Source organism: Canis lupus, chromosome X (genome assembly GCF_011100685.1).
Source record: "Canis lupus familiaris isolate Mischka breed German Shepherd chromosome X, alternate assembly UU_Cfam_GSD_1.0, whole genome shotgun sequence".
NCBI classification, from domain to species: Eukaryota; Metazoa; Chordata; class Mammalia; order Carnivora; family Canidae; genus Canis; species Canis lupus.
The window spans coordinates 108,985,920-109,058,008 of record NC_049260.1 but is presented as its reverse complement, the minus strand read 5'-3'; the positions used below and the strand labels follow the sequence as shown (position 1 = coordinate 109,058,008).

Genomic DNA, 72,089 nt, shown 5'->3' with positions numbered 1-72,089 from the left:
GGCTTTTCCTACTAATGACCCAGGAAAATGACTCTACAAACATTTATTAGGCAACAATTTTTGTGCTTTCTTAACCCTCAACTAGTCATTGTGGGAAACCAGCCATCTTCCTTAAGAAGTTTACAACCTAGCTGTCTTAGTTTGAGCTGCTATTAAAAAGTGTCATAGACTGGGTGGGTGTTGGGGGGGTACTTATAAACAACAGATATTTATTTCTTACCGTTCTGGAGGCTGAAAGTCCACGATTGGGGTACTAACATGACAGGTTCTGGGGAGAGCTCTCTTCTGGGTTGCAGATGGCAGACTTCTCACTGTATCCTCACACAGCAGAATTAGAGGAAGCTCTCTGGGACCTCTTTTATAAGATACTAATCCCATTCATGATGGCTCCATGTTCATGATCTAATCATCTCCCAAAGGTCCCCATCTCCAAATACCATCACATTGGGGATTAAGTTTCAACATATGAACTTTAAAGAGACACCAACACTGCACTAGTTGATACTGCACCAAAGACTTTAGAAGTGCCTAGTTACATGGTATAGACAACGCCAATTCTATGGACATGCAGAAGAGGGAGAGATTGATGAGACTGATATTTCTAGAAGAACTCACAGAGAATGAAACTTAGGCTAGGCTTCAAAAGACTCTCAAGAATTGGCTAAGCAGAAAGAACACATATATAGGCACATAAGGAAAATTCAAGCAAAAAGGGGTGATGCCTGGATTGCCAAAGTAATTAAAGTGGATACCTGCTTCTCCTACACTTCTTTTCCTAATTCATCCAGTAATAATAACAGGTGAATAATAATTTACTATGTGCCAAGAACTATACTAAGTACTTCTTGGCCATTATGGAATATCACATTTACTAGAATCCTATGAGGGAAGTACAAGTGTCTCCATTCTACAGATGAGAAAATAGAGGCTGGAAGAGTTTTAATTGCCAAAGATCTCACTGTTAAGTAGAAGAGGCAGAATTCAGATTTGGTTCTGTGCTCTTCAATGTCAACCTACACTATCAACAACTCATTTGGGAAGATAGTTATATAACATCTCCAGGGATGTTATATAAAAAATCAAGAAAGACCCAGAAAGACCCAGAAAATCAAGACAAGACCCAAATGTAGAAAGAAGCTTCTCTTCTTCTCCTGAATGGGCACATATGGCAAAAATACTAGATGAGTCAGGAGATTTGCATTCAAATCCTGGATCTACCACCAATTAGTTATGACCTCAGGCAATTTATATTAATTCTCTGAACTTCAATTTCCTCAACTGGGAAAAACTGGGAGAAAATAAGTCCTACCTCATAAGGCTGCTGTGAAGTTTAAATAAGATGCTACATTTCTGGAGAACCACAAACTACCGCAACTGGAACTGGAAGAAATAGAAAACCTGAACAGGCCAATAACCAGGGAGGAAATTGAAACAGTCATCAAAAACCTCCCAAGACACAAAAGTCCAGGGCCAGATGGCTTCCCTGGGGAATTCTATCAAACGTTTGAAGAAGAAACCATACCTATTCTACTAAAGCTGTTCGGAAAGACAGAAAGAGATGGAATACATAAAAACTCGTTCTATGAGGCCAGCATCACCTTAATTCCAAAACCAGACAAAGACCCCACCAAAAAGGAGAATTATAGACCAATATCCCTGATGAACATGGATGCAAAAATTCTCAACAAGATACTAGCCAATAGGATACAACAATACATTAAGAAGATTATTCACCATGACCAAGTAGGATTTATCCCCGGGATGCAAGGCTGGTTCAACACTCATAAAACAATCAATGTGATTCATCATATCAGCAAGAGAAAAAACAAGAACTATATGATCCTCTCAATAGATGCAGAGAAAGCATTTGACAAAATACAGCATCCATTCCTGATCAAAACTCTTCAGAGTGTAGGGATAGAGGGAACATTCCTCAATATCTTAAAAGCCATCTACGAAAAGCCCACAGTAAATATCATTCTCAATGGGGAAGCACTTGGAGCCTTTCCTCTAAGATCAGGAACACGACAGGGATGTCCCCTCTCACCACTGCTATTCAACATAGTACTGGAAGTCCTAACCTCAGCAATCAGACAACAAAAAGAAATAAAAGGCATTCAAATTGGCACAGAAGAAGTCAAACTCTCCCTCTTCGCCAATGACATGATACTCTACATAGAAAACCCAAAAGTCTCCACCCCAAGATTGTTAGAACTCATACAGCAATTTGGCAGTGTGGCAGGATATAAAATCAATGCCCAGAAATCAGTGGCATTTCTATACACTAACAATGAGACTGAAGAAAGAGAAATTAAGGAGTCAATCCCATTTACAATTGCACCCAAAAGCATAAGATACCTAGGAATAAACCTCACCAAAGATGTAAAGGATCTATACCCTCAAAACTATAGAACACTTCTGAAAGAAATTGAGGAAGACACAAAGAGATGGAAAAATATTGCATGCTCATGGATTGGCAGAATTAATATTGTGAAAATGTCAATGTTACCCAGGGCAATTTACATGTTTAATGCAATCCCTATCAAAATACCATGGACTTTCTTCTGAGAGTTGGAACAAATTATTTTAAGATTTGTGTGGAATCAGAAAAGACCCTGAATAGCCAGGGGAATATTAAAAAAGAAAACCATAGCTGGGGGCATCACAATGCCAGATTTCAGGTTGTACTACAAAGCTGTGGTCATCAAGACAGTGTGGTACTGGCACAAAAACAGACACATAGATCAATGGAACAGAATAGAGAATCCAGAAGTGGATCCTCAACTCTATGTCCAACTAATATTTGGCAAAGGAGGAAAGACTATCCACTGGAAAAAAGTCTCTTCAATAAATGGTGCTGGGAAAATTGGACAACCACATGCAGAGAAACTAGACCACTCTCTTGCACCATACACAAAGATAAACTCAAAATGGATGAAAGATCTACAGTGAGACATGATTCCATCAAAATCCTAGAGAAGAACACAGGCAACACCCTTTTTGAACTTGGCCACAGTAACTTCTTGCAAGATACGTTCATGAAGGCAAGAGAAACAAAAGCAAAAATGAACTATTGGGACTTCATCAAGATAAGAAGCTTTTGCATAGCAAAAGAAGCAGTCAACAAAACTAAAAGACAACCTACACAATGGTAGAAGATATTTGCAAATGACGTATCAGATAAAGGGCTAGTATTCAAGATCTATAAAGAACTTATTAAACTCAACAGCAAAGAAATAAACAATCCAATAATGAAATGGGCAAAAGACATGAACAGAAATCTCACAGAGGAAGACATAGACATGGCCAACAAGCACACGAGAAAATGCTCCGCATCACTTGCCATCAAGGAAATACAAATCAAAACCACAATGAGATACCACCTCACACCAGTGAGAATGGGGAAAATTAACAAGGCAGGAGACCACAAATGTTGGAAAGGATGTGGAGAAAGGGGAACCCTCTTGCACTGTTGGTGGGAATGTGAACTGGTGCAGCCACTCTGGAAAACTGTATGGAGGTTCTTCAAAAGAGTTAAAAATAGATCTGCCCAATGACCCAGCAATTGAATTGCTGGAGATTTATCCCAAAGATACAGATGCAATGAAACGCCGGGACACCTGCACCCCGATGTTTCTAGCAGCAATGTCCACCATAGCCAAACTGTGGAAGGAGCCTCGGTGTCCATCAAAAGATGAATGGATAAAGAAGATGTGGTCTATGTATACAATGGAATATTACTCAGCCATTAGAAACAACAAATACCCACCATTTGCTTCGATGTGGATGGAACTGGAGGGTATTATGCTGAGTGAAATAAGTCAATCAGAGAAGGACAAACATTATATGGTCTCATTCATTTGGGGAATATAAAAAATAGTGAAAGGGAATAAAGGGGAAAGGATAAAAAATGAGTGGGAATTATCAGAAAGGGAGACAGAACATGAGAGACTCCTAACTCTGGGAAACGAACTAGGGATGGTGGAAGGGGAGGTGGGCGGGGTGGGGGTGACTGGGTGATGGGCACTGAGGGGGGTACTTGATGGGATGAGCACTGGGTGTTATTCTATATGTTGGCAAATTGAACACCAATAAAAAAATTTCTTAAAAAATAAATAAGAAGCTACAATTTTAAATAAGTTAGAGCTATGTAAATATAAAATCATAGTTTTTCTTATTACAACTAGTTTTATCCTGGTGGGAACAGAGTAAAATATAAAGACGTTTTAAGGACATTAGAAGTAATCACAAGAAAACTTTAGACAAAAAGGCACAAATCAGAGCTGAAAGGACAGTCCTATACTATAGCCCACTATGAAATAGCATATAAGTAATAATAACGGGTAAGGCTTATGGGGTTCTTACTACATGCTTTGTGTTTTCATCTTTACAATGACTCTGTGAGGTGAATCATAGACTTTTGTCCAGTAGTTTTTGTTCATTTTGCTTTGTTTTGGTTTGCTTTTTGACTATCCAATACCTGAACATTCCTCTTTTGTGGAAACCCCACCACTGAGTAAGTCTTGATGGAAGGCAGAGTAACACCTACCACTACTAATGCCAGATCCAGACACTACCTGCTCCCTGGGCTAGGGAATGAGCAGGTGCTCTAAATTTGGCTAATGAGCTAATTCCATCAAGGACTTGGCATGGGAAATGAGTAATGCCTTTTAGCCGCACAAACATCAAGTGGTCAGTGGTGATGGTGCCAAAAGTGGCTTCAAGAGTCTAGAAGCTATAGAAGCAGTATTTAACCTGGTCTTGCAGTTTCCTTTGGTTTCTGCCATTTTCTGAGCTTGATTTGCCAACCATCTTAAGATCTTTCCCTAAAATTTGTTTTGCTTATGTTAATTGGAGTTGGCTGCTGTTATTTGCAACCAAGAATCTTGGCTTACAAAACCGAGAGCTATTAATGTCCACATTCTATAAATAAGAAAACTGAGGTGTAGCTAAGTTGATGGAGCTGGGATTTAAATCCTAACAATATGACACCAGGTGCTCCCCTAAGGAAAAAGGAGTATATAAAGACCATTCACATAGGATATTACTGCAACTAGACAGACAAATAGAGCATATACACAAACACACACACACAAACACACACAATGTATAAATACATAGACTATATGTGTGCAGGTGTGCACATGTGCATGCGCATGTAAACAGATTCTGAATGCAATGCAGCCTTCCTGGGCTCAAATTCTGGCTGGTCTACCTACTAGGTATGTGGCCTTGGGCAAGTTACTTAACTTCTCTGTGCCTCAATTTCTTCATCTATAAAGCAAGAATGATAATAACACTGTCTTCTTCATAGGTTTTCTGGTAGGATTAGATGAGTTAATATTTGTAAGGCACTGAGAACAGTGTCTGGGACAATGTCACTATTTGTTACTATTATATGATTCTAGTTTTAGGACTGAAAATAAAAACTTTAAATTCCTATCCAAAACAAATGCTCTTTTTTTTTCCAAAACAAATGCTCTTTATTTTTGGAAGAAACTACCAAAATCCACTGAAATAAGGGTCATTTAATATTTCAATATTACATATTAAATATTAATAATATATTATATACATATATTTATATATAAAATATCCATCAATCAAAGAAAACCTTAGAATCCTGGGAGCTTCACAATGGCACATGGTTTAGTACTAGACTGTGGTTAGAAAGGTATTACTTTTACCTAGATTGCTTTGGGGCTTTATTTATTTATTTATTTATTTTGCATGAAAAATGTGCAGATACCTACAGTTGCTGTCAAATGACACAAATCCCACACCCCATATCTAGAAAAGAATACAGTGAGAATGCTAGCAGTAGAGACCTGATTCCCTTACCCAACTATACCACTTCACAGAGCCCAGAGCAAGAACAGCCTCAAAATTCAGCCCAGATGTACTAGCGGACAATGAAGTACACAAGAAGAGGAACTAGCCTAATAAGGCAGGTACTTAATATATATCACCTCACGTAATCCTCCAACAACACTTGGAAATGGATATGATTTTTCCAACTTTACAAATGAGAAAACTGAATGTCAGAGAAGGTAAGTGACAAGGCTACTAAGTGACAGAGGTGTGATTTAAATCTAGGTCTGAAAAAAAAAAATCTAGGTCTGTTTCACGCCAAAGCACATTCTAAAATTCTAACATGAAAACTTCACAGGACGGGGATCCCTGGGTGGCGCAGCGGTTTGGTCTCTGACTCCCTCTCTCTCTTTCTCTCTGTCTCTGTGACTATCATAAATAAATAAAAATTTTAAAAAAAAGAAAACTTCACAGGAGCAAGTGAAGTGGTTGGAGAAACTTGAAGTGCTCCACTGTAGAGAGGAAGAAGAGATTAGTATGTGCTATGACCTAACACAAGTGTAAGCACCAAGGACTATTTCAAGGCATTTTTACATGCATTATTTTGTATTAGTAATCTGGCAGGCTGAAGTTCAGTGGTAAAATGCTCCAGGTATTTCATGTTTCCTGGTATTTAATTAATTCTAAAAAAATCTTTTAATAGTTGAAAAGTAAAATCTTGGGATGCCTGGATGCTCAGTGGTTGAATATCTGCCTTTGGCTCAGGGCGTGATCCCAGAGTCCCGGGATCGAGTTTCACATTGGGCTCCCTGCATGGAGCCTGCTTCTCCCTCTGCCTGTGTCTCTGCCTCTCTCTCTGTGTCTCTCATGAATAAATAAAATCTTAAAAAAGAAAGAAAAGTAACATCTCAAAACCACTATGTCATACTTTTTCAACAGGTACACACAACCAGTGTAAGCCATGGAATAAACATGACATCTTTCTGGAACATCTATTTTCCTTAAACGTCTGGAAGGAAAAGTTACATAATTTACCTGACAATGTAAAGTATTTTGAAAAGTCAAAATAAACATGAACATATTTTGAAGTAGTATGCAAAAACCTACGATATTTTAAGATAAAAACCAGAATCTTCAAAGAAATTTCAAGCGTGTGACAGACTGCTCCAGAGCCCCTGGAGAGTTCATACTTCTCTGTTGCAAAGGATACTTGGGGAGGGGGAACTTAAGAACTCTGCAGTATTATGTCCTAAATAGGGTTATTCCATCCTGTATGAAAGTTTCACCAATTCTTTTTTTTATTTATTTATTTATGATAGTCAGAGAGAGAGAGAGAGAGAGAGAGAGAGAGAGAGGCAGAGACACAGGCAGAGGGAGAAGCAGGCTCCATGCACCCGGAGCCCGACGTGGGACTCGATCCCTGGTCTCCAGGATCGCGCCCTGGGCCAAAGGCAGGCGCTAAACCGCTGCGCCACCCAGGGATCCCAGTTTCACCAATTCTTATGTACATTTCAGTCTGTCATGATTTTAGCAAAACAACAGTCTTGCGAGTTAGCTCGTAAGTCTGGAGTAGAGAAACTTAGACTTTCAATCAAAATTGAAAAAACCATATAGCATATGAGACATATTTCTTTGTTAAACAAAGACTGCCAAATCTGATATTCTAGACACTGGTAAAAATCATAGCACAACAGCTGCTATCCACATTCTGGCTAACATTATAGTTAGCTGAAGGGACACAGCATTATCCAGAAGGGGTTGTTTGCTGCTAAATCTTACAAAGGATAAGCAGAGAAAACTAGTTCAAGGACACGGACTCAGCGAACCCACAAAATTGGATTTTAATTATTTCTCTAACATTGCCGACTTTGTGAAAATAATAGTAAAATATCATTTAGCTATGTTCTTGTAAAAAAGTGCTCAACCCATTAATGGATGTATGAATCTTTACACGGGAATTCTGTCACTCTAATAACTGTCTGGTCATGACTTCTACCTGCAAAATTAATTGTTGTGTTTGTTGCTATTCACTACCCTTAAATGAGCCTTAGTCTCACAGGTTTAGACTCCATGTAAAAAGTTTAAGGTCCTCTGGCAACAGAAAGGATAGCTTCCCAAGAAGTCATACATTTCAGAAATGCTCATTCTGCAATCTACCTAACTGTAGGTCAGCAGAAATCAGCCTTGTTTCCTTTTATTTGGATGATATTAAGTCCCAAATGGAATTGTCCCCTGGCCCACAGTGGGCTCCTGTCTCTGGGCAGCCTGGTGCTCTGAATAATGGGACACTCACAAGCAGCCCTCTTTGGGCTCTCCTGCTTACAATGAGGATTCAAAAGCAAACAATGAGACAACCTAGTCTAGTCAGGGACCTTTCTATACTTTGAAATCTCAGTGCATGAGTTTCAGTTTTTCACTCTGGGTTCTGCTCTGTTTGTCCACAAGAATGTGCTATATAGCTTTCCTTAGAATCCAATTGCTATAATTTAAACAGAAAAAAAGCAGATTACAAAATTGCTTCTACACTGGAAGTGTAATTATGTAAAGATTATGTACACATATGGACAGGGACTGGAAGGGAATGAGGGAAAAAAATGAAAACAATTTGATTTGCCGGGGGGTGGGTGGCAGGACAATGAGGATTTTTTTTTATCCCTTCCTATATATTTCATTAACATTCTCAGAGGCTGTGCATGAAAAAAAAGTACAGACAATTAAATCTGTGACTTTTTGTAGATAAAATGTTGATCTTCCTTCTGTTCATTTAGTGTTTGTCTTACACGGACAACATTCCCTTTTCTACATCATCTGAAAGAACAGATTTCACCATAATTTTTGGGAGTCTTTGCCAAGAAAATCAATAAAGATATATTTGTACAGAACCTAGAGTGGGCTGGTTTTCTCCAGGAATGTGTTGAGTTAATTGAAAAGGTTTTGGTTAAGATTAGCCAGTCGGAGATCACGGTGTTGTAGACAACACATACTGTGAGTATGAACTTCGTACAACCTTTCAAATACCTTTGGGAAGGCAGGAAATTGAAATATTGTGCTATATTGGCAACTAAATGGTCATTTATCATCCATGCTAAGTTTGGAGCTGAGAAGAACGGTTTGGGAACTCTCGAAGGGCCTTTATTAACAATTTCAAAGTTAGACCCGTGTATGTAGATTTTCACAGCGTATTTGGGGAAGACTAAGAGATAACATCTGTGTATACTATTAACATGGCCTCTCTAATAACAACTTCGGACTGTATTCACCCTTACAAAAGCTGCATTAAAATACATTAAGCTTGAGACACCAACTGACAAAAGCAAGGAAATTCACAGTTAAAGGGGAAACGTGCCATATGTTCTTCAATACCTAAGAGCAACGGGGTGCATTTGGAAAGTCATTAAAGCGGCACCCAGTTGTGCCTAGGTATTGGAGAACATATGGAATCTTTTCCTCCGTGAGTGTAATTTTCCCTGCTTCCATTGAATGCATGTATCAATCTTCACTTTTTGGTCAGATAGGTTTTAGTTTAATTACCATAGTATGTAAAATAAATACCTTCTCATTTTCAAAAATCAACATGATCACACAATGGAAACTGGTTCTCAGCCTTTGCTGCCTGATGGTTTCTCATTATTTGTCCTTTTCCAAGGTTCCTGCACCATTCCAACTGTTCTAGCTGTCTCCTCTTCCTTAGGATGCTATTTCTTGTCCCCATCCTGAGGAAGCAGTGTCCCATGGTAGTCAACACTCGCATCTTCCACTGACACCTCAGTGGGTCAACTGGCTGAAGTCAGAGTTCTCAGAGAGGAAGAATCCATTCTTCTGGACATTTGCTATTAGGGAAAAGTCTCTTTCTTCTTTACTCTTTCATTTTGGCAAAAGTAGCAGCCAATGTGATACAAAGAGGTGTATATTAATGTAACCACATCCTATTTTTGTGCCATTCTTTCATTTATTCATTTATTCAATAATTTAGTTGTTGGGTACCTGCCATGTGCTAGGATTGGGATAAAGTAATAACCAAGACCTGGGCCCTGCCCCAGACAGTTACTCACTGTCTGTATGAGTAGACAAAACAGAAAGCTGGCAATGATCAATGCAGTGTGATGAGCACTGCCACAGGAGTCAGCAAGGGGGCTGATGAAGTGCAGAGGATAGACACCTAATCCATACTAGGGTTTCTGGATGAAGAGCCTAAGAGTGAGTGATTGCCATGACAGATATCCATTGTAGGGCCAAGTTTATAATCAAATTCATCCAATACAGTCCACATACTTTTACTGAGCACCTACTACATGCCAGGCCCTGGACTAGACACTAGGAATACTGACACAATTCCTATAGTTTTGAAGCATGGGAGTGACACAAACAGCTGGTGTAATCATTGAAAATGTAGAGGAAAGAGGAGAAAGAAGTGGGGGAGCTGGATCATGCAAATCTTACTTTATGCTACAGCAAAGAAGTCACCATAGAAGGGTTATAACCAATAGAGTGGTGTGATCAAATTAGTGTTTTAGAAAGATTACCTGACACCATTAAAGAAGAGATAATGGAAGAAGTCAAGGAAACTGGTTAAGAGGCTGATGAAAGATACTGAGGCTCTCAACAAGGGGAATGACAGCTGGGATGGAAGGGCATGGATAAAGTCAAGTAATATTTAGGAGAGAGTCAGCACAACGTGGTGATTGATTGGATCTGAGAATTGGAGAGACATGACAGGTCTGTGGGCTGTGGAATTCACATAGACTCACAGTGTATTAAAGGAAAACGCAGAGATTATCCAGTTACATGCTCTCATTTTTATCTGTAAGGAAACTGGAAGTCTAGAATAAAGTTGGCTGACTTATTCGAGTAAGTCAAACTATTTTGTGGTGGTACACGGCCAAAAACCAAAATCTTGTAGCTCATGATGAAGTAGTTTTTAAAGAAATTTAATGTACCATCTAGGTTGAGATAAAAGTATTAACTTTAGAATCCCCAATGCTGAAAACTAATCTCAAAATTAATGTTCTCCTATACTTTCCTTGCTTTTCTACTTCTACCACATTTGATCAAAAATTTCTGCTCTCACCCTCTTGCACTGTTGGTGGGAATGTGAACTGGTGCAGCCACTCTGGAAAACTGTGTGGAGGTTCCTCAAAGAGTTAAAAATAGACCTGCCCTATGACCCAGCAATTGCACTGCTGGGGATTTACCCCAAAGATACAGATGCAGTGAAACGCCACACCTGCACCCCGATGTTTATAGCAGCAATGTCCACAATAGCCAAACTGTGGAAGGAGCCTCCGTGTCTACTGAAAGATGAATGGATAAAGAAGATGTGGTCTATGTATACAATGGAATATTCCTCAGCCATTAGAAATGACAAATACCCACCATTTGCTTCCACGTGGATGGAACTGGAGGGTATTATGCTGAGTGAAATAAGTCAATCGGAGAAGAACAAACATTATATGGTCTCATTCATTTGAGGAATATAAAAAATAGTGAAAGGGAATAAAGGGGAAAGGAGAAAAAATGAGTGGGAAATATCAGAAAGGGAGACAGCACATGAGAGACTCCTAACTCTGGGAAACGAACTAGGGGCGGTAGAAAGGGAGGTGGGCGGGGTGTGTGTGACTGGGTGACGGGCACTGAGGGGGGCACTTGATGGGATGAGCACTGGGTGTTATTCTGTATGTTGGCAAATTGAACACCAATAAAAAATAAATTAAAAAAAAAATCTGCTCTCACCAGCCTCTTTCAGGCTCTGAAAAGATAGGATTTTCCCAATGTGGCAGTACAATGACCTCATGATACTATTACAAAACACAAATGCTTTATGTAGATACTTATTTTATAATTGAAATTTGAGGATTATAGCACAGAAGTACCATAAAATACAGCATCATGAGTTGAGATACATCCTTAGAAAATCATTTTTTCCCTCTCGGGGGTCTCAATTTCTAACTGTAAAATAAAGAGAGTAAGATTTATTAACTGCAGAGATAAATAATGTTGGAAGGCCATGAACCCTGAAAGGCAGCAAATTAAAAAATGTCTATGGATCTACCATCTCTTTGATAAGTATAAAATTGTTACATGACTTACTTCTCAAACACTACTGGTTGGGTTCTAGACTGTCCATGATAGCACCAACTCAGAAGAAGCTCAAGTGAGAAGTTAACAACAAACAGGAATCTACATATCTCTGCCCAGCGGCAGTGTCAATCCTGCCTGCTCACACAGACACTTTAATGCGCTGCTTCACATGCACTTCCAACGTCTTCTCGAACACAATTGTATCATCTACTGCACCAGTGCTTTGAGATAGCACATACTCTCAATCACTTTCACAAGAGGGCTGCAAATTCCAAGAGACTCTGAATCTTCCTCTTCGATTTGAAAAATCTTATTTGGCACATGAAACTTGTTTCTCCCTAACTCTGTACAGGGTGTCTGGTGCCTACCGCTGAGACTGCTGGCTCCCCAACAGAAGCCTAGGGCATCAAATTTATGCTATAAAATGTGGTCAATAGTTGAAAAAAAGATATATTTATATAATGTAGGTAATATTTATTAAAATATTGAAATAATATGTATTTTATTCTTCATGAATATTTTCCTGTGGCTCCTCCACCCACTGGATCAGTGTCACAGAAGGCGGTGGGGGTGAGGATGGAATCTTCTAGTACAACCTAGAACAAAGTCTTTGCTCAGCTTGGATTTCTTTTTTTTTTTTAATTTTTATTTATTTATGATAGTCATCACACAGAGAGAGAGAGAGGCAGAGACACAGGCGGAAGGAGAAGCAGGCTCCATGCACCGGGAGCCCGATGTGGGATTCGATCCTGGGTCTCCAGGATCGCGCCCTAGGCCAAAGGCAGGCGCCAAACCACTGCACCACCCAGGGATCCCTCAGCTTGGATTTCAAACTAAATTCTTCTAAGTCCTTAGCAAGACAATAAACTTGAAAGCAGTATTCATCGGAGGGTTTCTGTATCTCCTTTTAAATTCCATTATATAAAAAATTAAAAATAAAAAAATAAATTCCATTATATAGCAAGAGTTAAACTGAGGGCTCTGAGAATAGAGATTATTATTAACCACAATGTAAAAGAACATAAGGGATACGCCATATAACGGATTTGCCACCCAGGAAGGGGAAAATCCTTCTTGTATTGAAAGGAAGAGTTGGTGGCCAGGGGCATACATTTTGAGCAGATGAAAGAAGAGGGAGAAGATGCCTCATCCCTGAGTAGGTCAAACAAAAGGAACCCTGAATGTATTGAGAGAATCTTGAACATACCAGCAGTGGTCTACTTCCTTGGCCACGGGTTAATACAGAAAGAGTGATTATGATATACTAGAAGCACTAAGTGTGGCATCACCAGCAGGAGAGACATCCATGTAGATGGTTCTGAGAACACTTGCAATTGTTCACAGCCTGTGAGTGGCAGGGGATGGGAGACACTGAGAGAACTAATGAACTGGGACAAGTCTGGTACAAGACCAAGAGTTTCAGAGAACCCAAGATCAAAGGGGCCATGGACTATCCCAGTGGACAATCCCAGGAGACAGCCACACTACAGCAGGCATTAGCACTGGATGCTACATAACTCAGAAGGATGCAGAATATTCCTGAAAAAAACAAGTTCCTTCTGTGCCACTGCTGCTGCCATCATACACAGGCCCTCCTCTGCACGCAGATGTCACTGTGGAGAAAAGGGAATGGGTAAATCCCTTAATGCAGTCCTGAGAGAGGGCATTTGAACTCTGCTGGAATGACTACCTAAAAGAAAGCCTTAAATTAGAAACTCGGTTGCCTTTGGTGGTGAGTTTAAGTTTTCCATCATCAACAAGATTGGAGACTCCAGAGCCAGATGAGGTAAGTTTTAGGTAATACCAAATGTTACATATGGAGCCCATTTGTCTGTTCAATTTCAATCTTGTTATATTGGCTTGTAGAAGAAATGATTAATCTTCCTTATAAGACAAAACTACTGCCATGTCCCAAAGCGAAGCCAGGATCCTCAAGATTCTTGCAAAGCATCTCAAGAATGGAACTGGACTCATGGGGAGAACAGAACCTGTATTTCCTTATTTCCAGTTTAGTGATCTTTCCTCCTTTCCCCACTAACATAATTATTCAAAACAGGTTTGAATACAGATAATGTAAGGCATGATTTGGTTGACAACCAGATGTTTTAATGACATTAAAACAGCCAAGTTTAATTTCAGCCTTGACCAAATCTACTGATTCTACTCTCCTCTCACAATAAAAATAGATTAGATAACCAGCTAGGTTGAAAGAGCCAAACCGGTCTGCCTATTGGCTGGTGGTAGCAAGCAGTAGAGCTCCTCAGTAACTGCTGTGCTGATTGACAGGGGCCTCTGAAACAATAGAAGAATATGCCAAACAACTCCCTTTTTGAATCGAACTCAAAACTCCAGAAAGGCTTTCATGCAGCCATGGCTGGCTGGTGTCTTCTTTGATGTGATAAAATTTCAGTCATTTTCAGCTGCAGTTGTAATTGCTATGTATGGGGAGGGGTTAGGGGCTGACTATCCAGTATTATTTTATTATTCTTTCAATTCAGTAATAATATAATAACTTAGAGACTTAACAGCTCAGATAAAGAATAGTGGCCTATTGAGAAACTTTAGTATTTTGCTTTTGACAGGACGTTCTTTCAGACATTTCTTCTGGGGGTTAAAAAAAAAACCCTATTTAGATTATTTGCATAAGAATATATTTTATTGTAATGTGTCTAGCATTTCCATAGCGGAAAATCCAGGAAAATGAACAGCATATTATCATTACAAACAATGATATTTAGAATTAGAACAGAAAGTCCTTGGTCATTTTTCAACCTGCCAAGCAAATCAATGCTAAGAGAAAACAGTGTGTGTGTGTGTGTGTGTGTGTGTGTGTGCGCGTGCGCGTGCACACATGCACGTGTATTTATGCACAAGCCTGTGGACTGATGAGAGCGTCTTACAGAGATATGGATTTATAATTTGCTACCAGCAAGGGAAGCACTTTAAATGGCACTAAGTTAGCTAGGGAGCAGTGGCAGGAGGCAAGGGTCATAAACTCTAGTGCAAGTGTATGGAATGTTTCACTTTTGTGTACATTTTTCAATCTTAAAACAGATTTACTTGGGATTTAAGACTTTATTAAGGTCAAAAGGATTACATTAAGTTCATAGACACGTTTGTTTTATTAATTGAGTCATAAGTTCTGGCCGTCTGCAAACACGTTTGAAAACAGGCATCAGATGGTTTCCATTGCCATAATAGATCAGAAAATCTGCCAGTAAGTCTGTTTGCAGCTCTTAAAAGCTGTTGAACAAAAATGTGTTTTGAACTATCGACAATTACCTGAGAAAACAACTGGATTCTGTAAGTCGATTTGTTTATATTCCCAATACACTCGCTCTCACCCCACTTTCTACATTCTTGGCCCAAAGCGTCCACTCCAGGGCATCAGAGGTGATTTTGCTTGAAAACATATCCCTCTTCACCCTCATTAAGATGGAATATCAAGAGAGGTGTTAACAAGTTTTATTTTGACTTAATATTGATAGAGAGGGGAAAACAGTGAATCTAGAAAAGGAAAAACAAGTTGGGCTTTTGTTTAAATTACATATAAGAGGGTATGTAAAAAACATAAGGTATCCTAGATTTTAAAAATATTACCATTGCATTGGAAATGCCCTATTAGCACCTTCGCAAATCTATGTCTTTGTCTCTGCACCCAGAGGTGAAAAGACTATCCTGAATCTTGTGTTTATATCCCACTTGCTTTATAGTATTTATGTGTTTGTATCCCTTAACAACATATTGTTCCCAGCATCTGTCCACAATGTGACATGTAATTGGAGTTAGCACTTGCTTTTTTCCTCAGCTTTATTGAGAAATAATTGACATATAATACTATGTGAATTTAAGGTATATGGTGTGATGATTTGATACAATACATATTGCAAAATGTTTATCAAAATAAGATTAGTTAACACATCCTTCACCTCACATAATTACCATTTTGTTGTTGTTATAGTGAGAACATTAGGCACAGCCTCAGAGTGACTTCCAAGACTACAATACAGTATTGTTAAGTATAGTCACCATGCTGTATATTGCATCTCCAGAATTTATAACTTCTTAAAATTGAGTTTGTACCTCTTGAGCAACCTTTCCCCATTTCCCTAGTCCTCAGCCCCTGGCAACCACCATTCTCCTCTCTTTCTGTGAATTCGATGCTTTTAGATTCCACATGTAAGTGAGATCATGTACTACTTCTCTTTCTCTGTCTCACTTCTCTCACCTGACATAATACCTTCCAGGTCCATCTATGTTGTCACAAATGGCAGGATCTCCTTCTTTTTTATGGTTGAACAATACTCCATTACACATACACACACACACACACACACACACACATTTTTTAATCCATTCATCTATCTACATATACTTATGCTGTTTCTGTATTTTGGCTATTGTGAAAAATGCTGCAATGGTTATGAGAATACAGATATCTTTGAGATCCTGATTCCATTTTCTTTGTATAAATACCCAGAAGTGGGATTGCTGGATCATATGGTAGTTCTATTTTCAATTTTTGGAGAAACCTCCATATTGTTTTCCACAGACGTTGCACCATTTTACAATATATAAAAGATTTTAAATGAGGAAAAAATGCTTAGAAGGTCAAATGTGGGGTTTTAGTAAACTGGATATTTTGGGATCTTAAAGTAGTCCATTAAAGATGACTAAAGCTTACTTTTTGCTGTCATTAAAACAACTAGTTTAACAGTTGAAAAGAAGCCAGCCAGTCCCCTTTACAATTCACCACCATGCCATTATGAAGTCATGGCCTCTGTCAGCAAATATGTTTTATGGTTTCATTTCCATAATGTCACTAAGATTTGGCTATGACATTCCTAGCTATCCTTTAATCTCCTGGCCTATGCTTGGTTTTTACAGCGATACTCACTACGGCAGTTGTTTTTTTCCTAATACCCCTGAGTACTTACTATGTGCCCAACATTGTGCTAAAGGACTTAACTGTATCTTCATGTTATCCCTTAGAGCAAATACTGTTACTAGTCTCATTTTTTCAAATAAGGAAAGAATGCTTAGGGACTGTATTTAATTTATCTTAAGAACACACTTCATATTTCTGAAATTAGGATCCATCTTGTTTTGTTTTTTTACTTTTGAAAAAGTTTTTATTTATTTACTTTATTTTTATTTATTTATATATTTGTGTATATATATTTATTTATAAATTTATTTTTAATTGGTGTTCAATTTGACAACATATAGAATAACACCCAGTGCTCATCCCATCAAGTGCCCCCCTCAGTGCTCTTCACCCAGTCACTCCCACCCCCCGCCCACCTCCCCTTCCACCACTTTCATTTCTATTACCTCTGTGTGTGTGTGTGTGTGTGTACTTGGTCATACTTGTTGATACTTTTGTCAATTCACTTGAATTTATGCACAATGTTAGTACTTAACATGGTGAGTTTTATTGTCATTTTAAAGATAGCTCTGAATTGACATTGCAAAAAAAGGTATCGTGTAGGCTGAAAGGCACTGGAAACAGGACAGCAGGTTGGCAACTGGATATTAGTAAAAAATATATATATATATGTATCACCAGAAGAATGCACACAATTCCTGATTTTCTTGCAAAATGACAATTAAGTGATTTACAGGACCTGTGGAAGAAAGATGCCCACAAAAAGAAAATTTAGGTATACTTTGTTACCAATATATCCAGAAGGATTGCCAAACTAAGCAATTGAATGCAAGAGAAACTGTCAGATCCTTCCATCCAAAAATGCAAGAACTCTCAAGGCACACAATGACAGCCAATTCATACACTGCACAACACTATTGCTATGGAATTATGTCACTGTTTGATTGGAAAGTTCTTTTTTATTGATATATAAAATAATTATGTGTCATATAACTGATGACTTCTCAGATTTGATGGCATCAGATACCTTGCTCAGGATCACACAACTGGGAAGTATAAGGATAGAGGCTTACATAACAGGTCTGTGCTCTTAACCAGGATGTTTTAGTGGGCTTTGTTTGATTTTTTTTAACTTCTCTTTCTACCTTTTAACAAGCCCATAAGCATTTCTTTGAAACTAAATATTACTTGTGTTTTATATTTTTTGATAAGTTCATGACCATCTTGGGGATAATTGTAGAGTCCTTGGGAACAGTATCCAAAACAGAGTCAAGAATCATTTAAATTGGGATGCCTTGGTGGCTCAGCGGTTGAGCATCTGCCTTTGGCTCAGGGTGTGATCCTGGAGTCCTGGGTGGATTCCTGCATCGGGCTTCCTGAGAGGAGTCTGCTCCTCTCTCTGTGTCTCTGCTCTCTGTCTGTGTCTTTCGTGAATAAATAAATAAAATCTTTTTTTAAAAAAAAGAATCATTCAAATTAAGGAAAACAGCAAATAATCAGAAGGGTGGCTCGCTGTGGTCCTCAAATGAAGGGGAAAACAGATCCATTCTGCATCAGGACCCCCTCAAAAAAGCAATGAATGGGCAATGTCTTCTATCATTTGAGAACATCAAATGGAAGCATAATCTTAGAATCAGTAGAATCGGGATCTTTGGCTCTGTACAGTCACATTTTACAGCCCTTCCATAGCTCCTTCTATGCTTTTGCAATCTGTAGCTTTAAGGAGCTTAAGAAAAATAAAGCTAAAAACTAAACTAAAATCAAAACTTCTCATGATTACCTCAGGGTGAGTATAGCTCTAAAAGTAATAAATAATTAAATAGTGTGTTACTATTTGTTATTGCCTCTCAATTTGATCTCATTCGGTCCTTACAGAAACGCTCTAGAGTGGTTAAGAACAAAGTACATTGGGAATCTTCATGCCACCATCTGGGTTCAAGTCCCAACTCTACTACTTAGCAGCTGGTTGACTGTAGGCATACAATTCCATTTTCATAAGCCTCATTTTTCTCATTTGCAAAATCAAGGTCTAATAATACATGCCTCAAGGGTTGTTATGAGAACCAAATGAGATAATGCCTACACAGTGCTTGCTATTTAAAGGCTGACTAAAGGTAAGCTGCCTCTATTATTAGCAACACAACTTTGTGTAACTAAACGATTTTACAAATGAAGAAAACTAAGGTTCAGAGAGGTTAAGTCCATACAGCAAGCAAGCAGCAGAGCTGGTACATAAACCTAGAACTGCACTTGGCTTGGGTGCAGGCAAAGCTCATAATAGAGAACCTCTCAAAGTCTATGCCAACTCAGCAATGACTATTCTTTTATGATCTCCATGTAACTTAATACATTGCTGTAAGAGCTATAAAAGCTTGAAAATTATTTTCCCTTCTTTCGTAAAGGCTACTGATGGATGGAGATGGAAATAAAAGATTGAGTTGACTTTTCAGACCAATCATAGTACATGGTTGTCAAAATGCCACAAGCCAATTTTTGTGATAAACAGAATTTCTTTGTTACAAAAGAAGGACCAAATCCTAGCTATGTCATCTCAAATTCAAGACATATTTGGTACAGTTTTTTGAACAATAAAGAATATGGACAGAGTGTAGGGAGCTTCATGTAAAGGATCTGACCTGTACTAAAACCCACTTGAATTTCCTATTACTCTAACTCATGGTGATTATTTGAATTTGCGTGCAAGCTCTTAATCTGCATAATTAGTTCCAGCACCTCACAGAAGCAGATTGAGACCTAATCAAGGAGGTCAAGAGTTGGACAAGAGGGAGCTCCAGAGGAGAGGATATGTGTTAACCCCTGCTCTTAGGTGCATCTTTGTGTTCAGGAGCCACTGAGCTGGGAACAAAGGGATGGCATAGCCATGCAGAGAGGAGATGGAGGGAAAGAACTCTGGGCAGACAGCCTTGTAGATTTCTGGAGCGGTGATCACTGCAGCAGGCATTGGGGAAGCAGAACGAGACTGGAACTCCAGATCAGACCTGAAGATTGCTCAACAGTGCTGGGGTGCCTGCAGGAATCCAAAAGCTAACAGAAGAAGCAAAGCCAGTTCCCTAGAAAGAAAAAGAGTGCCAGCGCACAGAGCTGATCACACCAGACGAGAGAAGACCACAACAGAGCAAGGAGACCACAGCAGTGTCACCAAAACACCTCAGCACATACTACAGAACCAAACATACCTGCAAAGTGGATAAAACTCTCAAAGGGAGAAACACATCCCACAGAGTTAGGCAGTCCTCCCTAGCTGAGTAGCCAAGTCAAGGCAAAGCAGTCAGCTGAAGAATTGGGACCACCTTTGATCTGTGTGCTTAATGTATAACCCTCACCAGTGGAGAGAGCTCATCCTGGAACAGTGACCATGATCCTCTCCAGCAGAACTGGATCCTGGGAGAGCCAGAAAGACCATGTGCTTGGGAGAGCCGAAGCCATGGAGCAAGCTCCCCAGCATGGCAAGTGTGTTAGAGGAGACCAGCAAGCAGCAGAGGAGCCACTACAGGTCTATCTCTTGGCTTCTGCCAAGGAAACATTCTTCTAAAGAGATCAGGGAGCATATTCTTTGCTGGGCTATGCATAACTGAGGAAGTTTCTGGGTGCAATCTTGGGCTAGGATGCATCAAAGGTTGGTAGTGACCACTACAGTAAACCATCTCCAGCCCCAAAAGTTCTCATTGATAACAGGGGATTAATTTCCAACATCAAGACAAATACATGGGCTGTTTCATTTTTCTAAGTGCCTTTGGCACCCTGAAAGACAAGAGCATAAATGTATTATAATAAGCAATTCTACTTTCATTCACATGCATGCATCCTGCTCTTTTTTTTTAAAGATTTTATTCATTTATTCATGAAAGACACACACACACAGAGAGAGAGAGAGAGAGAGAGAGAGAGAGAGAGAGAGGCAGAGACACAGGCAGAGGGAGAAGCAGGCTCCATGCAGGGAGCCTGCTGTGGGACTCGATCCTGGGACTCGATCCCGGGACTCAATCCTGGGACTCCAGGATCATGCCCTGGGCTGAAAGCAGGTGCTAAACCCCTGAGCCACCCAGGGATCCCCCATCCTGCTCTTTGTTAAACCACCTTTATTCTAATGAAAAACCTATGGAAACTTTTCATCATAAGATATAAAATGCCTTTATTCACACTATACAGTGTCTTATAGCCCTCTTGTTTTTAAGTTACGAATGTAACAAGTGCATCAGAAATGAATTCACGAGATGCCAACTGTCTGAAAATCCAAAACTTAGTAAATTGATTACTTTCCACTAACAAGTTGACAAATTGACACTGGGTAAAACTCCAATATAGAGTCCATGTTAGCATCGTTATACATGCTGTTACATTGATTTATAATCCACACTTGTCACTTCTATAGAGAAAAGAGGTATCTAACACACAATGCCTAGATGTACAAACACATGCAGGCACATACTCATGCTCACGTGCACACTCTCACACACATTTGTGCAATCACACACACCACCTACATAGAGGCTTATGGACACACAAATATTCACTTGCATCCACATGCACACTCACACACATAAAGCACATACAACAATATACTCACAGACTCCTATGATATAGTCACAAATACACATACATACACATCTGACAAATGGTTTACATGAATAAACCATTCTTATTGAATCCACACAACACTGAGAGTTAAGTATTACTATCTTTGTATAGCTCATCTCCTGAGCAGATAAGTTCATTGAAGCTCATGAAAGTAAAAAGAACCTGTCCAAGCTCATGCAGTTAGTAAATGGGAGGGTATAGCTGATTCTGAAGTGTGTTCAGCTGTTTGTAGAATTAGACACAAACCAACTCACTGTATTTGTAACCTCTTAAGGATTTCTCTAATTATACCATCATTTTAGTTGAGAAAACTCAAGCACATTTCTTTGAAAGACTTTCTCATTTAATTTTTGAATTGTGTATATTTTGTGGGAAATTTAATCCACGTTTGCAATTCTTTTACACCAAAATCCTCCAAATACTGTTTCTTATTTGATGTCAAAGGAAGGCTTTTGAATTTTTCAGTGAGATTTTTAACCTTTATATTTTATTAAAAACAGGCAATAGCATTGTCCTAAGCTTAGGGAAATTTGGAGTTATGTTCAAGATTTTTTTCTCTTTTGTCATTTTGAGGATCATTTGATACTCAGTTATTTGAATAAAAATTAATCTAGTTTTTGTGAGTGCTTTCTGTTTTGAGTGCTGCTGCTTTGGGCAATGACACAATCACTTTACAAATAATAGCACGAATCTGTTTATTTTCTGGTAAGCTAACTATAGTGACAACATAAACAATTGGATCTTTCCAAAGGAATTTTCAAGAATATTGAACTCCAGTATTTTAGTGATAGATTCTTAGAAAATATAAAATTCCAACAGAATAGTAACGAGATTTGGGGTAGAGATGAGGGAAGATATGTTGATTCTAAGATGTGGGTATTTTCCTTCAAAACTAAAGCTTCCAAAAAATCACAGATGAGCTCTAAGGAAATCACTACTGACTTTTAGAGGAGTAATGAGTCCTAATTAATCATCTGAGATCATTTCCAATAGCCTCATTCCCTCTATATATTTCCCTTGATGAAAAACCTTAAGACACAAAATAAAATAAAGACCACCACATCAGAAGCAAGTTTCACCCTTTGGGAAGTGGCTGCGTCAGCTGATTTATAACAGGAACAAAGTAGCTGATAACTTCTCCTGAACTCTGAGACAAAGAATTCATAGACAATGAACTTATCAAAGCCTTGACTTAGGGCAGCCTGCTGCCCAAATTCAGGCTCACCTATGGGGAGCTGTTTTGGGGCATGCACTATCTCTCTCTCCCCTTTTCCTCTCCCCTTTTCTCCTCTCCCTCTCTCTCACTACTTCCCCTCCCCTCCCTTCTCTTCCCCCTTCTTTCTGTTGCTCTCCATCTCCTTCTTTCCAACCCCCACCCATCTCTCTCTTTGTCATTCTGTCTCTCAAGTTTCAGATAGGCAGCCCTTTGGAGTAAATGGGTATTCTTTTCCTGGCTTACAAGTTAGGCTTCTGGCCCAGTTGGATGCCAAAACCTTAGATGTCAAAGTGGCCCTATAGTGGGACCAAATATGGCACCTGCATTCTTAGAGTCAGCATGGAATAAATATGGGCAACATCTGTAATTGTGGGCTCTGGTTCTGTTTTATATTAACTATATACTTGTAGGGAAGTGTTCCAAACTCTCTGCAATTCAGTTTTTATCATCTGAAAAATGGTAGTATTACCTCCCAAGACTAGTGAAGATTAAATGAATTCAAGTAGGCAAAAGTATCTGGGCAGAGTCAGTGCTCAAATAATGGGGTTGGATCATGAAGTCAGTCTGCCATCACTATCAGATCTGCCTCATAGAGATTGGTATTTTGAGAATTTTCTAAGGATTTGTTCATTCCAGAGTGGTCCTACGTAGTCCTATTTCAGCAGATGAAGGGGCACCCCTGACTTCCTTGGGCTCCAGGAAGTAGGAAAAACATCATACTCTACTAAACAAGCTCCGTCTTGTCCCATTGCTCACCAGCACAGGTCCCCAACACACACAGGCGCGCGCGCACACACACACACACACACACACACTGCACAGTGTGGGAATGCCTACCTTAACATGACAACACAGTAAAGGGAGAATTCTTACTTGGTAGGGTTGATGTAAAATTTACAGGTCACAGATGTAAAATGCCTAGCTCTGTGCTTAGCACAAAGTGGAGCTCGAAAGTCTTAGCTACAAGTATTGGTGTTTCTTGTTGTACAGAAAGATGGGGAAAATTTAGCTTCTAAACCTGACCAGGGCCTAAACTTTATCAAAAACTGAGAATCTGGGCTATTTTGACTGCCATTTAATTGACCTCACCAACAAAGAAGAAGGAAATAAACATAGTAAAGTGCTAAAGGGGGTCATAATCATACATTTCAGCATTGTGTGACTTCTCTCCACCTACCACCCTTGGTACCTAGCCCAGGGCATCACACAGAGTAGGAACTCAGTACTGTTTAAATAAAAAGAAATAAATGAATGATACACGTTCAGATGTCTCTAAGAATTTCTCTGTGACAGCTTCTAGTCAACCATAATAATTTCCTGCTCTGTGCTAGTATTCCCATAGCCCTGGGCATTCGTGGGGCCTACTTAACAAATGTTAACAAGCTCTATTGCAAGGCACTCAGTCCTTTCAAGGATAGGTATTTTTCCACCCCAGCTACTTTATCCGCCCATGAGCTTCCAATTCTCACCAGTCTTGAACCTACAATGCTTTCCTTTTCTTTCACTCACATCCTCCAAGAGAAATCTTACCCTTGGAGCCCCAGCACAAATACCACTTCTTCCATGAAGCCTTCTTTGATCTCCCCATCTGGAAATGATCTCACTCTCCTTTGAACACCATTACCCTTTGTACTTCTCTGTTGGCACTTCTCCCATTCTACCTTATATTAGAATTGTAATCCTGCCTCAGCTCCCCTGCTAGTCTGTGAACTCTTTGAGGGCTCAAAACAGATTTTATACTTTTGGTTCCCCCAACAATAACTAGCACTTCCTAGCTCATTGGTGCTCAATACACACTTGTGTAAATGAATGAATTCAAGCTAGGTGCTGTAGTACCTGACTTGACAAAAGTTGGCAAACCAGTAGAAAGCTTGGCTTGACATGAAATACTTGAAAGGATAAAGCTGTATAATAAAAGGAGGCATAGTACATGATCATATTTCTTGCCAGAAACATCATTATTAGCCTGAACATTGCTAAGGCAGGATATCAGCTAAGGGGATCTGATAGGAAAAATAAGTTTTATTAAACCTCCAGTAAAATAACACACATTTATAAAAAAAAAATCCTGCTGACTTTTTAAATGGTTGTATTAGCGTTTCAGGGGATGGCATTTTAGAGACTCTAAATGCTCAATTTCAGCCTTGACAGAATTCATCCATCACCTCAACCTTGTTTGTCTCTAAAAATGTTCAGAGTCAGCTGGTTTGACCATTTCCCCTCCACTTTGACCTAAGCTCCCCTGATTGCTACCTGGTGGGTTTGTAGTCAAAGCTGACTGACAGTTGTGGCAGTAAAAATGCTCTTTATAAACAGAAACCAAGACCATGTAAATACAGTCTTGGCATCAGGTTGTATACTTAAGTACTAAGCTTAAGTACCCCTGGGCTGTTAGACCATTAGCATGGAAAGGGTCTGCCCATATTACTATGAAATCACTCATTTGCTCCCATTTTTTTTTCTGCCGTGTGGTAGGGTTCTTAAGTTTTTTTTAATGAGAGAAATGACTATTTGTATGCACTATTTAATCTGTGCCATCATTCTGGGATTGCTGTTCCTTAGGCTTTTGTGGGAAATTCATTTTCCCAGTAGCTTTTTTTTATTGAAACATAATTGATATATAGCATTATATTATTTTCAGGTGTAAAACAGAACGATTTGAGATAGATAATCATGACAGTAAGTCTAGTTAACATCCATCACACACAGCTACAATTTTTTTTCTTATAAGTAGTTTTAAGATGTACTCATAGCAACTTTCAAACATACATACAGTCTCATTAACTTATTAATAGTTTTTCATTTGACCTGTGTGCCCCCATCAAATAGGTCACCGTGAACAGAGTACATGGTAGATCAGCGTAAACTCTAGGCAAGGGGGCAGCCCATGTGGCTCAATGGTTTAGCACCACCTTCAACCCAGGGCCTGATCCTGAAGACCCGGGATCGAGTCCCACATCGGGCTCCGTGCATGGAGCCTGCTTCTCCCTCTGCCTGTGTTTCTGCCTCTCTCTCTCTCTCTTTCTGTCTCTCATGAATAAATAAATTAAAATCTTAAAAAAAAAAAACTCTAGGCAAGGCTGCAAAGTCAACAAAATTCCTAGACTTCTGGGTCCCTCTGCTTCACATAGTGGAACTTCCATTCACATCCTGAAGTCCCCCTTCCTTCTGTTTCCCAAGTGTCCCATGCTGTCTCTTAGCTCTTCGGTTTGTACCCGTCCAATAAACTGTCCATCAGGCTTCTTCTCTGGCAGTCTCGTTCAAAACTTTTCCCTTCAGTGTCTCCATTTTTCAGGACCCTGCTCTTGGCTCTATTTTAATGGGTAGTAATGGATTGATTCAGATGGACTCATGTGTCACCAACTAGATAACCCAGTGCTTTAACCAATAAAATGTACATGATATCCAAACATGGATGCATTCAGATGACAAATAACATTTTTGTTCCATGAATATATGATCCCCAGAAACTCCTTAGGAATGGCTATTAATGGCAGAAATATCAGCAGGGAATGTTTTTAGTCCCAACTAATTTTGGAGTCTTCAACTCTCATTGAAAGGTCTGTTCTACCAGGTTCCCTGCTCAGCAGGGAGTCTGCTTCTCTCTCTTCTTCTGCCCCTCTCCCTGGCTTGTGCTCTCTCTCTCTCTCTCTCTCAAACAAACAAAATCTTTAAAAAAATAAAAAATAAAAGGCTGTTTTTATGGTCACTGGCAAAGTAAATAATCCTCTCTGCCATGGTGAAGAAATGTAATGGAAAAGAAATACAGAAGAGGAACAGCTGAGATACACACCTTTAAAAATGGTGCAAACCTAGGTATATGCCTGCTATGGACTGAACATTTGCACACACAACCCCATAATTTCTATGTTGAAGCCTAATTCCCAATGTGATGGTATTCAGAAGCAGGACCTGTGGGAAGGAATTAGGTCAAGAGGGTAGATCTTTCGTAAATGGTATTAGTATCCTAATAAAAAGAGACACAAGAGAGATTCTCTCTCTCCGTCTCTCTCTGCCATGTGAAGATACAGCAGGAAGGTGGCCATCTGCATGCCAGGAAGAGGGTCCTCATCAGAACCAAATGGGCTGGTACCTTGATCTTGAATTTCTAGGCTTCCAGAACTATGAGAAATAAATATCTATGGTTTAAGCCCCCCAGTATATGGTGTTTTGTTATAGCTGCCCGAAGTGACCAAGTCAATACACAAAAGAAATGCATACATAAATGTACCAAAAGACAGGTACAAGCACATTCATAACTGCCTGTTCATGATTTCCCCAAACTAGAAACAACACAAATGCCTTTTAGCAATAAAATGGATAAATAAATTGCATAATATTAAAAGACAGCAATGAAGCTGAATGAGGTACAAGCACATTTAACAGCATGTATAAACCACACAAATGCAATGATGAGCAAAAGAAGCCATAATCACAGAGGATGTGCTATATTATTTCATTTTTATAAAAAAAATAGACACAGGTCAAACTAATCTATGATGTTCAAAGTTGAGAGTCTCTTAGGTGCTATATAGGTTCTGTTTTTCCATTTAGGTGCTGATCACATGTATATATTTAGTTTTTGGAAATTCATTGAGGTGATACAATTTTTTGCACTTTTCCATATGTGTGTTATACTTCATTAATAAATTCAATAAAGTACAACTGATAAAACTACTTTATAAATGGGGTTTTAATGGGGCAAATAGGAATAGAGCAAAACAAAGACAAGAACAGGTGGCTGAACTTCTTGGAATATTTGGTATGAAAGAAAAAAAGAGAGCCTGGCAAAGAACTAATTTTATAATTTTAACATCCATTCATTCAATAAATATTTCTGAGTAACCATCATGTGACAGGTACCATTCTAAATGCTTGGCATATATCCATGAAGAAAGCACAAATACCTGCCCTTGTGGTGCTCACATTCCAGTGGGAGGCATATCCTATCAGCATTAAGTGTGGTAGCCTTTCAAAGGAAACATAGAAGAATCCCCAAACCTAAACCTTTAGCAATTAGATTATACCGTGGTTTGCTTTATGTGATCGATAGCTATTTCAAGACACCACAAGAGATGGTGAACTTGTGGTACCCTGCCCAGTCTTCCTGGAAGGTTTCAGGTGATTTGACTCTAAGTAGTGGCGTTCTGACTGAAATACAACAAGAAATTGTGAGTAGCACTCTGTATGTGTTTTGAGTTCAACTTAAAGGGCGTGTTGTGCTCTCTTAAGATGACTGAGAAGCAGGCTTTGCCCTCCTCCCACTGGACGCCTCTCACTCTGGCACCTGTCATCCATTAAGAGACCTCCTACTGGGATCTTTCATCATTGAAAATATATGATGATTTTCATTACCGCCTAGGCTAATTGGTAGTGAGTATTCCTTTAAAATATATTCCCCTAAATACTAGGCTTTGGATTTGCTTTGAAGTTTCTAACACCAACACAGTTGGACTAAAATTATAGATACTAATCACAGAAACTGAAAAGTCTGGTGCAGGAAGAATCACCACTGAGGTTCTTTCCTTATTATAGCCAGTTGGGCAGTAGGCACACGTGCGAAAGGAAACCTTACATGAGTTGAACCATGCCATAGCTGTGTCTGGTAGTAGGTTTACCAAGCTCACTGTATTTATGTGCCTCCTTGCTAAATTACCATCTCAAAGGAAGTATTTGAAGGGCACCTGGCTTACTCAGTCGGTGGAGCCTAAAACTCTTGATCTCGGGGTTGTGGGTTCAAGCCCTATGTTGGGTGTAGGGATTACCTAAAAATAAAGGCTTTAAAAATAAAAATAAAAATAAATAAAAGGAAGTGTTGGAAGTGCCCAGTTTGCTTTCCAAACCACTGGATTTAAAAAAATAAAAAACACCTCATAGTGTAAGATTTCAGCACTCAAAATAGTCTGCAGAATTTAGTACGACACTTTCTAGAAGGGAAGTGGGAATATAGGTTTCCTCCACTATCCAAAAGTAGAGTGTGCCTATGAAATCTTTCATAAGAGGAAATGACATAAAGCAAAGAAGCAATTGCCATTAATTTACATGGAAATGTTTTTTATCATTCTCAGACCCAAATAATAACTTCTCTTAGGCTTTTATTATCCCTTAGGATACATCTTGCTAATGGATGCACAAAATAAATGGAGATAAAACCCAGAACTCACAGACCAGGTCAAAACTCTTGGCACCTTGACACTGAGATGTTGAGTGCAGTGCAGTTCCTGGAGAAGGGGCTGAGGGGTGCCACTCTCGCTGCTGGGGTGTGAGCTGCCTCTGCAAGGGCTCCCTGCAAAACCAACATTGAATGCTCTTTTCACTTTCCACCTTTTGTCTTAAAGGCAAAATCCTCTTTGGATTTCTTTCAGTTAGCCAAAACTGGTACCAAAGTAGGTCTTGCATAAAAGCAAAGTGGTGTTGGGTAAACTTTGGAAAAGTGGGGAATACCTGATAGTCCTTTGCCTTAATTAATTGTAAGCATCTGACTTAATAAAATGTTCAGGCTGGAAAGGAAAGCTCATAAAACACCTTGTGCAAACTTCATTTTCAGATGGAGAAAACAAGGCCCTAGAAAGATCAATGACTGGCCCAATATCACTGTTGGTGGCAGAGCTCAGTGTTGAACACAGGTTTCCTGACTGCCACTCCAGCACATCTTCCACTCTACTAGTATTTATTAGTATTGTAAATAAAGTCATGCCCTCTGCCTTTGCTGGGCACATGGGTGTGTTTGTGTGTGTGTGTGTGTGTGTGTGTGTGTCTAATGAAAACACACAGAAAGGAAAGCATTTTTGGAATGTGCCACTATACTTTTACACGTAAAGATTTTAAGCTAGACTTTTATTTTTTTATTTTTCAAAAGATTGATTTGAGAGAGGTGGGGGAGGGGCAGAGGGAGAGAATCTTCAAGCAGACTGCCCCACTGAGCACTGATAATAGAACCCACAAGATCATGACCTGACCTGAAACCAAGAGTCAGATGCTTAACCAACTGAGCCACCCAGGTGCTCCTAAGCTACATTTTTAAACTGAGCTATTGTGTAAGATTTTAGGACGAAATTTGCAGTTTATTGCCTTTTGGCTGTAGGCTAAAATGACCCCAAGTAGCTGTTTGCTTTATAATTTATTTTTTAACATTAGTTTGTTCTAAAAAGTATATTGGATGTCCTCAATCATAGGAATACCTAGCATTATTTGTATGCCTAGTTGTTCATGAAATCAGGAATATGGAATATGACCCATTTAGATAGGGAAATAACGGACTAGAACTTTTATTAATATATTTTTACTTTTATCTAAAATATTTGCAGTTCTCTAGTATGGCCTAGAAGCTCTGTGAGGGTAAGTTATGTCATTTTGTTCACCACTGGATCGCCAGTACCTAGTATAGCACCTAGCATGTAACAAGTGTTCAATAAATATGTTGAATGAATGAAAAAAAATAAATTTTAGACTCAAGGTAGCTATGTGATGTGCATCAGTATAATTTCTACAATCGCTGTAGAGTTACTTCTCCAGACTTCATGTGTTTGAATTTCATATCAGCTCTATTTATCTGGCGTTCCTCCTCACAGAATGTTGGAAGTGAAAAAAGAAAGTAAGTGATCATCTAATCCAACTCCTGCATTTTACAGAGGGGGAAATAGCCAGGCCCATAAAGAGGGAAGTAACTTCCCAAGAGTCACACAGCTAGTTAGCAAAAGAGCCTGGGTTAGAACCTAATTAAATTTACTTTCTTATGTTGGCTTTCACATCACTAGGTCAGTGGATCTCAATCTTGTTTGCTCCCAATCAGCAGCATCAGAGATATAAATTCTTGGGCCCACCCTGGACCTTAACGAAACAGAACCTCTGGGGCTGGAGCCCAGCTGCTGGTGTTTTAACCAGCCCTCCAGGTGACTCTGATGTACTCAGGTTTGAGAAATACTGGTCCACCTAATCTTAACATCTCTCCTGATACTCCATGATGTTCTATGATTTTAGGCAAATGGGATTTTCTCACTTGATCAGTGGTTCACTTACATAAAAATAACGATACCTTGTGTATTTTGGGTTATTAGTGAGATTGAGGAAAGAAGTCAGGAGTCATGGCTGTTTTCATATAACCCACTCAGGTTTCTGACACATAGAGTATTCCTGTTAGGATTTGTTAAAGTCACTTTAGTAGATCGTCTCAATTTGTTGGCATTTCTATGTGTGTAATACAGGCAATACAGCGTAGTAGTCAGTTACATGGGTCTTGCAACCAGATTGACCTGGGATTAAATCCCACCTTTACCACTAACTAGTTGTGCAGCTTTGGGTGCATTACTTAAACCTTCTTAAGCCTCACTTTCTCATTTCTACAAAGAGGATAATCATATATGTATTCCTCAGTATTGTTATGAGGATTAAATAAGAAAAATGCATGCAAAGAGTTTAATATAGTGCCTTGTACATAGTAATTGCTTAGTAATGGTATAATGGCAGCTAGTATTATTATGATGATGATTATTAGCATAATCATCATTACCATCATCATCATCATTTGTTCTCAAGTAGGATGGATTATTCATTTGGACACAGATTTGGCATAAATTTAAAACTGGTAGGTAATTTTTTTAGTATTCCAAAGGTTGTGGTGTCCATTAAAAATGTCTGCTTTCTTTGAGTGTTGTTTGAATGTCCTCAGGCTTTTTGAAAGTGAGTTTGGGGCACAGCCCAGAGAATGGTTTCCGAGAGTTCCCCAAATTGGATTCACACTCAAAAACTTTGGAGATGAATCTGCCTACATCTGGTTTTCCTTCCCAAATATAAAAACACATCAGAACACAAAATTATCTTTGAAATCTATTCTTACACATAGATGGTTTTCATAGAGTCACTTCCGGCCTTTACTAGCTCTGGTACAGGGGAACGCGAGTTGGTGGCAATAAAAACTTGGCTGCCTTGCCCCACATAGGCTATATGTTTCACCAAGTCCTCAGAATCCGGTTGATAAATCTTGCTTAATCTTCAAATTTAGAAATTAGGACAAAATACAGTGGTGAATAATCCTCCACAGACCAAAGGATCTCCTCTTGATGAGGTAGTAACGCCCCTTTTCCAGACGTCTCTTAAGAATCTGGGCAAAGGCCCTGTGCGCCCTCCCTTTCCGGTTAGGGAGCCAGGAAAGTAGCCACACCTGGAGTGAGTTTGGGTGGCGGTGTCCCATGCAAATTCCCCTTTCAAGTCATTTTAAGAATTTCAATGCTGACAACTTTTATTAACAATTCTCCGTGTTTCTGTCATTGAGGGAGAAGGAGGAAACAGGGTCCCTGGTGTATTTCTCGGCAGAGTCATGAGTATATTACAGCCTCTCAATTTTTGAAGTAAGCTACATTTCAGGAGATGAAACAAAGGTAACTCTTAACATCTGCCGATATGTTTTCGGTTCTTATATCAAAGAAAGTGCAATGGCCACAAATCCTAAAGAAAGAAATGAAGCTTTAGAATTTATTCAATTAGAAGATGTGAAATGCTGAACTAAGTCTACTTTGGCAAGCGAAGTGTTGTCGATAGACACAAATGCTTTCAGGAAGAAGTGTCTTAACTGCAAGAGTCTTTTTGGTTAGGTTTCAAAAGCCTTTGGGGCTTGGCTGAGCTCCCCAGATGCTCTACCAAATGTTTGTGAATTGAAGAAAACTTGTCTAGCTTTAGGGAATAGAGCCCCCCGCCCCAGGAAGCATTTGCAAACCCACCCCCCACATTTCTCCAACCAACCTTTGGTCCGAAGTTAATTTTCGTGAAGAGTTACCAGAAAGTATCTGTGTTGTACGTGTGGGTTTTTTTTTTTTTTAATTCTTGTCCTTTTGCAAGTCTACAAAAATAAAGCCTACTTAAAATTCCACACTCGTGTAGATGTGGCCTTAGGGAAGACCCATTAGACACAGAGATGATTAATGCTCCCCTCGGAATCTTATTTGCTTCTTCAACTGATTGCTCATATAGAATCTTACTTACCAAGTACTTAAGTATTTAAGTGCCTTATCATTCTTGGAAATCACTACTCACTAGCCTGCACTGGAGAATGAGGTGAAGTGTGAGCCCGCAGTGCTTCCTGGATGGGTTAGGAAGCCCACTCCCTCCCACTCTGTCCCACAATACTGTCTCCACGTCTGTCCCCGCGCACAAAACAAAACAAAACACAACAAACCCCGCTCTGACATACTGATCCTAGAGCACCAGTCCTTGCAATACACGTGCCTGTAGGACATCTAAATATTATTGGGCACTCTATAATTTGTAGCACCAGATTCTTTCAAATGGATATTAATCCTCGAAATCATGGGGGTGGGAGGGAGGAAGGAATTGTTAATTGTCCCAAATGCCTGCTAGACGTCTCCTCTTGGCTATCCTCTGGTGTGATGTCCAACCCCAAATCCTTATCTATACTCCCACCACCTGGCAAAAAGCTCTTGGCTTCTGATTTCCCTATTTCTACTCACTCCCCACCAAAAACCTCAAAAGCATCCCCGCCAGCTTTCTAACCCTCTTAAAATGCATTCCACCATTTGCTAATATTTCTTGATAACAATGACCAAATCAGCCTCTTCAGGCCTCTCTAATTTCTTCCCCCTTTCTGTTCTCATGGACATCCTCTTGTTCAGGCCTTGGATGCCCCCCACCGTCCACCCCCACCATCGATCAGATTCTCCACTGCTCCTCATCCTCAGATTCCCTCACCCTATAATCAGCCCTCCACATTTACCATGAGAGAGAGCTTTCTAAAAACAGAGGCTTGATCATGCCACTAAAAGCCTTAAATAATAAGAGCGAAGAGGCAAGAGGATAAAAGCTGCGTGGGGTTATCAGAACTCACACTTTAGTGCTCAAAATGAACAATTATCCTGATTTTAAGTATACCCAAGTCATTTTCCTAAAAATTACAATTATTATAGTGAAACACTTCTCCAGTGGTTGTAGGCAAGACCATTATACACTTATGTCATGGTCATAACCACGTGATGTCAAGAATGTATTGTATATATTTGCACTTCCAGTTTTGTCTGATTTATCCAATCATATGCAGTGATGAATTCTGTTATTTGTGCCACAAACATTTACTGAGTACTTACTATGTGTCAGATGCTGTGCTGTGCCGTAAGTACAACATGGTTCCTGCTTCATGGAACTCTATCTGACCATCTAGAAGAAAAATAAAGGCTTGAATAACTCTCCATCATCCACAAGGTAGAGTTCAAACTCCTTGTTATAAAACATAATGAAACAAATATTTGTTGAATATTACTCTGAGCAAGGGCATTTAGTAGGCCTCTTCCAGGGTGCCTTCATATTTCTCTTCGAAAATGCAGATGTGGGGCACCTGGGTGGCTCAGTCAGTTGGGTGTCTGCCTAGAGCTCAGGTTATGGTCCCAGGGTCCTGGGATGGAGCCCTGCGTCGGGCTCCCTGCTCACTGGGGAGCCTGCTTCTCCCTCTCCCTCTGCCTGCCACTCCCCCTGCTTGTGCTCTTCTCTCTTTCTCTGTCAAATAAATAGAATCTTTTAAAAAATAAAATGCAGATGTGGTTTTGAGGATAAATCTGTGAAACTCCAACTAGGCTAGGTTTGCTACAGACTCTCCTATTAGAAAGTTTCCAGGGAGAGCATTGGGTGTGGAAGCTGGGCAAAGACTCAGAGAAGGAGGTTTCCTAGTAAATGCCCAGCCCTGTCAGACTCAGGTTCACTGGTGGAAGTCCTCCTCTTCTGGGGATCCCCAAAGGTCACCCTAATGCCCACTAAAGTCCAAGAGAAATTGCAGCCAGCAGCAACTTTCACTTGAGAGAATGTTCCCTATAGCTTTCCATGTGAACAAGAAGCTGGGCATGACACCGTGGTCTATAAAATCATTCTGAAATGCCATAATTTCTCTCTACCAGTGAGCATGAAGAGTCACATTAGTATTTAAAAATCATCCAAACAGGCAAGTGCTGTGATTACACTAAATCAACCTAATTTCTAAATAGCTTGAGTAAACCCTGGTTGGATGTTAACGTATAAACTTGAAAGAATTCGGTAGAAGAGAGCAAACAAGTTGGGTGCCCTACTGAATTGCAGTGCCTGGCAATGCTGGCTCCAGCTGACTTCTTCTGAGGTCTAATGGACCTCGTTCAATGAGGTCGATGGCCTTATTCTGTGAGGTCATAGTTTTTAAAAGAGCTCTTGTATCATTCAGTAATTCAACAAATATCTACTGAGCACTTGCTATGCACCTGCTGCTTCCTTAGGTGCTGGGTGTATGCTGGTGAGTGGCAAAGTTCTAGCTTTCATGGGTCTCTCTCTGTAGTGGACTGAGACAGAAAAGAAACACCTAAGTCGATATGTAATCTAGAACTCTATAGAGAAAAAGAAAGCGCATGAGGGGGAAAGAGAGTCTGAGGCAGGATTGGGATAGCAGTTATCTTAAGACAGCCTGGCGGCATGTCTAAGGAACTAGCATCTGTACAGGGAGTTGAAGGAGGTTATAACCACAGATTTATCTGGAGAAAATAGCAAGGACAAAGTCTTCCAGGCAGTAGAAAAGCTTGAGGTGTTCAAAGACCAACTCACAGCAGGAAACGTAGGGAAATGGGTGTTAGAGAGGTAGCCAGAGGCCAGATAAGTCATGGCCCACATCTATCAGGGAGGTCAGGGTAAGTACTCCAGGTTTTATTCTGAGGGTATTGGGGAACTACGGGAGGCTTTTGAGCAGTTAAAGCACCCAACTCTCATTTTTGTTGTTGTTGTAATGTAATCTTTGATTTTTAATTGTGACAAAGTACACAGCATAAAATTTGCCATCTCACCCATCTTTAGGTACAGTTCAGTGGCATGAATTGTATTCATATTGTTGTACAACCATAATGATCATCCAGCTCCAGAACTTTTTCATCTTCCCAAACTGAAATTCTGTCCTCATTAAACAACACCCCCTACCCCTCTTCCTTCATCCCCTGGCACCCCCCATTCTACTTTCTGTCTCTAAGAATTTTCTTTTTTAAAAAAGATTTTATTTATTTATTCATGAGAGACACAGAGAGAGAGGCAGAGACACAGGCAGAGGGAGAAGCAGGCTCCATGTAGGGAGCCTGATGTGGGATTCAATCCTGGGACTCCAGGATCACGCCCTCCACCGAAGGCAGGCACTAAACCACTGAGCCACCCAGGGATCCCCTGTCTCTAAGAATTTTCTGCTCTAGGTACCTCTTATAAGTAGAGTAATACCTGATTTATCTTTTTGCAACTGGCTTCTATCACTGAGCATGTCCTCAAGATTCATCCATGGTGTAGCATGTACTAGAATCCCCTTTTTAAGGCTGAATAATATTCCATGGTATGGCTGTACCACATTTTGTTTACCATTCATCCATCATGGGACACTTGAGGCATTTCTACCCCTTGGCTATTATGAATAATGCTGCTATAGACACGAGTTATACAAAGATTTTCATTTCTTATTTTTATTTGTTATTATTAATATTGCATTTTATTTATTTATTTGAGAGAGGCAGCATGAGTGGGAGAGGCAGAGAGAGAGAATCTCAAGCAGGGTGCATGCTGAGTGTGTTGCCTGACATGGGGCTTAATTCCAGGACCCTGAGATCGCGACCTGAGCTGAAACCAAGAGTCAGATGCTTAACCAACTGTGCCACCCAGGCGCCCCATGATTTTCATTTTTTTTTTTAAATCAACCTAGATACTGTGTTTCGAGGAGACAGTAGATGTCCAGACTGGAAGCTGGAGATGAGTTAAGGGGCCAGATGAACAATGATGGAAGTAGTGGAGAAGGTAAGAGGTCATCAAACTCTAATTAGATCTCAAAGATAAATCAGGCAATCTGGGATGAAGCAGTGGTCACTTTTCTGTGCATTATTTTTCCCAAGGCTAGCGTCTGATTTAGTGGGATTCAGTTCTCTCAACTTGTTATGGAAAGTCAGCAAATGCTACTTCTAGAGAAATCTGGTTATTCACCTACATTGAGATTGATGAAAGTTCTGAGCAATCTAGAAGCCTGGAGGATTTCTCCAGGAGCCAGAAAAACTAAACAAAACACCAAAAATGCTTTATTTATTTTATCCATGGTGGGGGAGGGGGGAAGCCACCTAATATATATTTGACTTTTCTCTGCCTCCTTGAAGAGAGGACACTGAGACTATTTTAGACTTTTCTGGATGACTTGGTATCACATTTCTGAAAGAGCAACTTTGGTACTGAGGCAGGTGCATCGTAAGCAATGTCTTTAAGGCTACTGGTATAAGCAGGACCACTTTCTCGCACAGTAAATGGTCTTAGAGTTCTATATTTCTGTACTTAGGTGTATGCCTTCTTCTTGAGGGTTTTGTGTCCCCTTCCGTGTTTGTGTACTTGCCAATACTGCTCCTCTTCCTCTTCCTAATCTACTGGCATGGGAAGCAGTGTCCAGCACGGTACCCCTTCAGCAGTAAGCACTTGAAAAATGCTCATAGTGTGACAACAGCCAAACATGTTCACAACTTGAGTGAAAGAAAAGAAAACTGTCACAGAAGGAGGAACTGTATTGTGCACAGCGTTGTGGTTGTTGTATTAGCCCTGTAGGGGCCTCTAGTTTTCTTCCTATATGTTTCTTCACATACGTTCAGAGTAGCCAAGTTAGCCATAGGCCTGAGCCACTGGTAACAGCTAAAAAAGACCTGATTAGGCCATGCATGCGGATCCCAGGACTGAGAAGCCACAAAATGAGAAATCTCTTCCTGTCTCATCTATTCTGGTCAGAGCCATACTGCAAAAAGATGTGCGATTTTTGAAAAGCATCAACTGTTTGGCATCTGTTTTAGGGAAGTTCACAAGCACATTTTCGATGACAAAAGGAATGTGTTATTTTCTTTATTTTCTTGCCAAAGAAAAATGCATTCCGAAATATAGACTATTTGGATGGGATCACATTTAAACTAGAAGTACATGTGAAAATTACAGAACCTTAGAGCAAGAAGGAGCTCAGAGAGAGATGAGAGAAACGGGGAGACATGTGGACGCGAGGCTAAATGACACCCTCATTATCGCAGCTTACAGTCCACATTTCTCAGTGAAAGATTTTAGAGCTGTTCCTAGGATTCAGTTTGCATGTGTAGCCCTGTGTCTGATGAGAAATATGTGGGGAGAGATCTGGAATTGGTAGTGACTCTGCTGATTATACTAACTTGGGGGTCCTTATTTTAAGAGCATGAGCGCTGGACTCAAACCAATGAACGTTACCACTGGTTTATATTTAAAACTTAACATGTGCCCTGTACTGTGCTAAGTACTTTACATATAACTCATTTAATCACTACTTAGCCCCTCGACGAGGGTACTATTATTGCACCACTTTACAGAAGAAAAAACTGAGGTCTGGGAAATGACACAACGGGTATTTAAACCCAGGTTTTGGTGAGGTCAAAGCTAGAGCCCCTAACCCTTGTACCGTACTGCATGCAAAAAACAAGAGAATCCGAAAGCCTTTGTTAAATGGCCTGAAAGCTAGAGCTGAATGGAACCAATAGAATGACACTCCCCATATCCCAGAGGTCTCCAAGGGAACTGATTCCTGCAAGAATGCAGAGCCTCCTAGAAGCCAATCAAGGACTCACCGTAGACACTGCTACTAGCTAAGCCCTAGAAGAGCCAGGACAGAACAAAAATCTGAAAGAACAAGAACAAGAAATTGTTAGGCTCAAAGAAACAGTACTGAGAAAGGGGGCTATGGAGACCTGGCAAAGCTTTTTGGCACACCCAGCCACACTCAGAAGGCAACAGTCACCGGTGCCTTGGTCACCTAGAGTATGTGACAGTCCCTCAAATGGAGTATCAGCTCAAGTGCTGTTTTATCCCAAAGCAACAGGTTCACTATCTCTTCTCTCTACCAGAATGTAAGCTTCTTAAACGCAGTCACCGTATCTTTTTTTGTACAAGAATGTATCCCTGGTGCTTTATACAGTGCCTGGCACATAGAAGGTGCTCAAGAATGATTTACTGAATTCAGCCATGCAAGAATGAATGACAGAGCCCAGTTGGCCATCCTGAGCTACAACTCAGACATTCCCAACATCCTCAAGTTCTCCAGTCTTAAAACACACAAATAAGAGCCTAAGCTCCCAGTATTTCTAACTCCCTTCCTTCTTGGTACATTGGTAGGACTGCACTTTCCCACCCCTCTTAAAGTTAGGCATGGCCCTGCGACCTGCTTGAGCCCATGAAGTGTGACCAAAAGCTTTGAGAACATTTCCCTACCTCTGCAAACACAGACACAATGAAGGTGGCACCTCCCTCAGCCTGGGACCCCAAGTGAGGACCAGATGGAGAAGAGCCAGCCAACACGCAATGGACATGGGGCATGTGGCATGGGCAAGAATGTTTTAAGCCACTGAATTGGCGGGGGGTGTTATTTCAGCCCAATACAGCCTTGCCTGACTGATACATCATCCAGTTTGCAGAAAATCTCATCTTTATATTAACTTTCCTTTGCCAAGAATTCCTGGCAGTTGTTGAGAAATGCCTACAGCTTATAAATCCATTCTGGTTGTCATTTGTCACTTCCAGGTTTAGACCACAGTTCCAGTTTTCTCTGTTGGTCGCCTCTTACCTGCCCCTTACCCCCATAACCAATGTTCCCCAAGGTGCCATTCTTTCATCCAAACCATGTCCCAGCAAATGACAATAGAATTAAGAGCTGGCTGTGGAGTTTTACTGAAGGCTTGAGAACAGCAGAGAATGCTGTGGTCTGGATGTTTGTGGGTCCCCACAATTCATATGTTGAAATCCTAACTCCCAATGAGGATGGCATTAGGAGGAGGTAGGTGAGGGGCTTTCAGGAGTGCTTAAGTCATGAGGGTGGTGCTCTTATGAATGGAATTAGTGTTCTATAAAAGAGGCTCCAAATAGTTCCCTAGCCACTTCTGCTATGTGAGGACACAGTGAGAAGGCATTGGCTATGAACCTGGAAGAGGGCCTTCACCCCAACTCAACCATACTGGCATCTCCATTGTGAACCTGTAGCCTCTAGAACCGGGAGAAATCAATTTGGGTTGTTCATAAGCCACTCAAGTCCATGATATTTTGTTATAGCAGCCGGAGGGGACTAAGAGAGGAATTACCATGTCGAAAACAAAATCTTAATGTTGGTTATTCATGATCATATTCCCTAGACTCTATTGGCCAGATCTATGTCCAAAGGGCCCCCTGCTGGCTGGCTCTTCCCTTAGTCCCATCTTAGGGACTTAACTGCCCTGTCAAAGGTCTAGCTATCTAGCTCCCACGCAGGAAAGGATCTTTAACCTTGTCCACACTCTCTAGAGGCCACCCTTGACCTTCTCTTCCAAGGCCCATAGGGAGAAGGAAAGTGGTACTTGTCTGCAGAATGTCTTTGTAGAAATGCCACTCTGTCGCCCCCCCCCCCCCCGGGCAGCCCACTGTGTATATCATCGATAGGGCAGTTTTGCTCTTCATCTTCACAACCTCTTCATCCTGGAGCAGAATCTGAGCTAGAGCTTTGCAAATCAAAAGCCCATTGAAGTGATTTTTCCCAAAAGAAGAGAGCAATATTTTCCCAGCAATGAATTCTCAAAGCAAAAGTAAGAAGCTGTTGGCAGCTTGAAATAGCAGCCTGTGCCTGCTCTGGTTAATTTTGCTTCCTTTGTTTTATTTTGTATGGATCCATACACCAATCTTGTCCGGTGGCCTGGGCTTGAATGTAGGATCACTGGGAAGGTTAACTCTATCTGCTGCTACTTTGTAAAGAGAGGTAGATTCACATAGGGGTTAAAAGTTTGGATTCTGGAGCCAGACCTCCCTTCACAGAGTAAGCGCTAAGTGTTTCCTATTACAGTAATGCCTCTGGGATGACCTGCTGACATGTCTGGTTCCCTTTCTAGAGAGCTGAGGCTGGATGGATTGCAAGGGCTCATTATCTTTAATGACCAGAGGCAGAACTAGTTCAAGGGCTGGGTGCCAATCTAAATTGTGGAGGGAAGCAAAGACCAGTACCAAAGGTATGGATCTCAGAAGTGAGGCCATGGGCAGGGAGCCAGGCAAGAGATCAGGAACCAAGAGCTAGAAAGTAGAATCCAAGGCAGGCCTGGGATTTAGACCCTTGACAAGACCAGGGACCTGGTGCTTGTCATTAAGGTGTGGTGTGGAAAGGCCAGGACCAGGCTGACCACCCAGGACCAGGCTGACCACCCTCGTAGGAGTTATTTTCCTTCTCAGCATCGTAAAGCTCCATCAACAAAGAGAAATATTAGTCCCTTAAGCCAACATTTTCCAAAGCATGCTCCGGATAAAACATCAGTTCTTGAGGAAGTTAATAGGCACATTGTGAAACCAGTTTGGGAATTGTAGCATTCAACAAAAGTTGAAACATGTTCCCTGACTGCAGGGCCTCTCTGAGGATGTCAATATGCAGCGTGCATCTGCAGGAGGTACCTGAATTGCACAGTGGCCCCCTGTACACACTTGAGGAGGGGAACTTCTTTAAAGCATCATCTCTCCCTGCCATAGTTCATTATATCTACAAAGCACTTTAGGCTCATCACAATGAAATGTGCCGTGCAGGTTCAATGCAGTTTGACGTCGTAGGTGGATGGATGTAATCACACTATCAGGCTGGGAACATCAAAACAGAGACAGAAAAGGCTGCAAGGGACTGCACCCAACCAGGTGGTTGGTAAAGCAGAAGTGGCAGAAATCAACCATGTTCTCTTGGGGTTGGTGAGAACCAAGGTAGAGGAGGCTGGGTAGGTGTAGTCAGATAGAGATTCCTTCTCTGGGAGGGGACCAAGGGGGGTTTCCTGAGGAGACTGGCCACTTCCGGAGCATCTGTCCTGTGCCAGGCATGGTGCTATATATGCTTGATATTTAATTTTTCATTAAACTCTCTCGATGACCTCTCAAGGAGAGCTCATGAATCTACTCTGCAGATTAAGAAACTGAGGTGGGGGGAAAAAAAGGAACTGAGGTGGGCGGGAGTTGTACAAATCCCCTAAGGCCATCCAGGTTTATTCATTTGCAGAGCTGGGATTCAACCCATGGCGGTCGGATTGAGTCCAAAATCCGTGGCCTTTGCTTGCCCCCACCAGACCATGTGATCTCAGTAGACTGGTGCTCAGGGCTCTCTAGCCCAGGCCTTGTGGGTACATAATCTAGTAGTAAGGGGAGGAGGAAATACCAACAAGTAGCTCAAATCAAGGTATGCTAGAAAGGTGTTTTCATCAAGTCAGCTTGGGGGGGGTGCTGGTCAGGGAGATCTTCCTAAGAGCAGCAGACCCTTGAGCTGAGTCCTGATAAAAATTGCCAAGGGGCAAAGGAGTAGGTGGTAGGTGCTGGTGTGTGTGTGTGTGGAGTACATTCCTGACACAGGAAACAGTGTCCATCTGGGAACTGTCATAAACACTTTTCAAATGAAAAAACAAACTTCTCTTCAAGCAAGAAGTCGATATTACAGTTGCTGATAGTTCCGTTTCAGAAGTTCAGAGACCCGACCACCAAAGGAAAATACACCAGAAGCGAAGGGAAAAACCAAAGGCATGGCTAATCTGCCATCTGCACCGATGATGTAGGAAAATAAACGAGAGCTAAGCAAAACAAAACAACACAAGAAACGCCTCAACAAAAAAGTCTCCTTTTGAGACAGGAGGAAAGCTCTGTCTCCCAAAGCCACGGTCGCGTTTTCCGTGTTTATGCTGCGGTGCGACCGAGGCCTCCAGTGTCCCGGTCGGGGGGCCTGTCCCTTTTTTTTTTTTTTAACCTACAGGGTCCGGGCCGTCTCGGGCACTTCCCAGAGTCGGACGGAACCCGCTTCAGATGCGGGGGCTGGATTTCAGCTGCTGCGCCCGCCTCCCAAGCCACAACATCTGAACGCAGCCTCCTCCCAGGCAAGGAAACAGTCAATAAGGAAATACCATAGCTCGGCCCTTTGCAACTTGCTCGAAGTGTGAGGCGGTGCTTCATTTCCTGATCGCTCAGGTGGAAATTGTAAAAACAATTAAGAGCAATGACTAATCACCGAATCAAAGCAGGTTGCCCAACTCATTTGCAATTGTGTGCTCCGTTCTGTGTGCCAACAAACAAAGACTCGGGGAGTTTATTATTTAAACCAATTAAAAGCTCAAGGCAAAGCGAGTAGTCAATTTGTGGCCACGTGGTGGGGGAAACATCAGTTGGAAGAGCCTGAGGAATTTCGTGAGCGGAGCCATATGGCCCAAATCGGAATGAAGCACCCAGGATCACCGGGAAAGTCGGCCGTGAAAGCAATTTCAGAAGGAAGGGCTGCACCTAGCAAGAGCAGACCTGGGCTCTGTGCTCGCCTCTCCGCGCCCCCCGCACCCCCCAACTCCGCGCCACCTGCCCCCTCCTTCCCACCCCCCACCCTGCCGCCCCCTCCCCCACGCCCTCACCTCCCCCGCCCCCCAGCCTGCCTGCGGGGCTGGTAGGTAGTTCCAACGAACAGTAAAAGGAAAACGAACTGACTAAAATTCAAGGTCTGACTGTTCAGCAAGAGACATTGCTAAATTTCCTGTCCACCATTTGCACTTTTATGTATTTTAGAGCTACCTAGAGAGTTCTTAAAGGCCCAGATGATGAAAATCGGCCGCCCTTCTGCCCAAATGAGGTGCGCAGTCCATCTGGAGAGGGCACTCACACTTTTGTATGAAGCTGTGGGCCATAAAACGGAAAGTAAAGAATTAAAAACTGAAGCCATTTGGTAGCAGTTATAAAAAAAAAAAAGGCGGAGGGAGGTAGAAGGGGGTGCGGTGGGGGCAGTCACTTGAGCAAATTAGATTTACAGAATGGATGTAATGGAGTAAACCTTTACTGAAAGTTCCTTTTCACGTCCCCATGAGATATTTTCCACTCACATTTTTGTTTTCTGGCCTACAAGTCCCTCTGTGCCTAACTACTTCCCCCGCGGCTCCGACCCCCTGCATTTTCCTGGAAAATCTAATAATTCTGGTGCTCCTAATGGATCTCACTTCTTAAGGTCCTGGTCCCTTTCTCCTTCAAGTTTGCTCCAAACAAGCATTCGCAGACACTCCTGGTTATAGAAGGAGGAAGGTCAGTTGTACCGGAACCAACTGGAAGATTCTGACAGCTCCCGCAGCAAGCAGCAGCTGTCCTGTAGCCTGTTGTATATTATAACTACTGCACTGAGATTAAATCATTTTCGTACATCAATAAACAGTGTGGTTCATGGTATGCGGACACATACATTGAGTCAATTCAGCTGTAGCATCATTCCTTCTAAAAGTCTAGCACTGTCGATACTTCCAAAATTAATAAGGCACACCTGTCCATGTGTTGTGGGGTGTCAGGATCACTGCTCCCACTTCCTGCGGTGTGGAGGAGGGCAGCAGAGCAAAGGCAGAGGGGCTGCCATGCTCTCTGCCTGCGCCTATCCTAAAGGGTTCCCTTGCAGCGGGCATCCCGTTTCAACTCATGTATTCTAGCAAGTTGGCAGGGGCAGGCCCCACCTGTTCTGTAAACTCGGGCCTGTAGAGTGAGGCTGAAAACACCAGCTTGGGACCTGTGAGTTCTAAAGCCGACTCTGCTACTAGGAGCTACAAAGTCCTCAGAAAGTCAGCCAGCCTCAGGGACTGGCTTACCATCCAAAGAATCTTCCTTCCTAAACTATTAGTCGTGGAAGAGAGTGGCTGACTGATAGACTGAAAGCCTGTCCCCATTCCTAAACCAGTGGGGACGTGATCGACACGCCACAGAGATGAACTGAACTGGTTTAAGTAGTAGACTTAAAAGAGGCGGTTCAGAGGCGCCTGGGTGGCTCAGTGGTTGAACATCTGCCTTTGCCTCAGGGCGTGATCCCAGGGTCCTGGGACTGAGTCCCACATTGGGCTTCCAGCATGGGGCCTGCTTCTCCCTCTGCCTAGGTCTCTGCCTCTCTCTGTGTCTCTCATGAGTAAATGAATAAAATCTTTTAAAAAAAGAGGCAATTCAAAGCTCTCCCCCTGACTTTTTTTTTTTTAGAAGAAATTTGGCCCTCTCTGCCAACATCCCTGAGGTTCAACCCCTTGCAGATTTGGGATGGCCATCCATCTGTGTGAGAGCACTGGGAAGTCTGCTTAATTTACAAAACAGAATGCCAACCCCGCCTGCCTGGCTGCCTGTCAAGTACAATAGGCATTACAACAGCTAAACAAGATGTAGTTCTTCAGGAGGAGAAATGGGCACAGCCAGGGCAGGCAAACTCCAGTCCCTTTGAAGTTAGGCACAGCCACATGACTTACATCAGCCAGTGATGTGTAAGTCCAAGTGCTATATGTTAATTCTGGGTAGAAGCAGGTAATTGCTTCCATTAAAGAGCTTCCAGAGTGCTCTTGGCCTGCCCAGGTAATCCCCGAGGCATGGTGTTGAGATGATGTCATCAGACGGAGTGAGTACACAGAGTGAGTACACAGAGCAAACTTGACCCATGTTGCACATGTAGCATGAGTGATCAAAATATTTTTGTTGTGGGGCACCTGGGTGGCTCAGTGGGTAAGTGTCTGCCTTTGGCTCAGGTCCTGATCCTGGGGTCCTGGGATCAAGTACCGCATCAGGCTCCCTGCGGAGAACCTGCTTCTCCCTCTGCCTATGTCTCTGCCTCTCTCTGTGTGTCTTTCATGAAAAAAATAAAATCTTTTAAAAAAAGAAATATTTTCTTTGTGTCAGACCACTAAGATTTGGTGGTGGTGGGGTGTTTATCACAGCATATTTTAACCTGTTCTGACCAGTTAAAGTTAGATTCTAAGGCTACAGTTCTTTTTATTCCCAAAGCTGTACCTTAGTCACTCCCCGGAGAGTCTAATCTTGATTAAAAAGCTATTTTACCAAGTGGAAAACATGATTTAGATAAGTAATATTGGAGGCACTCTAAAGGACATGCTGACCATCCCATCCTTTTAACTCTCCAAGGTCTAATTTTATGCCAAATTAAATAACCAGAAAGTAATTTATCTTAACTGATTTAGCGTAGGTCCATGCAGAAATGCATTTGTTAAACCTTAATTTATTATTCAAAATTGATCTCCAGAAATGTCATTCTTTGCAGAAAGCAAGGGAAGACTGCATACAATGCTCTTTGGATCACAGTCTCTGTGATAAAGTCTGCCTGAAATCTGGTTCCGAGGCAGAAAATATCTCCTTTGTTTACCCAGCTTTCTTTATTTAGACAACTGGAATCATATTTCCATTTTTACTTTGGCTACCAGTGAGCTCAGAGCTAAATTTATCATTCCATTTCCAGAGTTATCACGTTGCTTCTTCCTGGCATAATTCCTTTTGCTTCTAATTCCAGTCTTTTATTTTTATCTTACAAACTGGTTGCAAATCTTGTAGAAATATTGATAGCGATAGATGTGATGAATTGTTTTCTTTTCAAGACAAACTCACTTGCAGGCCCAACAACCTCCACAAAGTGAATCCTGTCTGTTCCCATGAGACCCAGTTCCATAGGGTCACTGCCTCTCATTCATCTCTCTTCTGTCTTCAAAGAGGAGAAAATAGTCTCAGTGGCTACTGGATGGAGTTTGTTTGGCCTTTAGAGGTATAGGGACCTTGTTTGTTTGATTCAGGGTAGAAGAATTAGACTACCCATTCAGAAATAATCTAATTCTCTGTAGTCTGGGAATAGCAGAATAGGACAGTAAAAGGACACAGGACATTCTAGGCAATGCTACTGCAAAGGAAACTTTACCATGATGGAATCTGTGGTTGTAGTAGAACTTGGTGTTTTATAGTACCTATAGAATTGAAGTGAGGGAAGGAAGAAATACACAAGGCTAAACCACTAAATCAAATAACTTTTTAAGGATTTTATTTATTTATTCATGACACACACACACACACACACAGAGGCAGAGATATAGGCAGAGGGAGAAGCAGGCTCCCCACAAGGAGCCCGATGCAAGACTCCATCCCACAATTCCGGGATCACACCCTGAGCCAAAGGCAGATGCTCAACCGCCGAACCACGGGGCGTCCCTCAAATAACTTTATAGAAGTCCCAAGAAGCTCGGTAAATTGTGTTTCCTAAATGAGGGCACGGTTTCTCAACCTCAGCACTGTAGACATTTTGGGTACATGATTTTTTGTTGTTGTGGAAGCAGCCCTGTGCACTGCAAGATGTTTGGTAGCACCCCTGATCTTTATGCACTCTATACCACTAGCGCTCCCCCCTGCCCACCGCCCGGAGTCACGACAACCAAAAATGTCCCCTGGGTGGGGTGCAGTGGGCAGAAATGCCCATCATTGCTATCCACTGAATTAAGGTCAATCTTTCAACAGAAACTCCTGCCAGAGTCAGCCATATACCCTGTCCTCTTGTCTGTCTTATAAAAGAATCACAATGGCTATGTTTGTGTATCTACTATGTGCCAGACGCTTTTACATGCATTATCTCATTTCATCCTCACCACAACCCTATGAAAAATTTGAAGTTTAGAGAAGGTCACACAAGTAGTGGGAGAGAGAGCAAAGAGACAAATCCAGACCCGCCTGGCTCTAAACCTGTGTCCTTACCCACTGTTCAACCCAGATCAACAATGATTGAGGGTACTAATTATCCCAATTTTACAAATGAACAAACTGAAGTCATTCCAACTTAAGTGATTTACCAAGAGCACGCAGTTAGCCCTTGGCAGAACCAGGGTTCTCATCTAGATTTCCATGACTCAAAAGACACACCTATTTTTTTTCTCCATATGGATCTATTAAGTGGTTGCTGGGCCATTTGTACCCTCTCCCACTTGGGTGCCAATACAGGCAAAAGGGTGAGACATCTGGAACCAATGAAGTTCAGAGATTGCACCAAAGGGAAATACCAAAGCAGTGGCAATCAGTGAAAGAAAAAAAAAATCTGTTGGTACTGGGGAGGCCACACAGCTACCACAGTTTGCACTGAGAAGAAACAGCCCAACAACTACTACCACTTAGGGAACTCTTTGAGTATTTCTCCAGTAATCCTTGACCTTCACCTGCTTCGCTGCACTCCCAAAACAGGAAAACAAAACAAAAACAAAAACAAAAACCTTGTGACCGAGTTCAGTTTTCTTAAAGCACTTTGGGATGATTTTGCTTTATGTCTGCTATGACTAAGCCAAACTAAATCATATTTTCTGCAGTGATGATGATGAAAAGTCAATCTCCCATGAACTCCCCATATGCCCAAGCTAGGATTTAACATGGCAAAATTGATGTGTGAACTAGTGTTGCTATTTAATGTGGATTCTATCAAAGTGTTCATAAAACCTGGGGCTGCAGCTGGCCCCCATTAGGTAGTTTCTTGGTGAAAGTTTTCCAAGGAAAGCTTTTTTAACAGCTTCATAAAGCCAGGCACAAAAGGGCAGGGCAAAGACTGGCTGAAAGACATGGGACTTTTTATCTTGGAAATGTTAAATGGGGGGTTGTCCTGTTTCTTTCTGGAAGAAACATTGGAAGGTATTAAAGGCTACATCTTGAGCCTTATGTGATTTCATTCATGTATTCGTGTGTTCGTTTGTTCAACATTTATTTAGCACCTACTATATGCCAGGCCTTGTGCCAAGTATTAGAAGGAACAAAAAAGATGAGTAACACTTGGATGTGAAGGTGGAAAGAGACTGGTGAATATTTACATTTATAAAGATATCTGGAAATGTGCCTGGTGCCAAAGAACTGCTCGGAAAATGTGTGCTTATTCCTTCAACATGTACAATTAGATGCTAATACTTTGAGGATAATCATTCATTTACTGCTAAAAGGTAACTACCAACTTCACACAAAAGGTAATGTTTGGGCCCCCATTTGGGAAAGTGTGCTGTTATCTTAAAAGGTAGGTTTTCATCTGAACAACCAGATGCACATGTTAGTTCTGTACATAACACCATTAAACCTTCCCTCCCTGCCTATATCATCCCTCTGCTCTTGGGAGACTGATACTCCAGAGTGAGGAAATTACATTTGTTCCTTCTTTTTAAAAAAAAATTTTTTTTATTTATTCATGAAAGACACAGAGAGAGGCAGAGACATAGGCAGAGGGACAAGCAGGCTCCCTGCGGGAAGCCTGATGTGGGACTCGACCCCAGGACAGGGAGATCACGACCTGAGTCAAAGGCAGACGCTCAACCACTGAGCCACCCAGGCGTCCCTACATTTGTACCTTCTTATGCATACAGTGTTAAAAGATGTCTTTTCACCCAGGCAGACTCTCTTAGTCACAGACCCAGGCTAGTTCCAAACTGATGTACATATTGACCGTTCATCCAACCAACCCTCTCATTCAAACGTCATGAGTCATGATGCTACAGTAGTTCAGAGGAACAACTTGATCTCCTGGGGGATGAGGCAGGCAGGTTAGTCTCTGTGAAGGAGACACTCTAGTAGCTAGATCTTTAGGATGCAGCTTGTACACAAGTATGAAGAAAAAAATTCTAGAGTGGGGATAGCCTTAGCAAAGATGCAGAGGTAGGAACATGCCTGGCATGTTTGGGGAACAACGAATAAACAAGATCGACAGGAACACAATTCATGGTCGTGGTGGTTAGAGTCAGGTCATGGAGAACCTCAAACTCCAGTCTAGGGTACTGCACAAAATTAGGAGCCTATATATGTTACAAACATTATTCCTGGGAAAATATGGAGCAAAGATGGAGTCCCCAGATTCTCAAGCATTTGATTCATAACAGTATCATTTGTTATACCGAGTCTCAGAATTGTTTGTCCTTCCAAAAGATCCCTATACTATGGAATCCATAGGACTTTGGGGGCCTCTGAATGAAAAGGTCCTAAGAACTCAGGGCAACACTACCTGGGGAATGCGTCCCTGAGAAAAGGAACTAGCATTTGCAGACATTGTGCAAGACCTTGGTACATATATTCTTTCATTCTCACAGAAACCCAATGGGGTAGATTCTAATATAATTCCCATTTTACAGATGAGAAAACTGAGCCTCAGATAGTATAGCCAAACAGGATTCAAACATTCGTCTGGTTTATTCTAAATCCAGTATTCTTTTACCATACCATATTGAATCGTGAATGGAATCCTTTTGCAAAACTTTGAATGGGGGCATCCGCAATTAATCCATATGCCCAGTTGTTATTCTCTTGAAACTTAGTAGTAAAATTCTTATTTTTCTGTTGTCTAAACAGTCTTGAATGTCAGATTTTGGGGGGTTCTAGCCAAATTAGGGAAAACAGTAGCCAAGGACTTCCAGAACAATTCATTACAAAGATCAAACTATTTCCCATATTTACTCAGCCATCAAAGGACACCATTCCATGGAGCAGAGAAAATGATACCAACTGGAGCTAGCCAGGTGGCTGAAGTTGAGGACAGAACCCTCAAACCATGGGCAGACATGGATTGGCTCTGCAATTCTGGTAGGGTCTGCTGAAACTATAGTGAACAGTTATACTAACGGGTAACCTAGGACACCACTCAATAGTTTGCAAAGGTAGACAACTGCCCTCTGAAACACCACCACCCCCAACTTCACAAATGAGGAAACTGAAGTTCAAACTAAGGTAACTAATAAACTAAGTAACTGGCTCAAGGTCACCTATCTGAAAAAGTGGCAAAAAGTGAGATTCAATCTCTAGTCTTTCGATCCCAAAGTTCAGTATACTACTCTTTAGATGCCAAGGCACCTGTTTCCCTTCATTTTGGCAACATGACTAGTGGACAGACTACAGAAAGTCACCGACTTAAGTGTTTTAATTTCTCCATGCTGAACTTCCAGCTTCTGAGGCTTCTCTCTCCAGCCCCACCTCCAGCTCTCCATTGACTAGCCTGACCAGGGGGTCTGGCACCATGCAGACATAGTCTATGTGTCATATGTGCAGGGGAACTCCATCCCTAACTCCCAAATGCAATAAACGTGACTTTTAACCTTACGGAAATCCAAAACACATGGCAGTCATAAAAATGGTATTGGAGAAATTAACAACAGGTTATCAGAGAGACAAGAATTTCTAGTAGTATTATATAGATGAGTCACAACGAGCCTCTGTCAAAAGACCTGGATGATATTATAATGATAGAGATGACAAAGAAAACATAGGAGCAAGATAAACAGCTACCTGGCAAGCAAGGCAGAGACACTCAAAAGTCTCTCTAAAAAGTCATCAAACCATTCTATTCACTGGCTACCACATGCTGTCATATATTTTTAGTAATATATGTGTGAAAATGCTTCTGCATACATCATTGTCTTTGTCCATCAATCAGCTAATTCCTTATGGATAAGAAAACCAATAGATGACACAACCTTTTGGCACTCAAGCCAGTGATCTGCTTAGCTTCTGAGAAGACCCTAATCTAGGTCCTGAGGACCTGATTAGGAGTTGAATTATGCAAGAGCCTTCTACTCAACATCCCTTAATACAGTGGTTCTCAAACTTGGGAGTCCATCATAATCACCTAGAGGGCTTATCAAACCAAAGGCTTCTGGACCCCACCTTCAGAGTTTCCGGTTCAGTAGGGCTGGGGCTGGGCTCCAGAACTGGCATTTCTAACAAGTTCCTGGGTGCTATGGACACCACTCGTCCAGGGCCACCCACACTCAGTGAATAAACACTGAACAGCCACCCAAGTGATTATCTGAAAACATTTATTCTGTCCCTATCACTCTTTTCGGGTACCTCCAGTGGCTCCCAGCTGCTGAGATTCAGATTCTGGTTTCTGGTACTGCCAGCTCCAGGCACCCATTCTCAGCAACCTCATCTCTGTACTCACAAACACAGACCCTCCTGTGCAGGCAGGAAAGTATCCTTGCTCGTCCCTCAACTCAGCATTTTCACTGCTGACTTCAATCCTTGCTTCATGCTGTTCCTCTCAAAGAAAATGCCTTCATCTTTCTTTTGCTTACCGGTAACAACAGCCTCTGGCTCTCGCTCCATTTCCTCTAACTGGCTTTTTGGCTGTTCCAGCTGCATTACGTTCCTCCTTTAAAAAAAAAAAGCCAATAGCAATTCTAAATTTGCCCTCCTCAGTTTAGCAAGCAGGAAGTTGACCAGTTTCACCTTTGTCCCCTCTAAGTATCTAAACTCTGTTCCGCCAAGAGACCCATGTCCTAAGCAGTGTTTCACTACCCTCTCCTTCCGGGACCCACAGCAGCGCTAGACAAATAGCATATACTCAATACAGTAGTCTCCACTTATACATGGGGAGCTCATTTTCACACTCCCAGGGGATGATGCCTGAAACTGCAGATCGTACTAAACCCTAGATAGACTATGTTTTTCTTGCACGTACATACCTATGATAAAGTTTAATTTACAAATTAAACCCAGCAAGAGATCAATAATAATAAAATATAAAAATAAAATATATAACAATAGGCTGTCATAAAAGTTATGTAATGTGGTCTCCCCTTCTCCAAATATCATATTGTATGGACTCACCCTTTTTGTGATGACGTGAGCTGATAAACTGCCTACGTGATGAAATAGAGTGAGGTGAATGACAGAGGCATCATGACACAGCATTAAGCTACTATTGACCTGCCAGTGCATCAGGGCTTCCCGATCATCTGCTTCTGGATGGCAGTTGGCAGTAGGGGTAACTGAAATCATGGAAAGTGAAACCACAGATGAGGGGGTACTCCTGGAGATACATATCTTTTAAACATACAGCTTTATTAATTCAGGATGCATACTATATATATTTTTAAAACTGGTGAAGCTTGGCACAATAATAAATGGTATATTTTGGCTATTTAGGCTTGTTGTATTTTCAAGTTTTTGTTTATTTGTTTTACAGGTCTTTCACATTCAGAGAATTTTAGAGCACAGTTACATTTGTAAAATCAGGTTGAGAACAGACATGACAACACAAGTACAATTTACGCATTTGCGGATCTCTGCTGGATATTTCCCAATATGCTCACACATGGAGCACAGACCTAATTTACAGAACTCAACTTAACCCTCTGGTAAAGCAGATGCATCATAGGTGTTTTTGACCCAGATCGGCACTGAACACTGATCTAGACATATGCTAATTAAGATTTCATTAATGACGAAAATACCCTGCCTTTGAGGGATGCCTTGGTGAAACTAGAGGGAGATTAAAAAGACAATTACATTTCTTAAATCAACCCCCTTGTTCTCTATGAAATACTTTGAGGCTGATTTAGTTTAATTCCACCTTCTCAAAAAAATCTCACTTGGGGGAAAATGGGAATATAAAAGGAATGATCTCCCAAAGCAAATTTAAGCTATTCTAACAGGGACACTGCATGTAGAAAGCAAGTAATGTCTTAAATTATGCTGTCTGGGCTCCCCCTACCCCACCCCATAGAATCTGAGTTGAAAGGGAGGGAAATCAGACAAGTGAAAAGAAAGGAAAACAGAACAAAAATTGTATTTATACACAAAAACTGCTCTGAATTTCAAAAGATTTTACTCCATTACTAAACAGATTACTAACCTGGGTTTGATTTTAGTCAAACATCTGGCACTTTTACTATCCATTGTTGTCTTCACTCCAGTCTCATATAACCACACATAGTTTCTAAAACATGTGAGGGAGTAATCACCTGGCAGCTAGACATCATTCCAATGACAGTGCCAATGTTCCTCAACCCAGTGGCACTGGTTAGAACTGGCAACGGACTTTGACTTTGTTTTGGATTCCCTTCTCTCCAAGGAGGCTCTCCAACTCCAAATACTTTGCTAGACAAGTGACTGCTTAAATGAGTGCAAAGTAACAGGCTTGTTGGTCTCTATGGCAGGCCATACATAATAACCATAGAAATATATAATTACACCTGTCAACCTCATCTTGTGTAATTGATTCAATGACTAACAATGTCAGTGGCAGGCTAAGCTTTGAGGTCTCGCTGTGAGAAAATATACATGGCTAAACATCTTGGTGTCTTAATTGCTTGTCATACTGCCAAGGCTCCTGTGTTGTATCTATCTCCACAGCAACAGACTAGAATAGATAAAGCACATTTAATAGCTGAAAAGTGAGCCAATCACCTTGTTTTTGTTTTGTAGGCCCTTTAAAAAAATCATGGAGTTGTCAAAAATAATCTGGTCATGAAGCCAGATTTGAAATGGAAGTCTAAAATATCATATTGTGCACTGAAAAACTAGATGTGCACTTCATGTTTTTCAAAAAGGAATCCTCTAATTATGATTATGAGGAGAGAGGAGCAGTCCGTGCTTGAACATGTACAAAGGCACGATGTGACATGAAGTTTTCATCACACTCATTGCCTTTTCAGGAGTTGCTGGAACACATTAAAATCCCTCAGCCACAAAGCAAGAAAGCCCTAGAAGCTCCTGGCCATCGGCAGTTTTTTTTTTTTTTTTTTTCTGAAAGGGTGGTTTGGCAGTCTACATCATGGTTAGACAGAGGCCACCAAAACTGGAGACAAGCACACCAACCATAGCGGAATGAAAATGAAGAATCATGGCTACTGTTATAACAAAATTCAGTAAGTTATCTTCGAAGTTAAACAAATTATTCTCTGGAGCTGGTGCTCAGAAAGTACAGTGACTAGCTGAAAAATGTCAAGAAGCCTATAGATGACCATGTTTTCCCCAAGATTAAATAACTTTCGATAGACATGACAGATATAAGATCACTCTCACATCCCATCTCTATTGATCTCTTATTTCTATTTGACAAATTTAACAAGTCATCTTTAATACTAACCATACTCAGACAACTGCTTTACAAGGCTACCCAATCCCATTCATTTGTTCAGAGTCAGTCACTCAACATAGTTTTGAGGACTTACAATGTGTCAAGCAATGTGCAAGGTGTTAGGATGCAACAAAAGAGAATGCGTCTTATGGGAGCACATAAGAGTGGTGTTGACCCAGACTCAGATGATCAGAAAATTGTTCCTGAAGGGGATGACACCTAAGTTGAGTATTTAGGGAGAGTAGAACATTAACCTGGTTCCGGACACTGGGAAGCAGAGAACAGCCACTATAAAAACTTACAGAGGTGAGGAACAAAACAGCTAGAGCACAAAATGGCATAACAAGAGATTTGGCTTGAACGGAAACAAGGAAGAAGGAAGCAGATCATGGAGGGAATTAATATCATATTAAGGATTTTAGACCCTGGTTCTGAGAGCAATGGAGAACCAGTTTTTTAAGTGTGTGTTTGAGAGAGAGGAGGATGGGTGTACCTGTTAAGATTATTACCTGTCTGAACTGTTAAGAGTAGAAAAATGCTTCCAGAAGGTTAAGATTCCCCCCCCCCCTCAATTGCATTCTCCTTGACCAGAGTATCTGGCACGGCTGATAAGATAGTTTCTTTGATATTTTGCTTTTCCACTTCTCTTTCTCCAGTGACTTTGCTAGTCGCTTTTCTCCTGTCAAATCAGTGGATACTATCCTTTTCCCACTGTCACCAACCTTATATAGGCTATTCCAAATTACCTTCTTAATTTGTTTCCCTGCTCCCTCTTATCCATCTTGCACTCTTAGAGAAAATTTTTCTTAGTTCCACCTTCAGTGGTACAATGTATATCTGATGTGTCCAGTTGCATAGCAACCATACCCACATTGTTAGTAACAGCATCATGATTTTCCTTTGGAAAACAACTCCTCCCCCAGTGGATGTTGTCCTACCCTTCTCTGGCCAAAGGCCAGTTATGTAACCTAGGCCAAGCCAATCAGACTTTCCATGGAATGTGACTCTTGACCCAAAGGATTGAGAGTACTGGGATCTAGTTCATCCTAAGAGCAGAATGCTGAACAGTCTGTATTTTAGTTCTTGGACAGTCCTGGAGCTGTCACAGTTTTTGTCTTTGCCAAGGCCTGGTTGTTGTGCATTCCCTTCAGGTCTGGAAGTTATGCTATACTCTTCTAACGTATGTGTGTATATGTGCATATGTGCATGTATGTATGTGTTTGTGTGTGTATGTTTATATAGCTCAAGTTAGCCACAATCTACTTCTGTTGCTTGCAGTGAAGAGTACTATCTTCCTACTGGCATTAAAGGTCCTTGCCCAACCTATCCAAACATATAGGCTATCATTGAATAACCTAAATCCTCTACTACAAGCCAATAAGTCTCTGCCCCTGATACCACACCTCTTTTTATATCCCCAACTCCACACTTGTGCTTTTTCCCCTCCTAGTCTGTCCCTACACCATTATACTTGACACGGATGGAGGGTATATTATATGAGGGGCACCGTATTAAGGATGGGAAGAGATGAAGGAAACATAGGTCCAACCTTAAAGAACTGTCCCTTCTTCCTTGACAACCTATCTGAAGATTTTCCAGTAACTTCAGGAACATTGCTTTCTAGGTCCTAAGGACTTTGTCCTAATGGTCTCCCCCATTAGTGTCTCACACAGGTGAGAATTAAGATAGATATTGAATACTGTGCTCTAGTGGTGTTTTTTCTCCCCAGCAAGGTTGTTCTGTTCTCTCCAGATGTTCTTCTGGAAGAAGACATCTCTTGTAATATCTTTAATCCTCCCTACCAACCCAACTCCCCAGCAAGGTTGTTCTGTTCTCCCCAGATGTTCTTCTGGAAGAAGACATCTCTTGTAATATCTTTAATCCTCCCTACCAACCCCACCCAGCAACATGAGATTTTTGTGCAGTAGCATTATTGAATTAAACATTTTTTAAGATGCTGAGGAAAAATATAGAAAATAAATTTCCTTCTAATTTATGCCTACCCTTAGACTGCTTATTTGTTAGGTAGGTAGTATACGACAGGCATGGGTTTTGGAGTCAGACAGATGTGAGTTTCAATTCTGGTTCTGTTACTTATGAGCTGCATGTCTATACCACTAAGCCTCAGTTACCTTATCTGTATATTGGATGACATGATGTATATTAATGTGCTAAGAACAGTGTCTGGCACATAGAAAACATTTACTAAATGATAGTTCTTTCCATTAAAAGGACGACTGTTTTCTTAACCAATGCCCAAAACGTAATCTTATTTTCTTTAAATGCCAAATTCTGAATCTGTGGCAAAAGAGACTATATTGGGTTTCCCTCAAAAATAGAGTAAGATGTATTCTGTAGCCAAACCTAGACTATTTCTAAACTACTTCCATCCCCAAAAGTCATTGATTCAATTTCACAGAGATAGGTCTTTACATATATGCATACCAAGACTGTTTCTCTTTGTATCTTCCCTAAAGATAAGTTTCCAAAGTATGATTATCCTACAGAGCCTAGGTTTGAACCTCAACCTCATCTGTTACTGGATGATAAACCTGGAAAAGACTTCCCTGAGCCAATGCTTGTTCTCATCTATAAAAATAGAAAGGATAGCACTTAGCGTACGAGATTATTGTGAAGATTTGCTAAATATTATATAAGTAAAATGTAGAGTGCCATGCTTGCCCACTAGTAAGTATGCAATAAAATGGAGCCCAAAAACATATCTCATAAGAGAAAAAGCTTTATTAATTGGACATCATCAAAATTTTAAAAGCTTGCTCTGCAAATGACACTGTTGACAAAGGATGAAAGATAAACTACCACCTGGGAGAGAATAATTTCAAACAACATATCTGCACAAGGGACTAGTATTTAGGATATATAAGGAACTCTCAATAGTCCATTAAAAAATCAAAATAGAATATAGAGGGCAGGGATCCCTGGGTGGCGCAGCGGTTTGGCGCCTGCCTTTGGCCCAGGGCGCGATCCTGGAGACCCGGGATCGAATCCCACGTCGGGCTCCCGGTGCATGGAGCCTGCTTCTCCCTCTGCCTGTGTCTCTGCCTCTCTCTCTCTGTGACTATCACAAATAAATAAATAAAATTAAAAAAAAAAAAAAGAATATAGAGGGCAGCCCCGGTGGCGCAGCGGTTTAGCACCGCCTGCAGCCCAGGGCGTGATCCTGGAGACCCTGGATCGAGTCCCACATCAAGCTCTCCCTTTGTATGATGCCTGTTTCTCCCTCTGCCTGTGTCTGCCTCTCTCTCTCTGTCTCTACGAATAAATAAATAAAAAATCTTTTAAAAAAATAGAAAATAGACAAAACACGCAAACATTTCACCAAAGCTGATATACAGGTGACAAATAAGCATTTAAAAAGATGTTCAACAGCATTAGCCATTAAGGAAATGTAAATTCAGATCACAATGAGATATCACAATACATCTATCAGAATGACTGAAATATAATACATTGACAACAACTAATGTTGGTGAGAATACAGAGAAACTAAATCACTCATCCATTGCTGGTAGAAATGTAAAATAGTAAAGCCACTCTGGAAGAATTCTGGCAGTTTCTTATAAAATAGAACAACAGTGTAAGAGGGTTCCCTTTTCTCCGCATCCTCTCCAACATTTGTGGTTTCCTGCCTTGTTAATTTTCCCCATTCTCACTGGTGTGAGGTGGTATCTCATTGTGGTTTTGATTTGTATTTCCCTGATGGCAAGTGATGCAGAGCATTTTCTCATGTGCGTGTTGGCCATGTCTATGTCTTTCTCTGTGAGATTTCCGTTCATGTCTTTTGCCCATTTCATGATTGGATTGTTTGTTTCTTTGGTGTTGAGTTTAATAAGTTCTTTATAGATCTTGGAAACTAACCCTTTATCTGACACGTCATTTGCAAATATCTTCTCCCATTCTGTAGGTTGTCTTTTAGTTTTGTTGACTGTATCCTTTGCTGTGCAAAAGCTTCTTATCTTGATGAAGTCTTAATAGTTCATTTTTGCTTTTGTTTCTTTTGCCTTAGTAGATGTATCTTGTAAGAAGTTACTATGGCCGAGTTCAAAAAGGGTGTTGCCTGTGTTCTCCTCTAGGATTTTGATGGAATCTTGTCTCACATTTAGATCTTTCATCTATTTTGAGTTTATCTTTGTGTATGGTGAAAGAGAGTGGTCTAGTTTCATTCTTCTGCATGTGGATGTCAAATTTTCCCAGCACCATTTATTGAAGAGACTGTCTTTCTTCCAGTGGATAGTCTTTCCTCCTTTATCGAATGTTAGTTGACCATAAAGTTCAGGGTCCACTTCTGGATTCTCTATTCTGTTCCATTGATCTATGTGTCTGTTTTTGTGCCAGTACTATACTGTCTTGATGACCACAGCTTTGTAGTACAACCTGAAATCTAGCATTGTGATACCCCCAGCTATGGTTTTCTTTTTTAAAATTCCCCTGGCTATTTGGGGTCTTTTCTGACTCCACACAAATCTTAAAATAATTTGTTCTAACTCTCTGAAGAAAGCCCATGTTATTTTGATAGGGATTGCATTAAACGTGTAAAATGGTGCAGCCATTCTGGAAAACTGAGTGGAGGTTCCTCAAAGAGTTAAAAATAGACCTGCCCTATGACCCAGCAATTGCACTGTTGGGGATTTACCCCAAAGATACAGATGCAATGAAACGCCGGGACACCTGCACCCCGATGTTTATAGCAGCAATGTCCACAATAGCCAAACTGTGGAAGGAGCCTTGGTGTCCATCGAAAGATGAATGGATAAAGAAGATGTGGTTTATGTATACAATGGAATATTACTCAGCCATTAGAAATGACAAATGCCCACCATTTGCTTCAACGTGGATGGAACTGGAAGGTATTATGCTGAGTGAAATGAGTCAATCGGAGAAGGACAAACATTATATGGTCTCATTCATTTGGGGAATATAAATAATAGTGAAAGGGAATAGAAGGGAAGGGAGAAGAAATGGGTAGGAAATATCAGAATGGGAGATAGAACATAAAGACTCCTAACTCTGGAAAACGAACTAGGGGTGGTAGAAGGGGAGGAGGGCAGGGGGTGGGGGTGAATGGATGAAGGGCACTGAGGTGGGCACTTGATGGGATGAGCACTGGGTGTTATTCTGTATGTTGACAAATTGAACACCAATAAAAAATAAATTTATTATTAAAAAAATAAAATAAAATAGAACATATGAGGAGCACCTGGGTGGCTCAGTCAAATAAGCATCTGACTCTTGATTTCAGTTCAGGTGATGATCTCAGGGTAGTGAGATCAAACTCCAAGTCGGGCGCCATGCTGGGCAGGGAGCCTGTTTGAGATTCTCTCCCCCACTCTCTCTCCCTCTGCCCCTCCCACCACTCTAAAAATAAAATAAAATGCAACTGAACATGTGTTATGGGCCATCATATTACCTAAAAATTATGTTTTTGGGAATTCCCATGAGAAATAAAAACTAGATCCACACAAAAATCTATACACAATTGTTCCTAGCAGCCTCATTCTAGAAACAGCCTGGATGTTCTTAAAATGATGAATGGTTAAACAAACTATGGTACATCATATCATGAAATACTACATAAGGTGCTAAGAGTAGTCAAATTCACAAAGACAGGAAAGGGGAGGAGGAAATGGAAAGTTGTTGAATGAGCATAAAATTTCAGGTTAGCAAGATGAAAAGAGTTCTGGAGATGTACCCCAGCACACTGTGAACATATTTAACACAACTGAACTATACACTTAAAAATGGTTATGATGAAAAAAAAAATGGTTATGATGGGGATGCCTGGGTTGCTCAGTGGTTAGGCACAAATCTTCAGCCCAGGGTGTGATCCTGGGGTCCCAGGACGGAGTCCCATGTCGGGCTCCCTGCATGGAGCTTGCTTCTCCCTCCGCCTGTGTCTCTGCCTGTCTCTCTCTCTATGTGTGTGTGTGTGTGTCTCATGAATAAATAAAAACTTTTTAAAAATGGTTATGATGGTAAATTTTATGTTATGTGTATTTTTACCACAATGAAAAATTTTTAAAAAGGAAAAAAATATGAAACGATGGTTTTCAAGACACCAAACCTCAGGCACCAAAGAACAGTAATCCCTGAGAAACAGGAAGCAAACAACGTGAGCCCTGCCATAACTTACTACCTAGATAAAATCTGCAGTCCTGGGAGCAAGGAGGGGAAAGAATGTCATTGCTACTGTCCAATAGTGACAGGGTTGGACCACATATCACTAGCCTGGGAAAAGATCCCAATTCAAATTTCAAAGGTTTAGTTTCTATTTAGTGTGTACAGCTCTCATACTGTCATAAAGTCAAAAGATCATTAGTCAAACCATCATAAGTTGGGGACTATCTGCATAAACTTCCGTGTTTTTTAGTATATTTACAGAGTTATGCATTACCATATGCATCACCATCCATTGCTTTTAGAATATTTTCAACATCTCAAACAGAAATCCTGCACTCCTTAGCCAGCACCCCTGTCCTATCTCCCCCACCCCATTTCCCATCAGACCAAGGCAACCATTTGTCTACTCTCTGTCTCTATGTTTGCATATTCTGGATCATTCATATAATATGTAGTCCATCGTGACTGGCTTTTTTTACTTACAGTAATGTTTTCAAGATTCATCCATATTATAGCATGCATCAGTATTTCATTTCTTGTTACTGCCAAATAATATTCCATTGTATTGATACAGCACATTTTATGTACCCATTCATCAGTTGCCTGTTAATTTTTGTTTGGATGCTGAACATTGTGAATTTTAACTTTTAACAAATATTTTGTTAAAATAAACATAACATAAACATTCTTGAGTTTTTATCTGAGATGTACTTAGACTGGTTGGAAATAATTTATCCTTTAAGATCATGCTCTTAATACTTATTAGGCAGTCCCAGAGCAGTGTTTAATCTAAGGCTAATTTTGCACAACTACTAAGGTATAATCCTTGAGTACTCTACCAAATGTCCCATGAATTATGAAGTTTTTCAGTCTGGCAGATGGAAATAGTATTTGAGCCCTAGGTGAGACTAGACACTCCCCCTATCCACCCACCCTCCCTACTTCCTATGTTACTGCCTGGAAATTCTCTTCAGGCAGTAAGCTGAGGGCAATTGTAGGGCTCACTTTGTTTCCTATGACACAGGGATCAGTGTCTTTCATTGTCTCTTATACAGTGTCTTGAAAACCATTGATTGTTTCATATATTTTGTCTGGTTTTAAAGTCGTTTCAGGCCAGGGGGTAAATCCAATCCCTTTTATCCCATCTTGAAGAGAGGCTGAAGAGTTCCTTCAATATCGCATTTTACCCTAAAATATGAGTTTTATGAAGTGAAATGACTAATTTCCCAATATTATTTCTTCTCTAGCCAGGCAAAGAGAAAGAAATTTCTCTGAATAAGCCTGTTGTGGCACTTAAACATTTACAAACATATGCATGTATGTGTGTGTATTATATGTACATATATAAATGTGTAATCTCATTTGATATTCACATCATCCTTCTAAAATAGTTGGCAATAGTATCCCCCATATTATAGAGAAATAAATTGAAGCTAAGTCATATGGCCACTACACAGGGGAATACTCAAATTTTATATGACCAGATCCCATTCTTTCCATCATTGTACCATGTTAACTGTCAACTTCTAAAGAAATGAGTTCAAATCCAACCTCTTTTCCTTTCACCCACCATTATCCCACTCCCCTCCAAAGAAGAGCAATAATGATATGATTGATCAGATTCCTGGGCAATGATTGGGTCTGTTCTTCTACTGTATAATATCTTATGAAGATGAATAAACATAAACCCAGCTGAGACACTAACTGCTTGATCCAGTATAATCTCTCTCTGAGGAAGTTCCAACAAGTTTTGGACATCTGTGTGAGGAGTAATGACCACAAGAGATGGGAGCAAACTAAAAACCCAGGTAAAAGGAGATACAGGAATGGATTGGTCACTGAGCTTGGCCAGAGAATCAGAGGCTAAGCAAAGTCATAGTCAATTCAGAGTCATGATGAATTCAGATAGTGAAGGCAAGAATAAGGCTGTAAGTCACATCTGAGTAGAAAAGCCACAGTCAGGACAAAGAATAAAGGTCAGGACAAAGCAAGGGGCAAAATCCAGGTATATACATAAGAACCAGCAAAATGAAGACACTCAAAGGTAGAGAAGGATTGGAAATCTGAAATTTAGGGAATCTGGAACCAAAAGATCTGTAGAAACTGAAAGAGAAAATTAATAGGGGACAGAAACAAAACACCAATAACAAGGAAGGACCTCAAGCTTAGTCTGTTTTGCTGTTCCCAGTCCATGATTATGATATAGGCTCCTATTAGAGAGTGTTATTTTAATATTGGGATACTTATTAAGAAAGTATACAGTCAGAATACCCAGTGAACTACACAAACTATAGCCTAGCCACTCTTTCTCTCCATAAGATCCCTGAGAGATATCCAGATGCAAGCCAAAAAAAGAAAAACAAAGTAATGACTCATTACTACCTGGGATTTGAGTTCTAAATCCCAGTGCAAATATCAAGTGTGTGGCTGGAGTACATTTAGGCATTTATTTTCTTTTTCCTGGGCTACAGTTCTAAGAGGCCATCTTCCCTAAATGAAACTCACATTTCAGAAATTTACCATCCAAATGAGACATTAAGCCATTCCTATATCTTCTTCTACCCTGTATTCCAAAACCTATTGGAAATTCTTCAGAGACAGGTTATACTTGATCAAGTAGTTAGCTTGGTTAGAGCAGATCATTGAGTCTAAGGTCAGACATTCAATCTTCATTTGAACCACCTGGCTCTATACCCATTGATCACAAGGAGAGCAAAGAGAGAGTATGTGGGTTACATAGTAGAAACCTACCCTGATTTTGAGAGCACACCTCTAAGAATATGCCTGAGTGACTTTAGATTGGCAATATCATCTCTGTATAGGAAGGACACTATGATAGTTCTTTACATATATAATACCTGCAAATGAGTTTGAATCCTGTCTGGAGAATGCATATGTTGAAACCACCCTTGAAATCCCAACATGAACAGTTTGTGTGTGAGGAACTCCAATTTAGGGAAAGTACATCTGGGATCTGAGAAAGAGACTTGAATTCTCTAAACCAGATTGCTCAAAGTATTGGAACATGTTGTCTTTTCAATATTAAAGAAGCAAAACTTTGATCATGATTGTTTTCATTTTGAATGATTATTTCTATTACACCATCCCTCCAAGGAATGGTACCAAAGGGCTTCCTGAATTTTCTAAAATCTATTTCTAGATCTCATCAATGAAATGAATAGATACTCAGATTTTATAATTAGCTGGAATAGGACCAATGTTGCCTTTAATGATATTTCTGGAATAGGAAAGCAAATGATTTTATAACAATGGAATGGTATATATTCTAGCTTAGAATGTAGTACATATTAATTCAGAAAACAGAATGCTTTTTTCCCCACAGTGTCATTAAGCAAGCCCTGTGGGAAGAGACAATACTGATTTATGGCAAGCAGAAACATTAGGAAAGTATTTTTTCAAGGGTACCATGTATTCGAATTGTCCAGTTACCAGTTAAGTCACAAATAAAATCTTGCTTTGTAATTCTGACATTGTGAATAAAAGTATTACAGCTGGCATAACAGCCAATAATGTGAGTTGCACAACTGATTTTATTTTTTTAATGTTTATTTTTTAAAAAGATCTTATCTATTTATTCATGAGAAACACAGAGAGAGAGAGGCAGAGACATAGGCAGAGGGAGAAGCAGGCTTCATGCAGGGAGCCTGATATGGGACTTGATCCCAGGACTCCAGGATCACACCCTCAGCCGAAGGCAGACACTCAACTACTGAGCTACCCAGGCATCCCACAACTGATTTTAAAAACATAGATTAGTATTTCATCTAGTTCTTTGATGAAAGGTTAGTACACATTACTTATTTTCTCTATGTAGAGTCTCAGCGTATTCAGTCAGTCTGCAAATTTTATCAATCAGTGTTGACGACAGAGTGCCTAAGGTTCTTCCTTGGGTAAAAAGAGATAACAAACAGACTTTTTGAAAAATTATGGGAAATACTTTCATAAGAGGAGCCAGATCTTTGGGTTTAATAGAGATCCTTTTGATAAGTCACTTAATCTGAGTCTCCATTTCCTCATGTGAAATGATAAAATAGAGCTAATACTATAGTGCCAAGCTAGATGTGCTAATTAAGCTTACATTTGCCCCTCCAGATACTTTCATCATGCTTCTTTACTCTGTGCCTAGGAAGCTAACTTGTATAGGCTGCATCAATGGACTTCCTTGATTTCAGGGTTCGAGTTGGGTTCATTCAATGGAGGCACTGGCAAGAGGTCAGATATCATCAAGAGGATCAAGTCAGGGCTTTGATTCCCCCTCACTTTCTCTCTGCTAGCTTAGCCAGGGTTGGCTGCATCCTTTTGTCTAGAGTGGGGGTCTTCTACCCAAGTCTGATGGGCCTTTCTAAGTAGTCATCTCTCCACTCTCTTGACTTGCCCCTTCAAGTCTAGGGGCCTAGAAGCCTAGGAGTGATAATGGTGACCATCAAAGAGTATCCAACATCCTTTGTTGGTTTCCTTTGAACCTTGTTGCCACACCTGTATCAATAGTCCCACCATTAAACTCTCCTCAATTATTCCAATGTAGCACGCTATTTCTACTGACACCATGACTGATATCTTAAGCCGCAAGTTGTCTGAGAAACTCAGAGTGAAAAATATAAGGCATATTCAAACATTGGGGGGGAGGGGCAAGATGGCGGAAGAGTAGGGTCTCCAAATCACCTGTCTCCACCAAATTACCTAGAAAACCTTCAAACTATCCTGAAAATCTATGAATTCGGCCTGAGAATTAAAGAGAGAACACCTGGAATGCTACAGTGAGAAGAGTTCGCGCTTCTATCAAGGTAGGAAGACGGGGAAAAAAGAAATAGAGAAACAAAAGGCCTGCAAGGGGGAGGGGCCCCGCGAGGAGCCGGGCTGAGGCCGGGGCGAGTGTCCCCAGGACAGGAGAGCCCCGTCCCGGAGAAGCAGGAGCTGCACCAGCCTTCCCGGGAGGAAAGGGGCTCCCAGGGAGTTGGAGCAGGACCCCAGGAGGGCGGGGATGCCCTCGGGTTCCCTGGGACAGTAACAGAGCAACTGCGCGCCCAGGAGAGTGCGCCGAGCTCCCTAAGGGCTGCAGCGCGCGCGGCGGGACCCGGAGCAGCTCAGAGGGGCTCGGGCGGAGGCTCCGCGGAGGGGGCTGCGCGGCCGGGAGCGCGAATCCGCCAGCGCAGGCCCCAGAGCACAGGGCGCCGGGACACAGCCCAGGATCCCGCCTCCCCCCGGGACAGGCAGAGGCCTGGAGGGCCCAGGACAGCGAGGACGCTCCTGCCCCGAGCTGAGCAGATCAGCGGCCCCGCCCCGGAGCCTCCAGGCCCTGCAGACGGAGAGCTCTGTAGTTACTGCAGGAGCTGACTCCAGGGCTCCAGAGCTGGCCCCGCCACTGGGGCTGTTCCTCCTGGGGCCTCACGGGGTAAACAACCCCACTGAGCCCTGCACCAGGCAGGGGCACAGCAGCTCCCCCAACTGCTAACACCTGAAAATCAGCACAACAGGCCCCTCCCCCAGAACACCAGCTAGACTGACAACTTCCAGGAGAAGCCAAGGGACTTAAAGTACACAGAATCAGAAGATACTCCCCCATGGTTCTTTTTTTCTTTTTTGTTGTTGTTGTTGTTGTTTTGTTTTGTTTTGTTTTGCTTTTTGATTTGTTTCCTTCTCCCACCCCCTTTTTTCCCTTTCTTTCTTTTTCTTTTTTTCTTTCTCTTTTTTTTCTTTTTTCTCTTCCCTTTTTTTTCTCTTTCTCTTTTCTTTCCTTCTTTCTCTCCTCTCTTTTTCTCTTTTTCCCAATACAACTTGCTTTTGGCCACTCTGCACTGAGCAAAATGACTAGAAGGAAAACCTCACCTCAAAAGAAAGAATCAGAAACAGTTCTCTCTCCCACAGAGTTACAAAATCTGGATTACAATTCAATGTCAGAAAGCCAATTCAGAAGCACTATCATACAGCTACTGGTGGCTCTAGAAAAAAGCATAAAGGACTCAAGAGACTTCATGACTGCAGAATTTAGAGCTAATCAGGCAGAAATTAAAAATCAATTGAATGAGATGCAATCCAAACTAGAAGTCCTAACAATGAGGGTTACGAGGTGGAAGAACGAGTGAGTGTCATAGAAGACAAGTTGATAGCAAAGAGGGAAACTGAGGAAAAAAGAGACAAACAATTAAAAGACCATGAAGATAGATTAAGGGAAATAAACGACAGCCTGAGGAAGAAAAACCTACGTTTAATTGGTGTTCCCGAGGGCGCCGAAAGGGACAGAGGGCCAGAATATGTATTTGAACAAATTCTAGCTGAAAACTTTCCTAATCTGGGAAGGGAAACAGGCATTCAGATCCAGGAAATAGAGAGATCCCCCCCTAAAATCAATAAAAACCGTTCAACACCTCGACATTTAATAGTGAAGCTTGCAAATTCCAAAGATAAAGAGAAGATCCTTAAAGCAGCAAGAGACAAGAAATCCCTGACTTTTATGGGGAGGAGTATTAGAGTAACAGCAGACCTCTCCACAGAGACCTGGCAGGCCAGAAAGGGCTGGCAGGATATATTCAGGGTCCTAAATGAGAACATGCAACCAAGAATACTTTATCCAGCAAGGCTCTCATTCAAAATGGAAGGAGAGATAAAGAGCTTCCAAGACAGGCAGCAATTGAAAGAATATGTGACCTCCAAACCAGCTCTGCAAGAAATTTTAAGGGGGACTCTTAAAATTCCCCTTTAAGAAGAAGTTCAGTGGAACAACCCACAAAAACAAGGACTGAATAGATATCATGATGACACTAAACTCATATCTCTCAATAGTAACTCTGAACGTGAACGGGCTTAATGACCCCATCAAAAGGCGCAGGGTTTCAGACTGGATAAAAAAGCAGGACCCATCTATTTGCTGTCTACAAGAGACTCATTTTAGACAGAAGGACACCTACAGCCTGAAAATAAAAGGTTGGAGAACCATTTACCAATCAAATGGTCCTCAAAAGAAAGCAGGGGTAGCCATCCTTATATCAGATAAACTAAAATTTACCCCGAAGACTGTAGTGAGAGATGAAGAGGGACACTATATCATACTTAAAGGATCTATCCAACAAGAGGACTTAACAATCCTCAATATATATGCCTTGAATGTGGGACCTGCCAAATATATAAATCAATTAATAACCAAAGTGAAGAAGTACTTAGATAATAATACACTTATACTTGGTGACTTCAATCCAGCTCTTTCTATACTCGATCGGTCTTCTAAGCACAACATCTCCAAAGAAACGAGAGCTTTAAATGATACACTGGACCAGATGGATTTCACAGATATCTACAGAACTTTACATCCAAACTCAACTGAATACACATTCTTCTCAAGCGCACATGGAACTTTCTCCAGAATAGACCACATACTGGGTCACAAATTGGGTCTGAACCAATACCAAAAGATTGGGATCGTCCCCTGCATATTCTCAGACCATAATGCCTTGACATTAGAACTAAATCACAACAAGAAGTTTGGAAGGACCTCAAACACGTGGAGGTTAAGGACCATCCTGCTAAAAGATGAAAGGGTCAACCAGGAAATTAAGGAAGAATTAAAAAGATTCCTGGAAAATAATGAGAATGAAGATACAACCGTTCAAAATCTTTGGGATGCAGCAAAAGCAGTCCTAAGGAGGAAATACATCACAATACAAGCATCCATTCAAATACTGGAAAGAACTCAAATACAAAAGCTAACCTTACACATAAAGGAGCTAGAGAAAAAACAGCAAATAGATCCTACACCCAGGAGAAGAAGAGAGTTAATAAAGATTTGAGCCGAACTCAACGAAATCGAGACCAGAAGAACTGTGGAACAGATCAACAGAACCAGGAGTTGGTTCTTTGAAAGAATTAATAAGATAGATAAACCATTAGCCAGCCTTATTAAAAAGAAGAGAGAGAAGACTCAAATTAATAAAATCATGAATGAGAAAGGAGAGATCACTACCAACACCAAGGAAATACAAACGATTTTAAAAACATATTATGAACAGCTATACACCAATAAAGTAGGCAATCTAGAAGAAATGGATGCATTCCTGGAAAGCCACAAACTACCAAAACTGGAACAGGAAGAAATAGAAAACCTGAACAGGCCAATAACCAGGGAGGAAATTGAAGCAGTCATCAAAAACCTCCCATGACACAAGAGTCCAGGGCCAGACGGCTTCCCAGGGGAATTTTATCAAACGTTTAAAGAAGAAACCATACCTATTCTCCTAAAGCTGTTTGGAAAGATAGAAAGAGATGGAGTACTTCCAAATTCGTTCTATGAGGCCAGCATCACCTTAATTCCAAAACCAGACAAAGACCCCACCAAAAAGGAGAATTACAGACCAATATCCCTGATGAACATGGATGCAAAAATTCTCAACAAGATACTGGCCAATAGGATCCAACAGCACATTAAGAAAATTATCCACCCTGACCAAGTAGGATTTATCCCCGGGACACAAGGCTGCGTTCAACACCTGTAAAACAATCAATGTGATTCATCATATCAGCAAGAGAAAAACCAAGAACCATATGATCCTCTCATTAGATGCAGAGAAAGCATTTGACAAAATACAGCATCCATTTCTGATCAAAACTCTTCAGAGTGTAGGGATAGAGGGAACATTCCTCAACATCTTAAAAGCCATCTACGAAAAGCCCACAGGAAATATCATTCTCAATGGGGAAGCAGTGGGAGCCTTTCCCCTAAGATCAGGAACAGGACAGGGATGTCCACTCTCACCACTGCTATTCAACATAGTACTGGAAGTCCTAGCCTCAGCAATCAGACAACAAAAAGACATTAAAGGCATTCAAATTGTCAAAGAAGAAGTCAAACTCTCCCTCTTCACCAATGACATGATACTCTACTTAGAAAACCCAAAAGTCTCCACCCCAAGATTGCTAGAACTCATACAGCAATTCGGTAGCGTGGCAGGATACAAAATCAATGCCCAGAAATCAGTGGCATTTCTATACACTAACAATGAGACTGAAGAAAGAGAAATTAAGGAGTCAATCCCATTTACAATTGCACCCAAAAGCATAAGATACCTAGGAATAAACCTCACCAAAGATGTAAAGGATCTATACCCTCAAAACTATAGAACACTTCTGAAAGAAATTGAGGAAGACACAAAGAGATGGAAAAATATTGCATGCTCATGGATTGGCAGAATTAATACTGTGAAAATGTCAATGTTACCCAGGGCAATATACACGTTTAATGCAATCCCTATCAAAATACCATGGGCTTTCTTCAGAGAGTTAGAACAAATCATTTTAAGATTTGTGTGGAATCAGAAAAGACCCCGAATAGCCAGGGGAATTTTAAAAAAGAAAACCATATCTGGGGGCATCACAATGCCAGATTTCAGGTTGTACTACAAAGCTGTGGTCATCAAGACAGTGTGGTACTGGCACAAAAACAGACACATAGATCAATGGAACAGAATAGAGAACCCAGAAGTGGACCCTGAACTTTATGGTCAACTAATATTCGATAAAGGAGAAAAGAGTATCCATTGGAAGAAAGACAGTCTCTTCAATAAATGGTGCTGGGAAAATTGGACATCCACATGCAGAAGAATGAAACTAGACCACTCTCTTTCACCATACACAAAGATAAACTCAAAATGGATGAAAGATCTAAATGTGAGACAAGATTCCATCAAAATCCTAGAGAAGAACACAGGCAACACCCTTTTTGAACTTGGCCACAGTAACTTCTTACAAGATACATCCACGAAGGCAAAAGAAACAAAAGCAAAAATGAACTATTGGGACTTCATCAAGATAAGAAGCTTTTGCACAGCAAAGGATACAGTCAACAAAACTCAAAGACAACCTACAGAATGGGAGAAGATATTTGCAAATGACATATCAGATAAAGGGCTAGTATCCAAGATCTATAAAGAACTTATTAAACTCAACACCAAAGAAACAAACAATCCAATCATGAAATGGGCAAAAGACATGAACAGAAATCTCACAGAGGAAGACATAGACATGGCCAACATGCACATGAGAAAATGCTCTGCATCACTTGCCATCAGGGAAATACAAATCAAAACCACAATGAGATACCACCTCACTCCAGTGAGAATGGGGCAAATTAACAAGGCAGGAAACAACAAATGTTGGAGGGGATGCGGAGAAAAGGGAACCCTCTTACACTGTTGGTGGGAATGTGAACTGGTGCAGCCACTCTGGAAATCTGTGTGGAGGTTCCTCAAAGAGTTAAAAATAGACCTGCCCTATGACCCAGCAATTGTACTGTTGGGGATTTACCCCAAAGATACAGATGCAATGAAACGCCGGGACACCTGCACCCCGATGTTTATAGCAGCAATGGCCACGATAGCCACACTGTGGAAGGAGCCTCGGTGTCCATCGAACGATGAGTGGATAAAGAAGATGTGGTTTGTGTATACAATGGAATATTACTCAGCTATTAGAAATGACAAATACCCACCATTTGCTTCAACGTGGATGGAACTGGAGGGTATTATGCTGAGTGAAGTAAGTCAGTCGGAGAAGGACAAACATTTTATGTTCTCATTCATGTGGGGAATATAAATAATAGTGGAAGAGAATATAAGGGAAGGGAGAAGAAATGTGTAGGAAAGATCAGAAAGGGAGACATAACGTAAAGACTGCTAACTCTGGGAAACGAACTAGGGGTGGTAGAAGGGGAGGAGGGCGGGGGGTGGGAGTGATTGGGTGACAGGCACTGGGGGTTATTCTGTATGTTGGTAAATTGAACACCAATAAAAAAAATTAGGTCTTATTTTTTTAAAATCAGGAATCAAATGCTGAATAGTAGAACTGTCCAGTGAAGAAGATCCAGGTAAATTGCCAGGGCTGAAAAGGGGGATAGGGAGCAAACAGGACAAATAGTCATGAGGTAGCCATTTCAATAAAACAGGCAGCAATAAAAAATCTCAAATGAGATAGAGGAGAGATGTGATAGGACCTATACCCAGGATAGAATCTAAAGATAGCCCTCCACCTTTACCCTCAGTTTCTGAGTGCCATTGTACGGCCATCATTAAGAGGACAGGGAAACATTCTGCCTCTAAAGCTCAGCCCTTGGATTTCGCTTCTCCAGTAGTTTCCTTGCCCCACATAATAGAACATACCCACAGTCAGTTTATGGCCCTTCACTATTTTTCTTCCACTCCAGTGCAATCTAGGGTAAAACTGCTCCTCGGTCTGTTTCAGATCATCTGCTTCACCATCCTTATACTCTACAGCCCATCCTCTGGCCCTAAAGATTGCTTGTCTTTATTGCTCATTTATACTATTCCACCTCGAGGGTTGTGCCAGTTTTAGTTTCCTCTGACACAAAAATGCTGAAAAGGGGGTACCTGAGTGGCTCAGTGGTTTATCATCTGCCTTTGGCTCAGGTCATGATCCTGGAGTCCTGGGGATGAATACTGCATCAGGCTCCATCAGGGAGCCTGCTTCTCTTTCTGCCTGTGTCTTTGCCTCTCTCTGTGTGTCTCTCATGAATAAATAAATAAAATCTTTTTTTAAATGCTTGAAAAGGCAGAAGTTTTGTTTATTCTGGGCTCATACACACCATTGCCTTCAAGTTGACACTGGTCTCCTTAACGTTTTGTGAATTCCAAGTTAGCAGTGTCCCCTGGACTATGCCTGTAGGAATTCTCTGAATTAGACCCTCCTCTGCCCAGTAACCAGAA

At 41.0% G+C, this 72,089-nt stretch overlaps 1 long non-coding RNA gene across 1 annotated transcript; it reads right to left on the bottom strand.

The window, feature by feature from the left end:
* Positions 1-28,670: 28,670 nt before the first annotated feature.
* Positions 28,671-51,560, bottom strand: LOC119868525. The gene is made up of 3 exons (XR_005386463.1): positions 51,437-51,560; positions 33,686-33,755; positions 28,671-28,878 (listed from the first exon to the last, which is right to left on the bottom strand). It is a non-coding gene; the product is annotated as an uncharacterized LOC119868525 (long non-coding RNA).
* Positions 51,561-72,089: the final 20,529 nt, after the last annotated feature.